Source organism: Aplidium turbinatum, chromosome 1 (genome assembly GCF_918807975.1).
Source record: "Aplidium turbinatum chromosome 1, kaAplTurb1.1, whole genome shotgun sequence".
NCBI lineage: Eukaryota > Metazoa > Chordata > Ascidiacea > Aplousobranchia > Polyclinidae > Aplidium > Aplidium turbinatum.
The window spans coordinates 35,613,092-35,685,180 of NC_137472.1; the positions used below are offsets into that span (position 1 = coordinate 35,613,092).

The 72,089-nt window shown below is 38.1% G+C and overlaps 2 protein-coding genes across 3 annotated transcripts; one reads left to right on the forward strand and one right to left on the reverse strand.

Annotated features, from left to right (window-relative positions):
- Nucleotides 1-201: 201 nt before the first annotated feature.
- LOC145770809 (tetratricopeptide repeat protein 17-like) lies at nt 202-32,717 on the reverse strand. Of its 2 annotated transcripts, none has more exons than XM_082582537.1 (27): nt 32,586-32,717; nt 22,381-22,461; nt 21,782-21,893; nt 17,952-18,019; nt 17,192-17,302; nt 16,469-16,585; nt 15,989-16,146; nt 15,673-15,889; nt 14,055-14,238; nt 13,621-13,778; nt 13,086-13,169; nt 12,930-12,989; nt 12,487-12,593; nt 11,778-11,952; nt 11,383-11,475; nt 10,667-10,821; nt 9,774-9,843; nt 9,375-9,569; nt 7,861-7,920; nt 7,623-7,659; nt 7,305-7,426; nt 6,315-6,433; nt 5,735-5,809; nt 5,141-5,285; nt 4,794-4,925; nt 1,451-1,645; nt 202-592 (listed from the first exon to the last, which is right to left on the reverse strand). In XM_082582537.1, the coding sequence occupies exons 1-27, from the start codon at nt 32,682-32,684 to the stop codon at nt 485-487; spliced, it is 3,237 nt and encodes a 1,078-aa protein (XP_082438663.1). In that variant the 5' UTR covers nt 32,685-32,717; the 3' UTR covers nt 202-484. The 2 variants fall into 2 exon arrangements, with proteins under 2 accessions (XP_082438663.1, XP_082438672.1); XM_082582546.1 differs by lacking the exon at nt 32,586-32,717 and adding an exon at nt 29,891-29,972.
- Nucleotides 32,718-58,258: 25,541 nt separating this feature from the next.
- On the forward strand, nt 58,259-70,483 carry LOC145776576 (N-alpha-acetyltransferase 20-like). Its single transcript, XM_082587827.1, has 3 exons — nt 58,259-58,494; nt 66,644-66,855; nt 67,081-70,483. The coding sequence occupies exons 1-3, from the start codon at nt 58,315-58,317 to the stop codon at nt 67,220-67,222; spliced, it is 534 nt and encodes a 177-aa protein (XP_082443953.1). The 5' UTR covers nt 58,259-58,314; the 3' UTR covers nt 67,223-70,483.
- The last annotated feature ends 1,606 nt before the right edge of the window (nt 70,484-72,089 follow it).

The window sequence follows — 72,089 nt, forward strand, 5'->3', positions numbered from 1 at the left end:
TAAATTTGAATAAGTAAATCTAGATATGAAATGAGGACATGCTTTTCGAATTGCACGGCACTTTGCATTTTGACGTTCTCATTCGTTTTCGTGCCGAAAAATAAAACGATATTCCTAGCAAATCAAAACTACAGGATGTTCGGAGAAGTTCGCCTGGAGATGTTTGCTTCCGAGAGTTCACAAAAATTGAAACCGAGGCGATTGACATTGAGGATTTTATTACGAGCTTCATAAATTTAAAGCATATTCCGATAGATTACAAAGAAAATCACATTAAGCCAATCCACGCAGCAGAAGCTGCGAGATATAAAAAATCAAAGAATCACGATAATTTGCATATTGCGTAAAGAAACTACAGTATAAATATCACAAGATAGCAAAAACTAATCACGATCAACATGCAAAAAAATAAACCCTATTTTACCGAATTTTGTAATGATTTGTTGAGCCATCAGATCGAACTATCCAATTCTAAGACAAATGTCTACTTAGTGCGACAACAAGCAGTCCTGAACCTGAGAAGGGTATCACTGAAACCATCGTTCAATAGCAGTGCTCGCTTGTAGTGCTCGGCAGCGAAGAGGTAATTTTCCTGTAAAGAAACATTTAATTGTGTCATAGCAGACTATACTATAGGTCCCAGTCATTAAAGTTGAATTTTCTCCATCATTTTATTATTATCTGGCAACGTTGAAACTGATGATAGCTACCGCTAAGCAAGTTGAATTTTGTGTCCACTTAGAAACATGAATTTGTGAAACCAAAATAAAGTAACTCCCAAAAGCCAACGTGTCCGTGTTGTCAGTCCAGCCAGCACAGCAAAACGCAAAATCAATTATAGAGAAATATCGTCAGTTGTATCCCGAGAAAGTGAGTTATTACCAATCTGGCATTACTTTTTTTCTGCTGAAATTCTAATGATGAAATCGTTTTTTTTTTTCAAGTTGAAAATGCAGTCTCAACTTATATGATTTTGAAAGAAGTGATATCGCCATATCCCCTGATGCGCTCTGACAGGCAACGAAACGTTAACGAAGCTGGGATTGCTAGCTGAATGTTGAATACTGGATATTTTGATGTGACCACGGCACCAATGTTGCAAAAGCAAAAAATAATAACACATAAGTGTATGTGAAAGTATTGGCAAGTTTAGCGACTCTCAAAAAAGGAAATTACATTCCTGAAAATTTTAATAAGTTTTCATCAACAATATATCAGTAGAACTCGGTTAATCCGGATTCGATTTGACCGGAGATTCCATCCGGATTAGGCGAAGATCCGGATTAACCGATGACGGTTCTATCAAGCCTGACTCATTTGTACTTCCAGTTTCATCCGGATTAGGCAAAGATCCGGATTAACCGAATCCGGATTAACCGAATCCGGATTAACCGCGTTCTACTGTAATTGAAGCTTTTTTCGCGCCGGGGTATTGCATCGCTTTACTCACATTAGCAGAAAATATATTTCCAAGCAAGTGGTGAACCTCTACCGAATGGTGAGTGTCACTGAGCAAAAGAGCTACATTGGCAGCGGTGTCGAAATCCGAAAGCACAGCAAGATAATCCGACAAGGCATACATGCTGCAGTGGTCGCTGCTCTCGTCCGGCGAGTTGTTGACAGAGGCTTGCAGACAAGCAACCGCCTAAAATGATCGCAAGTATTGTTAGTCCATGGTATTGTTGTTCGCAGACAGCAAACTAGCCGCTTTTATATTGATTCAACGTCTGCAGATGTTGAATCAATATAAAGGTGTCCTACGTTTTTTTCGTAAACAGTTTTTTGTAAAACAATATTGTTCGTAAGCAATTGTTCGTAAAATCAATTCTTCGTAAAGCAATTCTTCGGGCATGCAATTGACCGTAATACTAATTGTTCGTAAACAAATGTTCATAAAAGTTAGGCTACAGCTTTAAAAAAAAAAACAGTTACAATTGTTTACGAACAATCAATTAGGGTAGCCTATATGCTAGAGATGTGCTAATTGTGCTTAAAGACGTGCTGTACCTGTAGAGTGTAGACGAGCAGACAGAGTGTAGAGTCCCTGATTCAGAATGGCATTACAGTTTGTGAGCAGCGAAAAAGGAAAGCCAAAACTTTTGTATAGTGGCCAGCTTTATTACAAAGATTATAGCGCGCTTAACGCACAAGGGCAAGAAACTACTTATTGGAAATGTGAGCATTTTAATAAGAAATGTCCTGCACGAATAACAACTGCTATGGCAGCCATTGTACAATCCAGAGGTGAGCACAATCATGCTGGAGATGCTGGTCATGTCGAAGCAGCAAAGGTTATGGAAAATATTCGTTGTGCAGCAAAAGACAGTCGTGATGCCCCAAGTTACCTCGTCTCAGCAAAAACTATTGGACTCAGTCAAGCCACGGCAGCAAAACTGCCAAGTGTGCAGAGCATGAAAAGGGCAGTCACCCAAGTGCGATTGAAGGAAAATGCACGCCCGGCAATCCCACATTCTCTCCGTGACATTGTGCTTCCAGTAGAGTACAAGCAAACGTTTGCTGGTGTAACATTCTTGGCCTATGATTCTGGGCCTGGAGATAACCGTGTGGTCCTCTTTGCGACTGAAAGAAATCTGCAGCTCCTTGCCCGTTCAAAGCACTGGTATGCTGACGGCACCTTCAAGACAGTGCCTTCAATGTTTGAACAGCTTTCGCTTTACACAATACACGGACTGAAGGAAAACACTTCAGTGCCTCTGGTGTATGCCCTGCTGGGGGACAAAAGGAGAGGGACATACATTCATCTGCTGCAAAAGATCAAGGAGTTGTTACCTGCTGTTGCTGTTCCAGAGACAATCATGACTGACTTTGAGATGGCCATGGTCAATGCAGTAAGCAGAGAGTATCCACTTTCAACTCACCGTGGCTGTTTCTTCCATTTGTGCCAGTGCATTTGGAGAAAGACGCAATCAAGTGGCCTGAAGGAGCAGTACGAGACAAGTGCAGAGTTTGCTCTGAGGCTGCGCATGTTGTCGTCTCTGGCCTTTGTGCCTATTGATGAAGTCAGCCGGGCCTTTGACATTCTCATTGATGGGAATGTATTACCAGATGTTGCTCAGCCAGGAATTGACTACTTTGAAGACACTTGGGTTGGGCGCCCAGATCGTCGTCAAGGGCGCCGTCCTCCAATGTTTCCAATTCAAACGTGGAACTGCTATGATGGCGTCCTCAGTGGCCTTCCCAAAACTAATAATAGCATTGAAGGATGGCACAGAGGGTTCATGTTCCAGGTATCTGCAAATCATCCAGATATTTGGAAGTTTATATCTGCAATCAAGCGAGAGCAAAACCTAAATGAGGTTCACATTGAACAGTATGTCAGTGGCCAGGCAGGACCCCCTCCAAAGAAGAAGTACAAGGACAGTGCAGAAAGACTAACTAGAGTCGTCCGAACTTAGCGTCAAGACTTTCAAGATGATGAAATTTGTGATTACTTGCGTGGAATTGCACACAATACTTCATACTAAACTTGGCTCGTGGACAATTTGTACGAAGTTACTCAAACTAGTATTGGTAGTGTAAGCAAAGAATTGCTAAACACAGACAATTGTTGTATTCCAATAAAAAACAAAAAATGCGCTTTTTCATTGTGCTTATTTCTTTGTGTCGTCGTAACTTGGTTATTCAGGAAAATTTGCATTACGCACCTTCATCGGAAATTGCAAGACAAACCTTGCTGTTGCGAAAAATTGTTCACGAACAATTCACCTATCACCTGTTTACGAACAATTCACCTATACGAAGAATTGATGTATATATACGAAGAATTGCTTTACGAAGAATTGATTTTACGAACAATTGCTTTACGAACAATTCACCTATAACCAATATAAAAACGACTGATTTATGTCTGGATTATTTTGAAAGAAATCACAATGTTGTGACGAGTCTCATGCCAGAGCTTGAAACCAACAAATGTTCAAGAGCAAGCATAATGAAAGATGCTTAACTGTTTTCGCTGTTCAATTATGCTTTCAGCAGCATTGAACCTTCGACAATACAAGTTACAACGATACCAAAAGTGTTACCACAAAATACCGAAGTTCAAAATTATTGGATGTCTGATCACTCGACATGCGACAACTCAGCAAGTACATTTCAGCTACTGCCCTAGCCAGCAAATGACATTTTCATCTAGCATCGGACTTGCTTAGCCATCGCTTGCTAAACTGAACTGCTTACTTGTCACATGCCAGGTATCGATTTGGTCAGTTTTTACTTGCTTAGGTTCATCATTTACCTATTTCAGCCCCTTGCTGAAATGTTGTTAGCTCAGTGGTCACTTTCAACTGCAATGTGCTAAGTACACAACTGCTCAGTTGAAGGAGACTCTAGTCAGTAACTTACATAAACAACAACCATTTAAATTAATTAAGTGAGTTGCGGATTGACTCAAATTATCCGCGGCCATTTTAAAAATGGTGGTTTTTCATAATGACGCAAACGTGGCAACAACAAAAAAAACTTGCTTATGACAATCTGAGGCAGTGGGAACACCCAAGTAAGAGTGGTAGCAATGATATACTGTAGTCTCAACACAGTGGAGCAAGTCCAGAGAAAAGTACTATCCAACAGAAGTAAATATTAGCAGGCCAAGAAATGTCATGAGTCATGGTTCAGGAACAGTATGAGAAAAGGATAATAGAATGGCCTTGCGCATTCACGATTGAAAGTTTATTTTTAATCTGAGCGCTGTGTTTTGCATTGGATCTGCTTGTCAGTGACTATCAAACTAATCATCAGTAATCGAGTTGTATTATTTTTATTAGGCAAACCTTTTGAGAATCTCCAGAAATCCTCCAAAAATAGGAAGCTGCAAAATAAGACTTCCATGAGGTCGGGAAAGATAGAAGCCGTGATCGTAAAGCTTTCTCGAGATCTTCTGTTTCCAGCTTTTCTTTCAAAACCTGTCAGCAGGCAGCGGTCAAAAAGTGAAATTCCGCGGCACAATCATATATATAGTCTAAAGACTTTGAATCAAGTAAAAATGACTGTTTTTCTGGCTGGTTGGGTTTACAACTGCCGAGCACTTCGAGTCCTTGCTGTTTCAAAACAGCCGGACGCCTGAGCGTAATTTGAAGTCACAAACCCAAAGCCATTGCTCGTTTAACTTGCAACCCACCTCAGCAAAGGAACTCTCCTTCGGTCCATCCGGGACTTTATCCATGCTTGGGATATTGCGACGATTCTCGGAAAAGTTTGATCCGCATTCCGGCGGTAAACCATCAGATTCTTTCAATGCCTCTCCCTCCGTGTATAGCTTTAATCTGAAAAAATAAAAATCAATTTCTCAGAGAAAAAGACACTGCGCACCATACCATGATATTGGTTATATTTATCTCCTGAAAGTTAAAAGTATCGTGTATATGGAAGACCAAAAATCACTATTGAAAATGTGATCCACCATAAATAGTGACGGAGACTCGATTTCTCGTGTTCTTAGTGAAAACATATTTCCTCACGATCCCAAGAAGGTTTCATGGACAAAATTGGGATCACAACCCAATATTTGCCGGAACATGATCTAGATTGCCACTTTTCAAGGTTTAGACGACTTGTACTGGTTCATTAGTTAATTAAAATGAGTCTTTTTTATGTTCCACTTCTTTTTCAAGTTTTCAACCGAACCCTAATGTCTGATTTCTACTGCATAAAGCTTACCACAAAAAAGAAAAACTTAAAACACTGCAATTATAGACGTGTGATGAAACATTACCTGTTTAGGCAACTTGCGTTTGAAACAAAATGAAAATCCATGTTTGCAACCGCTGGGTCGTCGCAGGAGAGAAGTCTGTGGAACAGAAGTATTGCAAAGTGTGCACAAAAAAAAAAACTTTCGATATTGGTCGAGTCTACATTAGTTACAGAAGTTACTAAAATAAGTTTATAGAATTTTCTCACTTAAGTGATGAAAACACCACCTTCAAACTTCTGCCCAGACAATCTGTTTCGACACCAATGCGGTGAATAAAATGGCAGCGACTAAAACAAATAGGCACACGACTCAACTGCCGGTTGCTAGAATGAGCACACAGCCTTGCGTTGGCAGCTGGGATGGAAGAGCTGTGCGCCTACATAGTTTGTTAACGGCCAAGTCGACAATAGACAGGCAACTACCCAGACAGGAAATCGGTTCTTTTGACATTATTTCAACGTCTACCGACGTTCAATCAATGAAAAAAGTAAAAGTGATTTGTTGGCTGGGTATGAAAGCACTCGTTGATTGGTGATCCAACAATCGTGAAGAATCTAATAAAGTCCATTTTTTCCAACCACAGAAAAAGCATGGGACTTACTCCTCGTGGTTTTCGTCACCAAGCGCAAATGTTGCCTTTTTGACGAGTTGCTTCAAGGAACTTTGCATCTTCGACAACTTCGCCATAAGCTCTCGAGCTGTCACCATTTTTGAATCCAGCTGAATAAAAAATACCTATGTCAATAAAAAGTCAAGGAAAAAGAACGAACGAATTCTATTTTCAGCAGTCACAAATCAGAAAAACGAGTTAACTTCATAACATCCACAAACATTGAATCGATGTAAGAAACATATTGGCTACTAATAGGGGTTATAGACAGAGCTTTGGAGCTAAAGCTTTGCATTTTCAAAATGAGCTGGAGCCGGAAGTGTACGTAAAATTCAGATGGAGCTGGAGCCAGTAGTTTGATAGACAGCTCCAGATCATGTTAATTTTATGAGATGCTATAGCTATTGGCTGATTTCACATAATTTAACAGCAACCCAGCACAAAATTGATAATTGCTGGCTGGTATTTTTAATTGTTGTGCGTCTGCTATTTCGTAAGTCTTTACATTTGGGGTGATTAGTGATCGAGGGCGACTATTAATGAATTTGTATATAGTTCGAAAAAATACGGTAATGGAGCTGGAGCAGTGGTATCAAAGAGCTCCGGAGCTGGAGCTATGCTCTGATAGAAGAGAGTTCCGAAGCTGGAGAGTTTTATTTTTATGCCGGCTTCAAAGCCGTGGCTAATGTAGACCCTTTTGTTCAGCGATGTCTATTACTTCATGAATGGGCTGGAAAAGTGATTACAACAACCTTCATGAGCTTATATTTTGTGAAGCACAGTTTACAAACAATAACACATCAACCTCAAATGGAAACTTTAAATTGTTAACCTCTGTTACCAGGTTCCTCCAATGATGCAAAGTTTCTACAAGTATAAGAGTGTGTCAGGATGAAGCTTTTGAAAAGGCTTTCTCGGGAAAATGCTTCCTTAATCATTCAACAAAAACTCAGACAAAGAAGTTAAAACAAAACTACTCACATCTTCAGAGGTGGTGTTCTTCAGTTCATCAAGAATATTGTTGGATTGCACGATCAGCTGATCTGCGTCCAACTTCTCCGTTAGCAGTTTCGATATCACGTCATTGGATTCCGGCAAAGCAACTAAAAAAGGCGATTAATGAATTTTCTCCTGTGACGTTGTAACGGCGCTACGTGTTTCCCAGACAGCACAACAATCGTTTTTTATATTAATTCAACGTCTGCAGACGTTGAATCAATGTAAAAACGGTTGATTTGCTGTCTAAATTGTTACGGAGTCCATGATTTCGTTGCAAGACGTTACAGAAAAGCAACTTACCAAGATCTTGTTCTTTGGAACCATCATCACTCACATCCTGTTGTAAATGCAACAGAGCTATAAAATGCTGTTTTTCGAAGCAACAAGACATCAAACCAAAGTTTAACTGCTTTTAATACTCTCTCAATTAAAGTTATTATATCGATGATGCACAGTCCACTAGACGTTGATTCAACGTAAAAATTCAACTATTTTGCTAACTGGAAACACAAAGATTAAAATGCATTACACAGCTAACCGTGTCGTCAAATGGCTCATCAGTGCTATCTTTGGTTCCTCCATGCGCATTTTGGGTGTTCTGAACAAGATACAACTGTTGTCAAGAAAGTTGTTTAGCTGAGACAATCGTTAAATTTGATATCAACGCTTGCTATACGCAAATCAACAAGAAATGTAGCAAATTGCAAAAGCACGTAATCAACAACCGGAGCACGTCTTTTACTGTAGGTGCAGACAGTTAGGTGACAGCCAAATAGGTGCGCACACTGTGGAGTCAGGATATTTAGGTGTGGAGCCCGGTCATTTAAGAGCTAATTCCCAGTAAAGTCTATTTTATTAGATGCTTAATAGTAATACTGGAGACAGTGGCGTACGCAGCATTCGACATGCTTTTCGAATCGAAAACGAATTAAAAAACGCCCATTTGCTAATTATAACCACAGTTGAAAACGTTATTATAATTTAATTTCGTTTCGAATTTATAGTGGTTTTCAGTGCTTCGAATTTATGTTTATTGTTGGAAGTTTTTTACGTAATTTAACGTGGAAAGTAACCGCCCACACATCATTAGCCAATCTTTAAAATATTGTGTTCTATTTTTCTGGCCTTCAATCGTATTTTTTCTGTTTGGGTTCACTGCTTCAATTTTATGTTTATTGTTGGAAGTTTTTACGTAATTTAACGTGGAAAGTAACCGCTCACACATCATTGGCCAATTTTCTTTTTAAATATTGTGTGTTTTATTTTTTCTTGCCTTCAATCGCACTGCAGTATATAACCTGGTGAAATTTTATTTTGTATGTTATTCGCTCTGAGGATGCGCATTGTCATGGAGCGCGAAACGTCAGTGAAGCAATAAACCATCCTGTTTGTTGTTGCTTTTACTTTCAATTTCATCAGATGAACGTCGCAACTAGTGCTAGCAACTATAATCACCAAGTTATATTGTATAAGATTAGCCTAACGTAACTGGCTTACTCAACCAGTGAACCAGGCGTATTGAGGGTACGTTCAGTGACGTAGCCTACGCAGGATTTTGTTACTGGAGAGGGGGCATTCGATATAATTTGACAAAATGATTATGAGTGTAAAATGATTATGAATGCAATTTGACACCGAATAGCACCTAAATGACCGGATGCCACAGTGCACGCACCTATTTGGCAGGCACCTAACTGTCTGCACTTAAAATACGTGGACCCTAAACAACTGTACTTTAACAGGGGTTCTTGCATCTTTGAGAAGTCGGTTACAAAATGACTAGAGGGCACATAACAAGTTCTCTTTGTGTTTAGTCACTGAGTTCCTTAGAACTGACAAGCAACTCCACTGCTCTAGTGATTGTACCAAAAGCCAGGTACCATTCGACCTTTGTGCTTTGTTCAAACTGAGCAAGATTTTCGACTTTGTTATATATAGCTACTTGGTCTGGTGAAGGAAAAGCGTAATAAAAATAATTTTAAACATAGCACGATGCTCAAGATTACACTGCAATCTTAAATAATAATAAAAAAGTTTGCTCAAGGAACTCACCCAATCGGAGATAACTTCTTCTGCGGTATTTTCTTCTCCATTGTCGGTTAGGTTGTGACACTTCACAATCAAGAGCGAGTGGAAAGCTTCTTGAAACTGGGGGTGGAGAACCAGGGCGTACTTGTAGAACTCCACAGCGCCGGTGATATTGTCTTGCGCTTGTAAAGCATTTCCCATGCTCAAGTATGTTGCTGGCTACAGCAAAAAAAAAAGTAAAAATCTTTTTTTAATGGATTTTGTATTAAAAAAGTAAAAAAAATTGTATTTTACTTTTCAATGCCATGTTATTCGACATATATACTGTACTATACACTATACAGCCAATGTTCCATAACTGCAAAAGGCTAAATAGGTTAAAAAAGTTTTTAATAAACAAACATTCAGAAACAACGGCTTAACCTCTGAATTGTTGACTTTCAATGCGTAGATGAGCAAATGAACAGCGTCCTTCAACTTTCCCATGCGGTACCTGAAAGAAATTGTTTTGTTGAAATTCCATAGAAAAGCAGACATGTCAGACTGATATCGCCAACGTCTTTTTGAAAATTGTTAGAGAATAACCTTATGAGCGATGGTTCTACTAGAAAAAACTGCAACTGTATTCTCAAATCCTTTCACTTTTTGAGATGTATTCTATCTCATTTCAATGCGACTTACCAGACACCAAACATGAGCGGTTCGCAAACTTCATTTTACACCATTATCACTTTTACTATGACGAGGAATATGTCAGGTTCTCACAGCACACGTTGCCCAGTTACCAAAGACAGCACAGTTCCAAATATAGTCATTGCTAGGTATTGATAAAGTAACGTAAACATGGCAAGTGTCACCGGTTCAGTAGTTTGTGTCTTCATTAAGGACACGTTGCCAATGGTTCAACACTTTACAATATAGGAAACAAACAAACATAAGGAGGAAAATTTAACAGAAAACGAGCAGCAAATACAGAATGGCGGAAGTGCGTGGTTGTGTTGCTCGGGAATAAATAAAGCAACCTTTGAAAGCAGCTGACCGACTGGTAGGGTCGTATGCTCTTCAGTTTTATTAGTGGAACACAACCGAACGTATCCAAAGCAAAACTGTGTTACCAAGCCACCAAATCAGTTCTTTTGCACATCAATTTCAACGTCAATAAACGCTAAGTTAACGTGAAAAAGGAGAAGTTTGCTGGCTGGGTTAGTTTCTGTATTTCGGACATAATCTTGATAAACAGGCGATAGCGACAATTAAGTCTTCTTAGGCTGAAGTCTTCACCATGTATTGAAAAATATGTTGAAAATGCCACTTACATAACGTTGGACATACTGACAAGAGGGATATCGGCATGTTCCTCTGGCGCACGATGGACGCTTCCTCGTAAACACTGGACGGCTTTTGTATTGTCCCCATTGACTCGCCAAAACAAAGCCGCCAGGTTGTACAACACCCAGATGTTCTCATCGTCCTGAACCAATATGATTGTGTCACGAAACAGGGAGGTCTTATATTCAAGTAAATTTCGCAGCCTGTTTAAACTATGAAAACTTCAACAAAATTCTAGCTACTATTGTGTGATCGAAATTAATATTGTGTGATTCATTCATAGCTAATCACGCCAGTGTCGGAGGCGGATGAGAACATTGTTAGTGATACTTTTTAAGTCAGTGACGTCACACGAAGGAACTTGGGAGCAGTGGCTGAGGATGTGTTTTATTGTGTCGTAGAGGAGCGGTAGCTGTTACACAGCAAACGCATTCCGCTTTTTTACATTTTTGTGACATAGTTCTTGTTAAATGTATCAATTATAACGGATAAACAGTGACTTTTATAAGCTGAATAAAGGAACTTAAACGGTTTTGGTTGAAACATAGCAAGCACACGAACGGACTGAATGTGGTGCCAAATCAAGATTTTGCATCTGCCTTGCAGTTGTAGTGGAGGAAGCTGTGTGCACGTAAAGGAAACAGTATTATTAAAAAAACATTTCATCAAGCTTCGTTCCTAATTCAAGCGTTAAAGTGCCCACCTTATTTTGTAATGCCTTTTGCAAAGCGCTGCGTATACGTTGTCCCAGATCATCAGGCCACACTCGACCCGCGTTGACGTGCATAAGGAGAAACTGATGTTAAAGTATGACGTTGAATTAATACAGTTACCGAAGTATTTCTGGTTATTTGTATGCACAGTGCAATGTAGGTTCTTCAGCAATTAAAGTTAGCGCAAGCAGTGTTCAACAACCCAGGCAACAAATCAACCGTTTGAATCAACGTCTGCAGACGTTATGTTAATGTAAAAAAACGACTAATTTGCTGTCTGGGTAGGATATAACGCATGATTATCACAGCCACGAGTTACATCTAATCTTTTTTTTAAAGATAAAAACCTATAAACTAGGACAAGGCGAAACATTACACGACTTACGGTGTGAAGAAAAGTGTCTTGTTTGAACAAGGGCGCAGTCAAATCCAATTGAACAATTCCATCGTATGGCGTGGTCTCTATGCTTTCAAGGTCGGCGCAGTCAGGCTTGTTCCAGGGCAAGCCGTGCATTTCACCGTCGGCTATGCCAATGTACGACGTGAGCAATTCGCGAACTCTGCAAAGGTCATTTACAAAGGAAATTGAGCTACGTGAAAGGTCTTTGCTTATATAAACAATATGAAACGATAACATAAAAAACTGAAACTTGGTGAACAAAGTCCATCATTGTAATAGGCTGTTAAGAAACTTTACAGCTTAAATCAAAGCTTATCACGGAATAAAGCTACTTCAAAGATGATCTATAAAGTGCTTAACGCAACGACTAAGTTTAGATAACAATATTGCTTAACAACAAGATCTTAATCTTCCTCAACAGATTAATCATGTTTGAACAGCTGTGATCTCCATATGCAGTATGCACTTCCTCCATTTTGTTTTGCCTTTTGTTTTTATTAGTACTGCCGGCATGCCTTTCATTCTTGTCATTGGCTTGGTATTGGCAAAACACTTCATTTTATGTCGTCCTTTTATAAGATACAAATAGTTTTTAAAAAAATCGGAAGCTAAAAAAATGTTGTGTTTTTACGCCCTTAAAAATACATTTACATTAAAAATAGAATATTAGCTCTTGTTCTGACAAAATACTGACTTGAATCCTCTAGTTTCAGGGTCAACATAGGCGGAAGGAAAGTCATCCCACGCTCGGTAGTGATCGGCATAATCCTCGCACGTTTCATATGCAGGCCAGTTTGGATTCTGCACAAATCAGTTGAGTAAAGGGTTAGAAGTATAAAAGTGTGAAAACAACAGAAATAAAAGGAAATGCTGGAATCACTCCACAAACCCGCCGATTGTTGAAAATATCCCCATTGCCCACACACCAATGTTCGACTTTCAGGTAAAGGAACAATTCTGCATAATTTTAACACCAATTAACAATTGAACAATCATTAGATGCGGCGTGTTAAAACATGAATCATGGGTTTGTGATAAACACAACCCTAGGTAACATCTGCCGATCATGTTACAGAAAAGTAGAAATGAAAAAAATAGCCTAAAAAAACACGTTGGCAAGTACAATAGTAGACTTACATTCCAGTCATACAGTGGATCGTATTTACGCTCCCCAGCACATGTGCTTTTTTCACCATCCTGCAATACAAAATGTAACATATGAATTCTGAAGCATCCTTTAGGTTGAATAACAATCGTACCAACTGCAGTGCTAACTTACTAAGTTCAATTTACCTTCAAAGGTTCGGTGGTGTTTGAGTTTCTCTCAAGCTTACGTTTAGACTTTGTAGTTTTCTTGCGACGAATAGAGATGTTCTCCTTTAAAACAAAAACTGCATGTTTAAATGGGATACATAGTTACATACTAATGAAGCAGTCGCGGCGGCAGCGAAAGTTTGAATAAATCCATTTCTGCTATGAATCAGACTTCAACTTCATTCTCTCAACACCGAAAAGGGAAAAGTATAAAGTAGGATTTGATCTTTATGTACTTAGTTAATTTAAATAAAAATTACAATGTCAGTCAACTAAAGACACGGTCAAAAGTATAAGAGTGTCCCATACAAAGATTTATGTTCGACGCTCGTGTCTTTGCAAGGCATACATTGGCAGATTTTAACATGAACCCTCTTGCTGTCCCGTTCACTTAATCCAAATCTTAACTACTGTGTACATTCGATTGGACAAATACGGATGCTGTTGTGGTTGTTGCTGTTGTTGACTTAATACTTATCCTGTTGTCCACATGCAAGAGAACCATAATACCAACCTTTTTACTGTTCGGCGTCATGGGAATAGGTTTTGGCTCTTTGTGGAGGACGACCTGCTCTTCGAGGTCTTCGGAAACCGAGGACGGAGTGTCAGGAGTGGGGAGGTTGCAAACGAGGACTGATCCTGTCTTGCGGTTGCGCACCTGACACTTGCGATCTGAACAAATTCATAAGTTCATTCATGTTATCAGAGGTTAGTTATCAACTTAAAGTCAAACAAACGAGTTGAGCAACAAATGAAAATAAACTGGTACGCATGGGGTCTACATGACAGTTAACAGAAGGTTAGAAGCCCATAAAAAAAAATCAAGAAAAGTTGTTCATTGAAACATATCGCCGATAGTAACAATCAACACTGTGTTAAGCCAGCAAACAACAACCGACAAGCAATCCAGTCACGCGGAAAGTCGATTTAAAAACGTCGAAGACTCACTGAAAGTTCCTTCTTTCATGCGTTGGTGCTCATAGGCCATATGCTGATCGGTTAGCATGCTTGCAGAAAGATGGAGATCGGCGAAGCGTTTCTGTTCTTCAAGAAAGTTTTCGTGTTTCACTTTGTACTTCTGTAGTTCTTGCAAAGTCCTTTGTAAGCTCAAATGTTGGTTTTCCAACTTTTCCTTCGAGAAATTGTTTTTCTTCATTAGATAAATAAACAAAAATAGTACACATAAGTCACATATACATTACTTTCCGCCCTTGACTTTTTATAGCGTCACTTTTTCTGCAGTTTCACAAAACGTTAGATTTCATATGACACTGAAACGAGTTGTACAAACTCGTGACATTCAATCCATGTCAATAAGAAAGCCATCCACTCGGTCAGCACAAGTCCTGCGAATGATGATTACCACAAATCGTTCAACGCCATCAGCTTGTCTCTTTTCTCATTGGTATTTTTTCAAATAACCATTGCATGACATTTTTAAAGAACAGGGTTGTTAAAAAACGTTTTTTAATAAAACCCAGCCCGCCAGGGTTTTTATGATTAAAAATCGATTTTATCACGTAAAAAATAGCTGAAAAATTTTGTTTTGAGGAATTTGTTTATTGATTTAAGAATAAGTTAAATATTTTTTATGCGATATATATTCATGTGAAAAATCGTGCTCCTATTCCTAGGCATTGAGTTGGTGGTTGCTAACCTGCTAAATGTAACAAAAATTTGATTAGTTTATTTTTTCTAGCAAAAGTTGCAATAAAACTAATGCTAGAAAAGATAACAATCCCGATGAACACCAAACTTTGCAGTATTTATTTGATTAGTTGTTGAAAATAAAACTTTTGAATGTTTTTGAGAAAAAGCTTTGCTTCGTCACATGTATCGCCATAAGATGTTTTCTTGAAAACTGAAACAGAATTCCTCATCTGGCAACCCTAGTTTTGTAAATCTACCTGAGTCCTTTAAAAAAAAAAACGTTTTTGTTTTACAAAAAAAAACAGCCCACCCGTTGCAGCCACTACAACCCTGTTGAAGACAGATGCCACGCACCCTAGTTAGCACATCAGTCGTGTTTTACGCACTGCAACGTCTGCAGACGTTAAGTTAATGCAAAAAATAACGGCTGATTTGCTGTCTGGAACGCAACAAGCGAAGTTTGAGTCAGTACACAAAAGTAAACCGTCGTTTTGTGAAACTGCTGCTTGCTACCTGGAATATTGGCATTGCGTGAGATGACAACTGGAAAGAGCAAATTGTATCAAGCATTTGCAAGCGTTGAACCGCTGTAAACATACCAATTTTCGAGAGCTTGCGCGCAAGGGATTAAAAGTGAACAAGTAAAATAAAAAGGAAGTCAGTTAATTTATTAAGATGAATGAAAAGCAAAGTACGTTGTAACATATTTATGAGATAGAAAACCGCTTCGATTCACAAAAAGTTAATAGAGTGAACCAAATTGCTAAATCGTATTTACAAAACGTCATTTGTTTTTTATCGGTCAAAGTTTCGTAACGAATTTCAAAATTTTACATCAATTGTAAATTTATTTACTTCTTCTTCAGCTTTGCATATTTTTCACCCTTTTACAAACTTCTTTGAACAATTAAAATACCTGCAATTTAAGCTCGCACTTTACTGCAGCCAATTTCTTTTTTGCGGTTTCAAAGTCCACTTGGCGCTTCAATGTTTGCTCAAAATAATAAATTGATTGATTGTATTCGCCAAGTGCAGCATACATGTTAGCCAACGTGAAGAAGTTAATGCTATATTCGTCTGATATCTCCAAAGCGTGGTGCATTAGAACAGTAGCATTGACTATGTATTGGGCCCTGAAAAGTAGAAGGCAGTTTTAGCTCAAGCTTAACTCGAAGAATAAAAGGTATGTCTACAGAATGTTTTTCATGGCTATTACAAATAAAATATGAGACCTGTGTAAAATGTTGGCCAAGTTAACCAAAGCGATGTCTTTGTACTTTTCCGGAGAGAAATGCAAAGCTCTTCTTAAACATTCAACAGCCTCTGTTGAATCTCCCTTCATCCTCCAGTAATACCCAGCAAGATCATATAACACCCAAGAAGAAGAATTCTAAATAAAGGCAACACTTAAGATAAACACTTTGAGAAGTAAATACCAAGAAAGTATAACACCGCACTTCATGAAAGCACTATAAATGATAAACGTATGTAGATATAAGCACAATTCTTGGAAATATAAACGTTCTTGTATATGTATATATTATATAGCCTATTGCATTTTAATTCATCAAGACTAGAAGAATTTTTTGAGCACTCAACGTGATAAAGAAAATGAATAGACAAAGTTTAAAATCAACAAGAAAATCGTTCAGAAAACGATAACTTTCAAACGAATGATTTAAACCAGTTATGATATTGAGAAAGCCACTCACTTTTTGGAATGCTTCAAAGATGGCTGTAGCCGCATCATCCGCGTCCTCAAGGAAGCTCATAGTAGATTTTAAGCCGCTAACCACATGGTTTGGGAACAAGTGACGATTTTGAACACCCTGACACAAACAAATCCTACAGGCACGATGCTTTATTACTTCTTGTCACAAATTATTTAAGTACATCACATGCACACAACATATAACATTAATTTTAAATTCATTAACTTCAAAGAAAATCTTTTAAATACCGGTACAATAAACACATTGCGTTTGGTTTGGAAAGTGTACCAAAAATCAATCGAGCTGCCATTAGCCGTTATTTTCACAACGAAGGATGCTCATTTCGACATTATTGAACGTAGCCAACGAAAAGATGAACTTTTCATGAGCTGTTGTTAAAACAGGGCTGTATGGTGTAAATCCAAATCGCATTCGTGCAATTCCATCCAAATATGTCATTTAACATCACTATATATATATATACATAATAGTTTAATGTTGGCATTTAGGCTACAGCACATGCAATTTTCTTTCTAGGTTCCTCTTATTAGTATTTTCAAGTTATTGCATCACAGTTACTTGATTTAAAGTATTCACAAGACAAATCATGCTTTTCACACAACTAAGTGGTAGGCTACTATAGTCTTTGTACAGTTACCACGTCAGTGAACAACACATATATTTTAACTAGAAAATTCGGTTGATTAAAATTTAAAAAAAAACCTCCAGATGGTCATAAGCATGAACGCTGAAGGGGAGATCGTGAGCTGTTGTGCAATTGGGTTGATGAACTTTTCCTGGTGGAACTGTTACGAGGTTAATGTGATCGGACACCTGCGAAGAGAGTAGGCTAGTCTCAACAACTAATTCCATACACTCAATACTGAAAAGTTTGGATGCTCATCAGGACAATTATCGTTTCTAGCACTAGTTGCAACGTTCATCTGATGAAAGTGAAAGTAAAAGCAACAGTAAACACTAAACAGGTTGATTTATTGCTTCACTGACGTTTCGCGCACCATGACAATGCGCATCCTCAGAGCGAATAACATACAAAATAAGAAAAAATTACACACACACATTTTAAAGGTTGGCCAAAATATAACTTTATAAATTTTATTTTGTTTGTTATTCGCTTTGAGGATGCGCATTTTCATGGTGCACGGAACGTCAGTGAAGCAATAAATCAACTTATTTGTCATTGCTTTTACCTTCACTTTCATCAGATTTGGAAAGCAGTAAACGAACATATATAAATTATCACATGTTACCAACTTGAAATTAGAAAAATCAATCAAAACTTCAAATAATGAAAAGAATCGCTAATTGGCAGACTAGCAACCTTTTATTTAACAAAATTTTATATTGCAGAAGTTAAATTGCACAACAGTAACTAATACGTGGAGTAAACTGTACTCTCCATCCAACCTTATCTACTCAATCAAAAGTTCAATGAGTTTAGCATTTTAACAGCATAACACACCTTGATGTCTTTGTGTTCAAAGGGCAGCACTGATGTGATGAACAAGTCAAAGTCAAGAAGTTTTTGCCCTATAACAATGTAAATGCTTGTTTAAAGCAAACAAGTATATACAATATACATAGGCATCGATTTTTTCTTAGAATAAAGGAATTTTGGGTGGGCGAGAGTTTTCGAACAGATTTTATTGAATGTGTATGTTCACAAATTCGCAGTGGTCAGTCTTTCTCACAAAGACTGCGTTTAGCGTCGCTGCAGCAATTAAGCTTTAATAGGTTTGATGTTTGCTTTCTTGCGCCTTGCGATCTTATGAGCGCTGCTAAACTAAACAAACTTCTTTTATGTTTTCCTTTGCGACCTAAAAAGCGCGTGACCTGTTATCTTTAAAGTGACGCCTTCAGATTTGCCGCAAAATGTTCGAACAGGTGACTGCTGACTGCGCGGATATTGCCGCTGTATAACTTCCGTTGGTCTGCGGCAGACAACCGATTGTTTTCCGAGGTCCACAAACAGCAGCTACAGTAACAAGACCCATCACTCCATCAGGGTTAAGACGCATCCACTGGAATTCGGAAAAAAAGCTTCCTTTGCAACACACGGCCTTCCCGAGCCGGAAGCTGATTCGGCAGCATGCTAACGTCAAATGGAGCAGGTAGAGATCCATGGCTCATGCTGTCTTGTGCAACTACCGGTGCATTGCCTGAGATATTGACTTCACCACTGTCCATCCTTGAAGCACTGCTTTCTTCATCCTGTTTTTGTTTTTTTTTCGGTCATTTATCGGTCATTGACCGATTTTTTAGCAAAATGTCCGAAAAAAATATAGTCAATTCGGTCAAAATGTCCGAAAAAATATATAGTCAATTCGCTCAAAATGTCCGAAAAAAACAACCTTTCTCAGCGAAACTTAATGTTGTAGCTAGTCAGGAAGTGCAAATTTTGGTTTGTATCAGCTACTTGAAAGGAAATATTTTCATCAGAAATAATGACCGAAATAAATAAAAAATGACCGAATTTTTTCAAGTCATTTCGGACAAAGCTTTGGTAGAGAGTTTGCTTTGTTGAACCATAGAGAAATAAAACATAGTAACTTTAGCGGGTTTAGCATACTTTATTTCACACAAAATATAACATAATTAAATAAAATAAACTCAAACGTTTTCGACACGTACGTGTGTCCTCATCAGGAATTAAATCTGCAATACATAAAATGAAAAATCGTAAGATAAATTTGACTATGCACTGTAACTGTAACGACACTCTGGACTGAAAGCACAAACTGAACAAATGATACGAGAATGATTGCGAGTAGGAAACAGATCACGTGAGGTGTAGACTACAGGCATTGGACAAAACAATTAGAACACACACAAAAGGAACGATGAGCCACAGGCGAATAACTGCCGGTTGAGAAATGGATTGTTACGTTTGATTCTTAAGGCTTCCATGATCTTAGTCTGAAAATCAGATCTGCCTCGAGAGATGATTTTAAATTGGTCGATCGAGACATTGTCAGTGCACGTTTCACAAGAGGCGATGTGCTCTTTAATTGCACTTTTAGTTGTTAGGTTTGGGTTTGGTTTACACTTGAAAAATCCAATGATACCATCGCTTTTTTAGATGTTGAAATTGAAATTAAAGGCAATTCTTTTGACACCTGGATTTGGCGAAAACCTACCAACACTGGCTTGCTTTTAAATTATAACGCTCTATGCCCTAGGAGATGGAAATCTGGTTTAATCTTGTGTCTGTTATCTCGTGCTCGTTTGGTGTGTTCTGATGATCAGTTGTTTCAGAAAGAAATCAAGAAATTAAAAAACATGTTTTATTTAAATGAATATCCTTTTCACTTTTTCAATAAAGTCTTAAACACCTTCATGGCTGATGAACCAAAAGACACGCCTGAAGAAGTAGATTTTAGTTATTTCATTAATATACCCTACCTAGGAAAAGATTCAACAATTTTTGCGAAAAATCTAGCTAAACTTATAAAAAAGAAATTTTCATGTGACATTCATCCTGTGTATAAAACATTTAAAGTGCACCAATATTTTCAATTGAAGTCGCCTACCCCCTTTGCTCTTTCTTCAAATGTTGTGTATAAATTTAGTTGTTTGCGTGACGCAAACCAGACATACATTGGTATGTCAACCAGACATTTGTTGACAAGGGCCGGGGAGCACTTAAACCCAAACCTAACAACTAAAAGTGCAATTAAAGAGCACATCGCCTCTTGTGAAACGTGCACTGACAATGTCTCGATCGACCAATTTAAAATCATCTCTCGAGGCAGATCTGATTTTCAGACTAAGATCATGGAAGCCTTAAGAATCAAACGTAACAATCCATCTCTCAACCGGCAGTTATTCGCCTGTGGCTCATCATTCCTTTTGTGTGTGTTCTAATTGTTTTGTCCAATGCCTGTAGTCTACACCTCACGTGATCTGTTTCCTACTCGCAATCATTCTCGTATCATTTGTTCAGTTTGTGCTTTCAGTCCAGAGTGTCGTTACAGTTACAGTGCATAGTCAAATTTATCTTACGATTTTTTATTTTATGTATTGCAGATTTAATTCCTGATGAGGACACACGTACGTGTCGAAAACGTTTGAGTTTATTTTATTCAATTATGTTATATTTTGTGTGAAATAAAGTATGCAAAACCCGCTAAAGTTACTATGTTTTATTTCTCTCATTTCGGACAAATGACCAAAAAGTCTCAGCGAAAAAAAAACAGTCTTCATCAATGTCATCTCTACGTTCATTCGTGCTGGACGTGGCTTTAGCGTTATCATCTCGACGCCTTTTGGAGTTTTAAGATTGCACGAATAGATGTTTGACTTTGCTTCATGTTTAACTTTTCAATAATGAAATGACAACATCGCGCGGTGCCCCAATTCGTACCCAGCAACAAGTTTGTGAGGAAAGATTTCATTTGTAAAAAGCGATTGTGTCAGTACGTCTTTAGTTTGTATCGGTTATTTTATTGTCTTGTTCATTGTGATGTCATATTCATATTCTCTTACGCTGGCCCCGAACTGAAGTTTAATTGTGACGTAACCAAAGTGAGACCATTCGGAGAAAAGATCAAACGCGGCTTTCTCCCACCAGGAATTGCCAGCGTGTGGCAGTTGCCATAGCAACAACAATGCAGTGAGTACCGCCTTTTTTCAACGCACTGTTGTCGTGGAATTGCTTTGTTCTGTCGGGTACCTGGCGAGAGACATAGCGTAAAACAAGAAGTTGCGCTGCAATTGGTTGGATAATTCAGCGTTTAACAAAAACGGAAATAATTGTAACGACCACTTCGTAAGTGTCATGAAAACAGGGTGGGCGAAACATATTTTGCCCACCCTCGTTTCACGGCAGGGTGGGCGCCGCCCACCCGGCCCACCCTATTTCGACGCCTATGAGTATATATATATATATAAAAGTACATTTAGAGAATGAAGATAAACTAGTGGCACCATAGGGCTTTTGGAAAATGAAGTGGGTTAAGTATAATCAAAGATTTGCATTTTATAATGCAATAAATAGTTCAGAAGATTAATCATGTGTCTTTTTCTATAGCACTGTATCTAGCACAGATATGAGATAAAACATAAAAAGTAAACTTAATACACAGATGAATTCATATTTGTGACGCAATGACACATTGAGAGAAAAATATCATTTATAATATATTATAAATACACTGATAGAAAAAGAATAAACATAAACTACATGTAAGTACTGCAAGTGGAGGCAAATTATTACAATATTGTGCTTGAAATTTGCAATTATGTTGCACTATTCTGCACAGGTGCAGATGGTCTACAAACATTCCACTGTACCAGCTGCTCTGCAGTCTGGATCTTGGCGATAATGGCGGCTTTCCAACTGCAAATCTTTGTCTTCATTGTTTTCTATCTCTGACTGTTCGCTTAATAATTTTTCTTTTGTTTTCTATAAATTATTTCAAATAATAATAATAAATTTTTCGATTTAATAATAATAACTTTGTTTGAAGCTCTATTTACCTATCAACAAGACAATACTATTGGTTTTTTAAATCAAATCTAGTTTAGTTTTTCTTTTTCAATGCCAAGTTAATATAACAGTAAAAATCTCAAAATCACATCAGCAAACACTGCAAAGAATTAATTAATCACGTTTATATTTCACCAAGTAAATAGGTTCTACAGTGAAATTACTAGCCACGAAGGAAATACTAACCAACAAATACATTATCAAATGATCATGCTAATAATAATAGTAACAGCAATTATATAGCACCACATCCACAGTGTAAAGTATGCTCCTGGGCACTGTAGCCTACATCATGATGGTGAAAAAATAATAAGGTCTTTTCAGTCACAATGTTCAGTAGGCCTGTTATATAATGTTTTCAAGCAAATTTTAAATTCATTTAAATTTTCAAAGTATGATGTACCTTAAGGTATGCATGGGTTCGTTCTTGACGCATAAATGACACCAAATCATCTGATTGCTTCATAGCAAATGAAGACTCCAACTGAAATATACAATTTTAGCTCTATAACTTTTATATCAAAAAATTAATAATAATTAATAGAAACCTATTTCTACAGTGAGAAATAAAAACAATCTACAAAGCTATGACATGCTATCCAAAAACATAAGTAGTCAAGTGGGGTAAAAAAAACACTTACCATTTTACATCTAAAATGAGTAGATTAAATCGCTCTGTTTTGCCTTTTTGCTTAGCATTGAGCACTTTTTGTAGTATTAATAGTTTTAATTGTTTTAAAATGAGTAGATATTCCCTCAACTTTTTCAGTTACTGTTTAAGTTGTCTCTGGTGAATACTTTGGGGGGTAGAGGAAAAAAATTGGATTTAACAAACAAGAGATATGTTCAATACAGTAAATATGGCAAGCAAAGGGTGCAAAAAAAGTTTCGGAGGAATTAATTAAAGGTTTTTGCTCAGTTTTAGTGATTGGTAGTATGAATGTTTAAATGTTATATTGTGAGTACTATGTTGTGAGGCTACTTGATGCCGGAATGGCCCGCTTCGGCGAGACCGATTCGGCTAGACCGATTCGGCTAGTCCGAATCGGCAAGTTCTCTATTCGGCGAGTGCGCTATTCGGCGAGTGCGCTATTCGGCGAGTTTTTGAAATTTTTGAAAGGAAATTATCGGGTACCGTAGCCTAATTATAATTGCCGTTTTTACATCGTTTTAACGGTCGCTAATCGACCGTTAAAACGATTGAAATCGTGCAGGAAGGAATAAAAATAATTTCCTTTCAATCCAAGCTGTAGGCCACACATTTGTTGATCCAAACTAATCATTTTAACTATTTAAAAGTACTAACTTATAGACATAAACATGATTTATTTTTGTTTGTTTGTAACGTTTTATTTTTTTTTATTTTCCCTTCATATCTTAAATTTTTCTGAAGGTGTTGCAACCGTGCCAAATTTCTTTCAACTCAATAACTGACTTCGGTTACAAGCACGTTTTAACGTTCGCGTTTTGTCACTTCTACCTTTTTCTACACCTTTGCTATGTTGACGTACGTATTGTTTTTGATATCATGATGAGAAATAAAAACAACTGTACTGACATGACAAATTCAAGCACGTTTTAACGTTCGCGTTTTGTCGCTTCTACCTTTGCTATATGTTGACGTGTATTGTTTTTGATATGATGGTCAGAAATAAAAACAACTGAACTGACATGACGAATTTTAATTTAATAGGTCAAACATTTTTTTTCTATTTCTTTCTGCACGATTTCAACGTTTAGCGACCGTTAAAACCAGTGGTTCCCAACTTTTTTTGGTGTCGGGGCCGAATTTCAAACTTCAGAGTGCGTATGGAGCCGCATGAAAACACTCAAGTAATTATAACGAAAATTTTAAAGCATGAAAGCATGTACCAACGAATAGCGACACTATAACAAGAAAAATATCACAAATCAATTTAATGTCCAACTTGGCATTGGCTTTGAGCCAAGTTTGTCAAAGCGAGGCGCAATTGCAGAGGATGCAGTAGCTGCTTGAGGTGCTCATCGGTCAACCGATTGTGATATTTATTTTTGATTCTGATCATTTTGCTGAAAAGTGCTTAATATGCGTAAGTTGATCCAAATACAGAGGCATTTTTCTGGGCATTGGTTTTCAAGTTGGGATACTTTCCCTCTGGAACTCGACTCCAAAATTCAAGTAGCAACTCCAATTGTAAATTATCAGGAACAGTGGCCACATTAACTGCAATAGGATTTGATTTATAATTTCACATGTCGTATCCCCTGCTTTGGTACTTCGTACCCCCAAACGGTACACGTACCCCTGGTTAAGAACCCCTGGTGTAAGATGTAAAATGAAAAGTTCAATGACAGTCCAACCTCTACGACACAACGACAATGCACAGTTTGTAAACAATTTTGACTTTGTAAACTATTTTGACAAGTCAAAAAATAATTAGCCTTAATTTTTTATATGTTTTGTGGGATTTTTAGGGGTCAGTGAGAGCCGCAAGAAGGCTAGCTTGGAGCCGCGGTTGGGAATCACTGGTTAAAACGATGTAAAAACTGCAATTATTATTAGGCTACGGTACCCGATAATTTCCTTTTAAAAAATTCAAAAACTCGCCGAATCGGGCACTCGCCGAAAAAGGCTCTCGCCGAATAGGGAACTCGCCGAATCGGTCTCGCCGAATAGTAGCAGACCCACTTGATGCAACAAAGACTGGGGCCTAAAAATGTTTGTGTAGATTATTATTGACGTGTTTTTTTACCCCAATAAATTTCATTGATTTGGGGTAAAAAAAACAGTGCATTTTATGGAATGTTTTGGCTTCATATTGGTGTTACATCAACTGCCAAGCAGCACATAGGCGCCAACTTTTATATTTGCACGGACTGGCGGATAGCACAATATGGCAACCTAAAAACTTTCAAACTGCATGTTTTTGCTTGATTTTTACTAAGCGTGTTTCATAGATGCAATTGTCTTTTCACACCTGATCTCGATAATTTACAAAGCAACTTTAAAATAAAGCACAGGAGGTATGTCGTGACTTTTATTGTTACGTTGCTGCTCTGACACTTAACATGTGGAAAAAGTATTTTTGCGAACAACAGCTCTGTCAATCCAACTGTTAATCAACTGGTCAAGTTGTAACCGTGAAGCTTCAGCTTGATAAACATTTAAAATTAGGACGTGGTTCAATCGCTGTTGCGTCATGGTAGATCGCAAGTAGGTTTTTATGCGCCTAAGTGCACCAAACGATCGCTCCGCCTCGCAGGTGGTGGAAGGCAACGATAAGTATATTTTCACAATGCAGACCACGTTTGGAAGCATTAATGAAATTGTTTCATTGCTTGCAAATAAATCAAGCAGTTGCGAAATAGTTGCAAATCGGACAGAATGCTCTATCTTTGCATCTAACGTATTCTAGCCACGGGAATTCGCTCTCCCACGCTTTTTGATAGCTTCTCCCTTCAACAGCGATTATCCTGCTCGTGCTCGGTTCTTCCACCTCCCTGATCGTGCTAACGTCTTTTGGAAGTGGCACACTTTCGTTTCGTTCAGGCATTTGGTCACTTTCATGCTGGCTGAAATCCTGACTAGACGCAACAAAAAATGACTCAATGGAGGGCTGCAATTTTGAACGCTTTTTCGGTGGCATCTTTAAGCTGAATAAAACTGGAATGTCGGCGAAAACTTTTACTGGACAATTTTTTCTATGATGTAACAAGCAACTCCTATGTCAGACCAATAAATTCCTGCCCCACAGTTTATCACGCAATATTACTGCATGAAGTAGATAACAAAGTAGAAATTAAAGCATGAAGTAGATGACAGTACACTCCAATTGAAATCGGAAAATAATTCAAAATGCAAAATCTTGAGTAATTGAAAAAGGTTGCTTTTATTATTGGGAATTGGCAGGGGGTGTAGCTTTCCTCGAATAGAATCATGTAAACGTGTAAATTTGCAGAACGTTAAAACTGCTACTTTTCTAAGTGCACTTTTTAAATAAAACTCAAAAAGTTTCGAAAATTGCATTTTTTTAATGAAATTTGAAAATAGATATTTATTTAGGAGGTGGAGGGTGGAGCTATTAATCATCGAGATAATTTTATTTCCAAGTATTTTATAGCTGGCATAATTTATAGCGATATTATGAGCAGTTTAAAAATTTTCAAAAAAGATTTTTGAGGGAGGCAATGGAAAGATCGTATTTTAGTGATTAATAAATCCCATTGTAAACTTAACAAATGTAACAATGACTTATAACAAGTAACAAATAAAACGATCGCAACAACAACAAGGAAAAAACTCGTAGCCACGTGTTGCGTAATCTACACGTAGCTTGCTTGATGTTACGCGAGTATCATGCTTGTGACAAAAACAATCATTTTCTTCGCAATACTGTATTGGTTCACCTCTTGCTTTACGTTGACTTGAAGCAAAAACCAATCATCAAAAAAAGATTTAAACGTCCGTTCAAATTACATTTATTTGCAGTATATAAGTAATGTAACCTAAACGGGGTGGCTGCCACCCCGCCACAGTGGTTACGGGGTGGCGTGGCAACCCCGTAAGTCGGCGCCAGTGAAGCAGGATATCACCAAAAGATACAAAAACAAACTTCTGGATGCATCAGTGCCAATGTATGCATGTGTTACGAATGATCAATGGATGTAGTTGGAATTGGGGGTCCGAAGTTAAGATTAGTGTTGCAGGTTAGTCGATATAGCGCAGATTGAGAGCACGGAGAGATCCATCGATCGATAGTGCAGTGATTGTGCATAACACATACAATCACACATACACGAACTGTTGTTTGATTTCTTGTCTGTTGTTTTATAGTTGTATGTTTATTGACAAACTGCTGATTGATTTTTTGGGATTCACAATTCGCGAAATTTAATCGCCCCCTAGCACGTTCGGGTCTGCTACTATTCGGCGAGTCCGATTCGACTAGTCCGATTCGGCGAGTTCCCTATTCGGCGAGAGCCCTTTTCGGCGAGTGCCTTATTCGGCGAGTTTTTGAAATTTTTGAAAGGAAATTATCGGGTATCGTAGCCTAATTATAATTGCAGTTTTTACATCGTTTTAACGTCGCTAAACGTTGAAATCGTGCAGAAAGGAATAAAAAGAAAATGTTTGAACTATTAAATTAAAATTCTTCATGTCAGTTCATTTGTTTTTATTTCTGACCATCATATGAAAAACAATACACGTCAACATAGCAGAGGTAGAAGCGACAAAACGCGAACGTTTAAACGTGCTTGAATTCGTCATGTCAGTTCAGTTGTTTTTATTTCTGATCATGATATCAAAAACAATACACGTCAACATAGCAAAGGTGTAGAAAAAGCGCCTAAGCCGTGGGGACCAGGCCCCCACGCATATTTCCGCGTGGGAGCAACTTTTTATGCGGCATTGATACATAAAACAATAGATGAACTAGCGATCGGCAGCAGGAAAACATTTTTAAATGCAAACCGCAACAGCTTCGCAGTAAATAATCACTAGAACGAGTAGCGATGCTACAATCCCACCCCAGACAAAAAAATCTGTCATTTTTACGTTGATTTAACGTCTGCAGACGTTGAATCAATGTAAAAATGACTGATTTTGCTGCCTGTGACATAGCAAAAATCTACCATTTTGCGTCGATTCAATGTCATCAGATGTTGAATGCAACCAAAAACAACATAATTTGCTACGTTGACGCAGCATGCGTTTAACTTAATGCGCTTGCAAACAGCCTCCTGTCGCTTTCGAAAGCCGAAACCTCTGCAGAGAATTGTCGTGGCAGTGAATCGGCTGCTGTGAAAATGAACTTGAAGTCTCGGCCCGAGGTTACCACTAACCAACGTGACAAGGGCTGGTACAAACCACACTGCCCACAGTCGCACAAGCGGCATAATCAACACAACAACGGACTCGCGCAAACTGCATGGCGCACACACGTCCGTTGCCATGGAAACCCGATCAAAGGCGGGAAATATGCGCATCTTTTGTTTCATCTGCAACACGAAAACGGGCGTATTACAGCGAATTGGAACTTGAAAGCTGGTCAGCCATAAGTTGCGATATTGTAGTGAAAAGGGAGCAATGTCAAGTCGAAAACTTAATCAAACGTCTCTCTGTAACTATTTTTCAAGGGCTGTTTACGGATGTCAGCAACTTTTAAATTTATTAAAGGTGACGTGCTGTTGAATTGATGTAAACATGAATGATTTTGCTTGCAACAGGTATATTTTCAAGCATATGATCAAATTAGTATTTTCATTCCATTTACAGTATACCTTTTAGTAAACCTTTTCGTCTCTTGTTTCATGCTAATAAATCTAGTTCGTTGCTAAACTTTATGTTGTGCTTAGCTTAAAGAGTCGCAGTCCATCAACCGCTAGCCAACGCAGACGCATAGCATGTGTTTTGGTCGAGCTTTGTTTATAATAATTAACGGCAGGTCGAACGTAGCGATAACTCCGAGTGTGGCAATAAAAGCAATCCTAGTGTGACGACATAATTACGTCATCCATCTGCGTGACATTTCGTTGAATTTACGTTGGTGCTGATGAAACACGCTTTCGCCCCACGGCCAAAAAAATAGTTAGGCGCCTATGATTTTAACTATTCAAAAGTACTAACTTATAGACATAAACATTATTTTTTTTCTAACATTTTCTTTGTTTTATTTTTCCTTCATATCTTAAATATTTCTGAAGGTGATGCAACCTTGCCAAATTTCTTTCAACTCAATAACTTACTTCGGTTACAAGCACGTTTTAACGTTCGCGTTTTGTCGCTTCTACCTTTTTCTACACCTTTGCTATGTTGACGTGAATTGTTTTTGATATCATGATCAGAAATAAAAACAACTGAACTGACATGACGAATTCAAGCACGTTTTAACGTTCGCGTTTTGTCGCTTCTACCTTTGCTATGTTGACGTGTATTGTTTTTGATATGATGGTCAAAAATAAAAATAACTGAACTGACATGACGAATTCAAGCACGTTTTAACGTTCGCGTTTTGTCGCTTCTACCTTTGCTATGTTGACGTGTATTGTTTTTGATATGATGGTCAAAAATAAAAATAACTGAACTGACATGACGAATTTTAATTTAATAGTTCAAACATTTTCTTTTTATTCCTTTCTGCACGATTTCAACGTTTAGCGACGTTAAAACGATGTAAAAACGGCAATTGTAATTAGGCTACGGTACCCGATAATTTCCTTTTAAAAATTTCACAAACTCGCCGAATAGGGCACTCGCCGAAAAAGGCTCTCGCCGAATAGGGAACTCGCCGAATCGGACTAGTCGAATCGGACTCGCCGAAACGGGCCATTCCGAGCACGTTCAAACTAGAGCTGCAGTTCAAATTCAGAATGGCGTGCATATATAAAAATAGTGGGCAAAATTGTTTACATCATCATCATGACCCATCCCGTCGGTTTCGACTATGGGTTCAGCATCTCTCACAGTCCTTGATATATGAGTTACACCAAGCTTCTTTCCTCTAGTGGAGAATCATTTGCACTACATATGAAATCAATAGCAAAACATATGAAATCAATATTATATTATGATAATAAAGAAGAAGAAGCTGCTATACTAACAGGTGTTTTTTTTTACTCCGAAGATAAGGTAAAAAAATTCAGGTATTTTGTGCATAATTTTCAAACCAGTTAATGGATTTAAAAAATTTCATTGTGGGATGGTAGACATACATGCTCTCTATATTGAGACCAACTTTAGTGGTCATACTTGATAAGCTAAAAAATCTAGGACAACCTTTCTAAAAAAAATTGTTTTACCCCATTTGACTATATATTATACCAAACTTACCCCAATAGCAAGATTAACAGTTTTATAATTTTGTATAACAAATAAGTTACCAGTATATAATGAGATGAAAGTCTTGGTTTTTAATAAACCTTTACACTCATACCAGGCCTCGAAATTCACGGCGGACATGTCCGCAGTCACAGCATGCCATGTCCGATTGTCCGCGAGAAGTACCATCTAGATTGGTCACATTTGTCCGCCGAGAAATAACATAGGAACTAACGATACAAATCATCATTGCATAGCACGAACATTCGAACAATTGTTGCGATAATATAATTTCACTCGCATCTAGAAAATGTAAACACTGTATCTCTTAGCTTCCATTGAAGCAGGAAAACTTTCGATTTTTACGTTGCATCAATGATTGGTGACATTGAATCAGCGTAACAAAGGTGAATTCTTTGCTGAGAATTGATGGGAGTACCGGTACTTCTACACTAATCACGTGCAACTTAGTTTAAGTCTTACGTCACAATGTCTGGCTTTGATCTCTGAGTAATATTGATAAGGCAAGGTTGGTTACAAAAATAGATTATTCGAGTAGGTTACTACAGCAAGATGCAGCAAAATTTGTTAAGTTTTGGTATTACAGTAAGAAAGAAAAGGTTCAGGAACGATTCACTTTTGCTCGCTCACATGACACGCAAAAATACACCTAAAAAAAAACCCTAAAGAAACTTTGCACAGCAGAAAATAGTAACGTTAGTGTAGAAGTTTCCTACTTGTGCACAGAGCATCGTGACGCAAGAAGCCACACGACCTCGTTCAGTGGAAGTTAATCAGTTATGTGACGTATTAAGCAGCTACACAGCGCTTTGACTCTTCAGGCGCACTTCGTTGGTCTGATGAAAGCCTTTCAGAGTAACTTTGCTGAAATTTTAAAAAGCCTTCTAAACCGTAGCTATAGTTCTCAAATGGCGAAGAACTATCAAGATAAAGTGATTAAGCATGACGATCGATGCTAAAATTGGTGTGTTTGCGGTGAGACTAAATTTGTCCGCCAAGATAGCTGCTCAGACCAGACACGTTTGTCCACCGTCAACAAAAACGAATTTTGAGCCAGCACGCCATTTATTTACTGCATGTAATAGAAAAACTAATTAAATAATAAGCAATGACAGGCCTCGAAACAACTTTTTTTTTTCCGGCGGCCAAACGTGTCTGACTGAAGCAAGCTGTTCGGCGGCCAATCACAAGCACATGGCGGCCATCGGAACTTCACCACCCATCAACATACAGTCTTCAAAATTAGCATATTTTTACTTTGGCACAAACGTTGCCGAGGCCAAACGACAAAAGTTGAAATTGCCTCGGCAATTGCTGTGAACGTTTATTACGAAACAATTGTACCAAAACATGTAAAACGGGAAGCGAAAAATGTACTACAGTAGTCTATCACGACCGCATTGTTTGATTTGTTGTGATGTAATAATACCAAAAGTAGCGATAAAGTGAGCAACATGATGCGCCAGTCGCACGCTGTTACAGTAATTCACATTAAATAACTCACGGGGGGGGGGGAAGTAAGTTAATTTTGGGTTGATTTAACGTTCGAGTCAGCACAAATCGATTTAATTTTCCGGCGGGTTATATTGCATAACAATGCCCAATAAGAAATTTATGTTTGTTTTACATTAATTTGACATCTAGCAATGTTGAAATATCACAAAATAACGTTAATTGCTCAACCAGGTACAAATTAATAGCTCAATGCGAAAAGATTGCCTTGATTTACGTATACACTAACATAATTTCGGCACAATTGGGATACTGCAAACAACACAAAGTCTGTTTGATAAAGAACTAGCTGTCAGAATCGTAATCATCAGATGCTGTATCGGAGCAGGAGGTTGTTGCGTCATCACTGGAATCAGATACATCAAGACGCTCATCACTTAGTTGTAAATCTACACCGTCTTTGCCGTTCGCAATGAAGCGTCCACGTTTTGCGACTTTCGGGCTTTGATAGGCCTACCAATCCACACGCCTCTTTCTTTTTCGTAGAGCTCCATCAGGGTGTTGAATAAGGAACAAATCTATGGCTGTGCGAACGGGAGGAATGTCTAACCCTAACCTTACAAGCGCTCGTGTGGCCTCGGCATTTTTATAGCCGACGCTAATGCGGCATTCATCGCCTAATTTCGAAGACTGAATATATCGCATCAATAAAGTGTATTGTGATGTCACTGGCATCCTGCTTATCGTCAGACATCAGCTGCTTGGTCAATCAATAATGTTAACAATTCAAGCATAGACAGTGTGTATTGTGATTTATCGGGTGCTTTGACTGCTTTCTAATCCTTTGTGATTATAAGTGGCACAGTACTTTATTCACAAGGCCGCTTGCGTAAAATTTTCTCGAAACTTCATGGCGGACAAAAATGCGGCCGACGGAAGGGCGAGACCCGGCGGACAAAATGTCGGTTTTTGTAGGTTAATTGCGGCCATGGCCGCCTTCAGTTTCGAGGCCTGCAATGAGCATAGCCAATACATAGTCTAGCCATATTTCGACAAATATATTTCTAAACTTTTTTTAATATATATTATATGTTGTAGAGCTTAAATTTTGAGGGCCCCAAACCGAGGCACTAGGCTTCAGCCTTTCCAGTCTCGTGGTAAATCTGGCACTGACTGAAACTCTTGGTTACTAAACCAGCAGCTCTATCATTGGATCTATAAGCTATTTCACTATGATCCACAATTTAACAATTAGCACACCATTGGTTGCATTGATACAGTACGGTATCCAAAAATTCATCATGAAAGCTAAGTCAATGAAAGTACAAAAAACACACCTGTTGTTGAATTCTTCCATCTTCTGTAACAACCCAATGTGTACTACACTTCACATCTTGAATAATCAGAAGCATTATCAAAAATTTTACCAATATCATGTTTCAGCCTTTGTGCATGACTTTTATTGCTTGAAAAAAAGTGAAGTACTTTCAGCAAAGATAAATGGGAGCTGGTGCTGGTGTACAAGTCTAGAGCTGCCCTTGTTAGGGTTAGGGTTAGGGTTAGACATAATATATGGCGCTGTTAAAACAAAATAAATTGACTTGACTTGACTTGTTAAAAATGCCATCACCTCATATTTTGAAATCGACCAAAAATATATTGATTGACATTTATTTTGTTGCGAGTATACACATATTCAGCAAAGTCAGATAAAACAAACGATAACGTAGAATGTATGGATACTGCAACAGGTGGCTGCAAAGTGACCTGGAAGGTCTTCTAGTCGAGCAGCCACCCTCAACAAAAAAATAAGTAACAAATTAAACATGAAAAAAGCAATCAAAGAGGCGAGGCAAAATAATTTACAACATAAGTTTACGGTGGATGCAACCTAATTCGTACCATGACCAATTCGTACCTTGAAAAGATCGAGAGAAAAAATAAAAAAAAAGCTGAAGTTGCTAATCGCAGTTTCCAAGAGCATTTTAAAACGAAAACTCTTAGGAACATTACCAGAAATTATAAAATGTTTGCGGAAACTCCAATCAACCCTAACCCTAACCTTTTTAAAATGTTTGCGGAAGCTTTGATCAACCCTAACCCTAAAATAAAAGATTTGTTCAAAATGTTTGCGGAACTGCGATCAGCGACTTCAGCAAACTCTTAGGATCATTACCAAAAATTTTAAAATGTTTGCGGAAATTGCGAAAAAAACGGAAACTGCGATCAGCGACTTTGGCTTTGTTCTAGTTTTTTCTCTCGATCTTTTCAGTTTGTTTGCTTGCGGAAACACCCTAACCCTTCTAAAATGTTTGCGGAAACTCCGATCAACCCTAACCCTTTTAAAATGTTTGCTGAAACTGCGATCAGCGACTTCGGCAAACTCTTAGGATCATTACTGGAAATTTTAAAATGTTTGCGGAAAAACGGAAACTGCGATCAGTGACGTGCTATTTTTTCTCTTGATCTTACCTAACCGATACCCTAACCCTTTTAAAATATTTGCGGAAACTGCAATCAGCGACTTCGGCTGTTTTTAATTTTTTTCTCTCGATCTTTTCAAGGTACGAACTGACGGTACGAATTGTTTATGGTACGAATTAGGTTGCACCCCTATACTACAATTTCTGCATTGCTTCCTTTACCGGTAGCCTATTATTTCATTTAAATTTCAAAATGTGTCTATTGTCCTATATGAAGTTTTCCACGGTCCCACAAATTACTCATAAGCTCCAAATGCAGTTCTAGTTTAAACTTGCTGTGCAACTGATGGATGGCATCCATCTAGTTACAACTCAAGGCCTACTTAAAACAAGCCTACTGAGTTAAGTGTCCATACAGTTTACCTTCCTAGTGACAATTCTCTACTTCTTTCATGCAAAACAACTAAATTTTAGACAGAGTAAAAATTTCCGAATGCCACCGATGTCGTCCCCTGGACATGTCGTCCCCCCGATGTCTTCCCCTGCCGATGTCGTCCCACGTCGATGTCGTCCCTGTTGCCAGATGTTCAACTTTTTTTGTCCATTTAAATGTAGGTAAAAATTATGGTTTTTCGAAACGAACTTATTCAAATCGAAACGAAATTTTTGCTACCTTTTTCTTTTGTTGGTTTTGTTCCTGTACTTTATTGTTAAATTTATCATTACTGTTTTACTCGTTACAATATTGTTCAACTTATCATCACTTATACAAAGAAAAATAAAACTGAATTGAAAACAAAAAAATCTTTCTTGCCCTGTTCTGATTCTTCATGAATTTCGCAATGCTTTTTTGTCCGAAGAACATGGATTTCATGTTCTTGCAATCAACACTGTGGCGTAGCTAAGGGGGGGGGACAGACCGCCCCGGGCGGCACGTCTGGGGGTGGCACTTTAAGACTACGAATTTTGATTTTGATTAAAATCTGATAAAAAAACGCATTTCATTTTCACATACTTTTTCTTGAAGGAGTGGCAAAATCTGAATCCGCCCCGGGCGGCACATTTCCAAGCTACGCCACTGAATCAACACTCAATTTCTTTTCATGAACATTTATTTTCACATCGCTAACGTAGCCCACTGCAAATTGGTTCGTTGGTTTTGAATCTTTATCCTCGGACTGACAAAGCCTTGAATGGTTATTCCTGGCAGTTTCGCATACTTGTAGAGGCTCTTGATACAGGGCCGGTTACCAAGATTGGCAGAGTGAAGTTTTCCGATTGTTGATGTGTTGTTGCCGAGAAATTATTCCATTCATTAGGGCCCGCTGAATGGAGAGCAGTCCTGAAATGCGTTGCTCAAGCGCACATCCCGAGCGTCGAGCTTGCGCCGCGTGATCTTGAGCCGGCGCATAACTGAGCTAACGGGGCGGACAATAAATAAACGCAATAAATGGCGAAAGTAAACATATCTAACCTACGACAAAAAACACAGAAACAGCTAGCAAAAACATTAACTATGACATGCAACAAGTGTGGTCCTACGTTATCTGATAATGTAGATTAGAGATGTGCTCAACTGTTACTTTTTAATAAGTAGCCTACTTTGAAAATCTGAACTGCTACTTTGAAAGCTAAAACCATGAAAACAGAAAAAAGCTAGGCTAGAGTAAACCTCAGTTAACGTGTCACTAAAAAAAACAATTGTGTAAACCAGGGTGGTCCAAGACTGCAAACATGAAGGGCCATATTAGGGTCTGAGAAAAACTCCACGGGCCGCATAGTAAGAAATGATAACGCGTTGTTGAAAGTAGAAACGCTGTTAAATAAAAGCTTAACTGGGTTGCGATTTTGAAATTATTTTCTATAGATTTCGATCTGTTTTAGCTATATTCTTACTGTTAGGCTTGACTGGGCTATTTTATGTCTTGATTATCATTCAAAGCATTACTTTTTTGCATTTGGCCTATTGCATGATAGCGAATCCAAGCAAAGAACATAGCGCTTCTGCTTAACAATAATGTTAAAAAAAGGTGCCACGTTACTGCACTGCATCGATGGTTCGCATTTGTTTTCTATATAGTCTATACTGCTTTCTATAGAGTCCGCCTTGTTCGCAAGTCAACATAGGCCTAGTACTAGCCTACTTAGAAAACAAAGCTAACTGTTGTAAGCGGACAGGTATTAGCTTGAAATTTATGCTATAGGCTAGGTCAAGATATAAACACATAATGACTGCAAACTAAGTTTAGAATTTGCTCTTCTTCATTTCTGTGATGGTAATTTTCCATTGACACGTATTTTCAGACACACAATTAAACGGAAGTGAACAGAATTACAAGCCACATTTTTACGACTTCGTTCCCCTAGAGGCCGTAGCACTGCAGTGGTGTAGCTTACCTAGGGTATGGCAGGCATGGCTCGAGCCTTGGGCGCAAAAATCGGTTGGTAAAAAATAAAATTTGTGAGTTATACTTTCTTCAAAATCTAATTTGCGCCCAACAAACATCAAAAAGGGTCACTCTTTACTGTAGCCATTGTCAAACAATGGACGTTGAAAAAGCAACATTGTGCCTCTCCTGGCTCACTTTACGTTCAGTCAGCAACAATTGGAATCAATCAATCAATGGTTTATATTTGTCAGTAACAGGAATATAGTACAGTAGGCCTACATGTTGGAAATATGCAAGTAATATACACAATGCAAAAGTTACACAAGTTTCCATACCGACAGGGAGACAACGAGACGACCTAGTCATTTGCCACCCTACGGAAATGACAATTTTGCCATTTAAAAATTGGAAGTTTAGTAAAGTCGCTAAGCAGCGATTAGTTTAAGCTTAGAAGTAGCTCCAATACTTACTTATTCATTTTTATAAGAATTTATAAATCCAATCTGTTGTATGACTTCAATTTGTCCTGACCAGAGCACTCAGTCTGTTCTAGGAAGAAATTAGCATTGAAGTATTATTGTGCCTATAAGCATCATTATGTGAAATTTTGAGACCAAGAATTATGCTAGGTATGATTTTTTTACGTGCTGTGCTGGCACTGCCTAGCACTAAAGCAGTCTGAAGTTTTGAGGTTCATTGACAACTTCACAAGCTGTGCTTTATAAATATACGGTACCGTACTTTTACCTAACTTCCTCAAGTTGTCAAACGGATAAAATGAACGCAATTCTTAGTAGCTAGTAGCCTACACACCAATGTTGGGATTGATTCGCTATCAGTTTCTTCAATCTCTAGTTAGCATAGGCTATAACCCAACGGTTACAAAACCCGCCGACATGCCAACAAATGTCGGCGACAAATTAAATTAATTAATATTAGTTTTTGAAAAAATCTGCCGGACTTGGGTCGTTTTATGTTTATCCACAGTTATCAGACAAAAATACCCCTATCTACAGGTCGGTCACCGCCGGTTGCATCAACACAGTGCTCCATTGAGATGAATTTTTAATTAAGTTGGCTAGGCCTACGTAAAGAACTACGAAAACATTTTGCGTATGCCTAGGCTATATATTGTAACTATCGACCAAGGATTTTTTAAATTTAACTTTTACTTGCCCTTTTAGACTCTGAAACAAACCAATACAAAGAAAAAGGAAAGTGGGGCTGAAGGGCGAAAGAGACCAGACTTGCAAGCAGCAGAAGCTGAAAAGTCAAGCAGACAAGCTTATGTCCGATTGATTTTGTCCAATAATTCACTTGGTAGTAGGCTACAGTAGGCTATACACACACAGCGTCAGATGAAAAAGTAATAAGCTGCGTTGGCTAGTTTTTATGTTAGAAATAACTTGGAAAGGCGCAATAGCGCAGCATTCTATCAAATTGATTAGCTCTGCAGAGAGATCAAAATTTGCATGACGAAACAATCTCTCGTGACTGCCTTTGAACATTATAAAACGGCAATAATACATTGATTTATTTTCTTCACGATTTGTTCATAAAAGGCTTGTATGCAATATATAACTTAAATTGTTAAAAAGGGCGCACATTTAAACTTTGCCATGGGCGCCATTTTGAATAGATCCGCCACTCGTAGCAGTGGGCTACCGTGTCCGTAGGTTATGTTATTTTAAAGAAATAATAATAAATAAACAAACTGTTTACTCGTCAGCAACAAAATAATTAACCCTGGCTAGCGGACATTTGAAAAAAAATTAGCCTAGAAATTAATTTTTATTTTTGAAATTAAAATAATTTGTTTGTTCATCTGAACAAAAAAAAAATTGTTTGTTCATCAACTAATCCCACAAGTTGTACCAAACTGAAAGAATAACGTGAGCATTGACGCTCGAGCTGAAATGCAACAGCCCGCCGCATTTTGAAGTCTGTTCGGCAGCGTGATTCATGATCACTCACTGGAGACGACATGGGCATTGACGCTCGAGCTGAAATCCAACAGCGCGCCGCATCTGAAGCTTTTTTTGCCGGCGTAAATTATTGCGCGTCCCGATGTATGAGGGTACGACATCGGGGGTACGACATCGGCAGGGGACGACATCGTCGCCACCCAAAATTTCCAAGCCTCAATAAGCAAATTGAAAATGGATAAAAACCATGTTATATGAGGTTTTCCCAGTTAGGGAACGTTCAAATATTACGTAACGCTTTTTTTCCGAATTTTTGACCCCCCCCCCCCTCCCCCATGTAACGCCAACGTAACGCTTTTTTCAATCCCCCCTCCCCCATGTAACGCTTTTTCACTACGAATTCAGCACAAAAAACTACCATTCCGTACTCGACAGCGTTACGTAACGTTTTGCTTGAACCCCCTCCCCCCCGATGTGACGCTAACGTAACGCTTTACATAAACCCCCCCTCCCCCTCGAAGGTGTTACGTAATATTTGAACGTTCCCTTAGCAAATCAGGCCCTTTTTAAATTGATTTTACATTAACAAAAGCAACTGATAAAGTGTCTGTTTTATTGCAAAAGCTTCCAATGCAACACTCTTTCAGTAACCAATCTGACAACCAAGAATATATTTTATTGTCGATACATATATCATATATTGTTCATTTTTTTAAATACAGAATATAGATTTATGAGAGCTGGTTTACAAGTCTCCACCCTGGTCATATATAAATGCTGTGACGTGATATACGTCAAAGATTGGAATCGACCAAATCATACGAGGTGAAGTGTATGAACAGTAACAGAACTTGTAAAATAGTTTCACCCTATATTCTTAAAATAAAAGATTTGTTCAAACTCGAAACTTCAAAATTAATGCATAAATATGAAAACAATTCACTACCATGTACTTTTTCTAATTATTTTAAAACAACAAAAAAATTTTCATTCTCGCAATACCAGAAATGCAATTGACAAGGATAATTTTTATGTTCATCAATATCACATCAATATTCTCAATATTCTCATCCACATCAATATTGGAACTGGCAAATTCAATCCACAACACTTTTCATTAGGCTGTCATTCATTAGTGCTTCTCTCTGTTTTTGTTTTATTTTTTGCTATTTGTTTTTTTTTGGGTTTTGTGGCCGTGCTAACTACTGAATTATAGCCTACTACATAATTTTTCATTCAGGAACGTTTTAAACCTTTCAAGGTTTTGTCACCTTTTCCCGTTCGTTAACGTGCTGGTAGGTTTATATTGAGTTTTGTAGTTAGTATCTTTTTCGTCCAGGACGCGTTAATGACGAAAAATAAAACGATTGATATTCATCTTCAAAACTTCAACGTAGTTTCAAGTATACAGGTGTGGAAATTTGAAATTCAATCCCATTGAAAATGAGAAAAAACTCACCTAACTCATTTAAAAATCTTTATAAAAATTTACGGAGCTGGTCTACAAGTCCCCCCCCCCCCCCCCCCCCCTTGGTAACATGACAAAGAGGAATGGACCAAAACAAGTGGATTGAAGTGTGAACAGTAAAGCAAAGATAAAGTAGTTTCATCCTATATTATCTGTTTGGTCGAGTCCTGTCTTTGTCATGAGTTACCAGGGGGGGGGGGGGGGAACTTGTATCCCAGCTCCAAATTTACTACTAAGTACTATTGTATTAGGCTACTAATGATGATAGCTTCAGGACTATATAGATCTCTTATTAGATAATGCATTTTGTTTTCATTCAAGCAACTCTACCGTAAACGGGTACAACCTAATTCGTCAGTTCGTACCTTAAAAAGATCGAGAGAAAAAATTAAAAAACGCCAAAGTCGCTGATCGCAGTTTTGGCAAACGTTTTAAAAGGGTTAGGGTATCGGAGTATCAGTTAGGTATCAGTATCCGCAAACAAACAAACTGAAAAGATCGAGAGAAAAAAATAGAACATCGCTGATCGCAGTTTCCGTTTTTCCGCAAACATTTAAAAATTTCCGACGTGACTTATAGTGCTTATGGGTAATTCGACTCGACTTATGGGGCTTATGGGTAATTCGACGTAACTTATGGGTAATTTGGCGGAGCTTATTGATAATTCGTGGGACCCTCTGTTTATCGTAAATAGTATAATGTATGTTTACATTAAAATGACAATTGGCATCGATAGTAGTTTAATAAATCTTGTTATGATAACTAGGGTTGAAATATCCAGATATCGGTTAACCGATTAACCAAGCCAGTTTGGTGCAAGTATAGAATCCGCCACCCTAGTCACCATGACGTCACAAATCGGACGCAACTACTACATAAAGGGTGAAAAAAAGGATGCTGAAAAGCGGCGGAATGAAGGTGATAAAGCGGAATGGTTATAGATTTTTTGACAATTTTACTGTGTTTTTTGACAATTTTACTGTGTTTTTACAATAAAAACATTAAACCAACGTCGAGTGTTGAATATAACTACATAGAATGACAAACAAATTACCAAATTGCATCAATTCAACTAAAAATTTACCCATTAAACTTTAAAAATAAAAATATGAAACGTTTGCAACTAAATGTGTTGTAGCTATCTAGTTTCTGCTCGTATTTGTAATGTAACGCAACTGCAAAGAATATGTCTTGCTTTATGCACGTGGAAAGTTTCAGGTTTATATCTTATCTACAAAACGGGCAATCGTTGTTCAAACGTAGCCGCTGAACGACACTTTTTTCCAATGCGTTGTAAAGGCGAATCGATCCTTATTCAGTATAAGCCACCCCCTGTTTGCAGTGATCGGTAAATAGTGCTTCCACTAAACTTGCTGTAGTTTTTTCGTTTCTGCTCGGATTTTAACAATTTTGCCATCGTTGGAAAGCACGATCATATATCTACACGAATCAATTGGCTAAAAATCCAGAACAAGCACTATCTTTATCTTGTAATAACTTAAACTTCACCAAATTGTACCAATTCTCAGCAATTTACTTTTTACAATAAAATTATTACACTTTTGCAAATGGAAAGAGTATGTCTTGCTTTATGCATCTAGAAAGTTTCAAGTTTATATAGTATCTACAAAACTGGCAATCGTTGTTCAAACGTAGCCGCTCGGCGACACTTTTTTCCAATGCATTGTAAAGGCGAATCGATCCTTATTCAGTATACTCCACCCCCTGTTTGCTCGTTTGGTAGATGAGATATAAACCTGAAACTTTTCAGATGAATAAAAAAAGACATACTCTTTCAGTTGGTAAAGGATTAATAATTTTATTGTAAAAATTAAATTGCTGAGAATCGGTACAAATTGGTGAAGTTTAAGTTATCACGAGATAACTTAGTACTTACTTTGTGCTTGCATTTAAATGATTCGGGTAGATATATAATCGTAATTTCCAACGATGTCTAAATTGTTAAAATCCGAGCAGAAACGAAAAAACTACAGCAAGTTCAGTGGAAGCACTATTTACCGATCACTGCAAACAGGGGGTGGCTTATACTGAATAAGGATCGATTCGCCTTTACAATGCATTGGAAAAAAGTGTCGCCGAGCGGCTACGTTTGAACGACGATTGCCAGTTTTGCAGATAAGATATAAACTTGAAACTTTCTAGATGCATAAAGCAAGACATACTCATTCAATTTGCAAAAGTTTAATAATTTTATTGTAAAAAGTAAATTGCTGAGAATCGGTAAATTTGGTAAAGTTTAAGTTATCACAAGATAAAGATAATACTTACTTTGTGCTACTGTTTAATTGATTCGTGTGGATATAAAATCGTGCTTTCCAACAATGGCAAAATTGTTAAAATCCGAGCAGAAACGAGAAAACTACAGCAAGTTTAGTGGAAGGACTATTTACCGATCACTGCAAACAGGGGGTGGCGTATACTGAATAAGGATCGATTCGCCTTTACAATGCATTGAAAAAGAGCTTCGCTGGGTGGTTAAGTTTGAACGACGATTGCTCGTTCGGTAGATGAGATATAAATTTGAAACTTTTCATGTAAATAAAACAACACATACTCTTTCCATTTGCAATAGATTAATGATTTTATTGTAAAAATTAAATTGCTGAGAACTGGTACAAGTTGGTAAAGTTTAAGTTATTACAAGATAAAGAGAGTACTTGTTCTGGATTTATAGCCAATTGATTCGTGTAGATGTATGATCGTGCTTTCCAACGATGGCAAAATTGTTAAAATCCGAGCAGAAACGAGAAAACTACAGCAAGTTTAGTGGAAGCACTATTTACCGATCACTGCAAACAGGGGGTGGCGTATACTGAATAAGGTTCGATTCGCCTTTACTATGCATTGAAAAAAAGCTTCGCTGGGCGGTTAAGTTTGAACGACGATTGCTCGTTTGGTAGACAAGATATAAATCTGAAACTTTTCAGGTGCATAAAGCAAGACATACTCATTCAATTTGCAAAAGATTAATGATTTTAATGTAAAAATTAAATTGCTGAGAATCGGTACAAATTGGTGAAGTTTAAGTTATCACAAGATATATCTAGTACTTACTTTGTGCTTGCATTTAATTGATTCGGGTAGATATATAATCGTACTTTCCAACGATGTCTAAATTGTTAAAATCCGAGCAGAAACGAGAAAACTACAGCAAGTTTAGTTGAAGCACTATTTACCGATCACAGCAAACAGGGGGTGGCGTATACTGAATAAGGATCGATTCGCCTTTACAATGCATTGGAAAAAAGTGTCGCCGAGCGGCTACGTTTGAACAACGATTGCCAGTTTTGTAGATAAAATATAAACTTGAAACTTTCTAGATGCATAAAGCAAAACCTACTCATTCAATTTGCAAAAGTTTAATGATTTTATTGTAAAATTAAATTGCTGAGAATCGGTACAAGTTGGCGAAGTTTAAGTTATCACAAGATATATCTAGTACTTACATTGTGCTTGCATTTAATTGATTCGGGTAGATATATAATCGTACTTTCCAACGATGGCAATAGTGTTAAAATCCGAGAAGGAACGAGAAAACTACAGCAAGTTTAGTGGAAGCACTATTTACCGATCACAGCAAACAGGGGGTGGCGTATACTGAATAAGGATCGATTCGCCTTTACTATGCATTAAAAAAGAGCTTCGCTGGGCGGTTAAGTTTGAACAACGATTGCTCGTTTTGTAAATGAGATATAAATCTGAAATTTTTCAGGTGCATAAAGCAAGACATACTCTTTCCATTTGCAATAGATTAATGATTTTGATGTAAAATTAAATTGCTGAGCATCGGTACAAGTTGGTGAAGTTTAAGTTATCACAAGATAAAGTTGGTACTTACTTTGTGCTACTGTTTAATTGATTCGGCTAGATATATAATTGTATTTTCCAACGATGGCAAAATTGTTAAAATCCGAGCAGAAATGAGAAAGCTACAGCACTTTCAGTGGAAGGACTATTTACTGATCACTGCAAACAGGGGGTGGAGTATACTGAATAAGGATCGATTCGCCTTTACAATGCATTGAAAAAAAGCTTCGCTGGGCGGTTAAGTTTGAACGACGATTGCTCGTTTGGTAGATGAGATATAAACCTGAAACTTTTCAGGTGCATAAAGCAAGACATACTCTTTCCATTTGCAAAAATTTAATGTTTTTATTATAAAAATTAAGTTGCTGAGAATCGGTACAATTTGGTGAAGTTTAAGTTATTACAAGATAAAGATAGTACTTGTTCTGGATTTGTAACCAATTGATTCGTGTAGATATATGATCGTGCTTTCCAACGATGGCAAAATTGTTAAAATCCGAGCAGAAACGAGAAAACTACAGCAAGTTTAGTGGAAGCACTATTTACCGATCACAGCAAACAGGGGGTAGCTTATACTGAATAAGGATCGATTCGCCTTTACAACGCATTGGAAAAAAGTGTCGTCCAGCGGCTACGTTTGAACGACGATTGCCCGTTTTGTAGATAAGATATAAACCTGAAACTTTCCACGTGCATAAAGCAAGACATACTCTTTGCAGTTGCGTTACATTGGTACTTTTATTGTAAAAACTAAAATGCGAGCAGAAATTAGATAGCTACAACACATTTAGTTGCAAACGTTTCATATTTTTATTTTTAAAGTTTAATGGGTAAGGTTTTAGTTGAATTGATGCAATTTGGTAATTTTTTTGTCATTCTATGTAGTTATATTCAACACTCGACGTTGGTTTAATGTTTTTATTGTAAAAACACAGTAAAATTGTCAAAAAATCCATATCCATTCCGCTTTATCACCTTCATTCCGCCGCTTTTCAGCATCCTTTTTTTCACCCTTTATGTAGTAGTTGCGTCCGTTTTGTGACGTCATGTTGACCAGGGTGGCGGATTCTATACTTGCACCGGCATTTTCACCTACGGTATCTGATATCCGGATAGTTTTATGTCGGTTAACCGTGTAATGAAAAAGTAAAAGTATTACTGTGTGTTGGGTGTTTTACGCCTCTTTTGCAGCTTTGAAATCCTGCATGATCCCAGATTTCTGATGGATGATAAACTTGACCATAGCCGTACGAGACCAAAGCATTTTGGGGGGGCAGAAAGTAAATTTGCCCAAATGTGCATGCTTTTATAGAAATTGCCCAAATATAATGTATGCGGAGTGTGATAACTATCCCTGATGATAACAGTGAAAAAGTAACATAACAAGATCACCAGCAGTGGCGTAGCCAGTAATTTTAAAAGGGCGGGGGTTGAGGGCGTGTTTCGCTTATGACGACACCCAGCAGTGGGAGGGTCTGGGGGGCCTCCCCCAGAAAATTTTGAAAAATTACTTTGAATTTGGTGCATTCTGAGAGCATTTTCAACAAAAATGTGGTTATGAATATTCCTGTAAAATGATGCTGTCCGGTGGCATAGCAAAAGGATAAGATCATGTTTTCTTCGGTATTTTTCAGAAATAAAGCTACAATTCTCCATGTTTTCTTGTTGCTAATTCCTGGCTGAGATATTTGAATGCTTGGTAATGGTAAACTCGCTCTTTGCAATACCGCCCCCCCCCCTTGGCTACGCCACTGATCACCAGCTAGCTAGAACTTCTTACCAAAGTATTCAAGATAGAACAAATGAATTCATCTTTGAAGAGTATGGTAAGTAGGCATAGCCGTACGAGACCAAACCATTTTGGGGGGGCAGAACGTAAATTTGCCCAAATGTGCACGCTTTTATAAAAACTGCCCAAATATAATGTATGCGGTGCATGATAACAGTGAAAAACTATCATAACAAGATCACTAGCAGTGGCGTAGCCAGTAATTTTGAAAGGGGGGGTTTTGACGACGTGTTTCGGTTATGGCGACATCCAGCAGCGGGGGGTCTGGGGGACCTCCCCCAGAAAATTTTGAAAAATTACTTTGAATTTGGTGCATTCTGAGAGTATTTTCAACAAAAATGTGGTTATGAATATTCCTGTATAATGGTACTGTGCGGTGGCATAGCAAAAGAAATAAGATCATGTTTTCTTCGGCATTTTTCGGAAATAAAGCTACAATTTTCTATGTTTTCTTGTTGTTAATTCCTGGCTGAGATATTTGAATGTTTGGTAATGGTAAAACTCTCTCCTTGCAATACCCACCCACCCCCCTGGCTACGCCAGTACGCCACTGATCACCAGCTAGCTAGAATTTCTTACCAAAGTAATCAAGATAGAACAACTGAATTCATCTTTGAAGATACCTTGCTTGTGCATTGCTCGATGCTTCTGCACTTTGGCATGGTAAGTAGGAGTAACGAATATTGTTTTACACACCACAAATAATAAACAACGCCACTTAAATATTCAGTTGTGATGTCGTAAAAGACTCAAAAAATAAACATTGCAGGAAACCGGCTCAGGGGGACCATGCAGATTCAGAAAAAAGTAGGCCTATATAACAATAGAGAAATTATAATTAAATGTAATAAAACACAGACATACTACTTCTGTTCAAATAAACTTTGTTTAATCAATTAAAGTAGTTTTGATGATACGAATTTTAGTACAAAAATAAAAAGGTCTGGCAGCACTACTTCTAAAAATATAGTTAGGCTAGGTAATTTGATGACAAAAATAACTAAGCTTGATATATTCTAAGTTTGCATACAGACGGTGACGTAGGATTCAAAGAACCCAATTAGCCTAGCAGTACGTATTTACATTGATTCAATGTCTGAATATTGAATAATATTCAATCATCGGATTTGCAGAAGGCGTCGTTGGATTTTCAAAAAATCGCCGAATAGGGAACTCGCCGAAAAAGGCTCTCGCCGAATAGGGAACTCGCCGAATAGTAGCAGAACCTTTTATAAAAGTAACCAAACAAAGCTAAGCAACACCTTAACATTACTTTTAACAGGTATAACATGTTTTTGTTAAATGTTGTGGTGTTGCTTACCTATGTTTGTTTATGGTTGAAAAAGTACTGTGACCTCCCCACCCGAATTGTTTTATAAAAGTATTTACCAGATTTATATAAATTCATATTTTGTAGTTGCCCAAATCAAGATGATGCATTTATGGATATTATGAAAAAAATTAAAGACTTTGTAAATGTTGATGCCGAGGCAACTGCATCATGCCAATTTGGGCAGTTTTATAAATAGACTATGATCAGATACTGCAATTTCATATTTTTTTGTTGCCCAAATCTAAACGATATAGTTATGTAAATGAAAAATTAATGAATTTGTTCATTTTGGGGAAACTGCCTCACGCTAATTTGGGCAGTTGCATAAACAGACTAATCAGTTTCATCAAATAATTTCATGTTTTCAGCTGCCCAAATCAACACGATGCATTTGTGAAAATTAATAAAATTAGCTATATAGCAAATTTTGCGTTTTGATTTGGGCAGTTTCACAAAAGTATTAGAGACATATTTTGGTGGTTGCCCAAATTGGCATGATGCAGTTGGTTAAATGCATTTCGTACTGCAGTTTGATCACCATGCAATACAATATATCAATATGGGTGTGCCAAATGAAAATTTTGCGGCACATTTCTTGTGCAAATAAGAGGCTGTACTTAGTTTGATAGGTAAAAGATATTAATTTGTAGTTTTTCTTAATTTATGCAATTTTGTGGCGCTTTTTATAGCAATTTTTGCCCTAATAATTTCAAGATTTTGCCCGAATTCGCGACGTTTTGAAACAATAGGGGGGGCGGCTGCCCCCCTGCCCCCCTGGCTCGTACGGCTATGCTACCAACCATGAATGAAGAAAGTTTCCCTTTAAAGTGGAGTTTTTCAGCACTGCTTGCAGTGTTCACATTGTGAATAAATGCTTCATAATACTTTTCCTGACAAGAATAAAGTTTTACCCATATTAGGCCACCGCAATGCAGGATAAAGATACAAAACAAACATCAAAGATGAAAACTTATTTTATTTGCGAACTACGCTGGAGTAGAAAGGAGTGAGAACTGACCTCTTGTCGTTACGCACCAATAAAACCATGATGCGTAACTTTAATTTTTTTTTTTTTAATTGGGTAGAGAAAAGATTGATGAAAAGTTTGGCAAAAACAGAAAAGTGCTAAAGTCTCAAAGTCCTGAAAACTACAGTAGTTCAGTTTGGATAGATAAGTGCAACCATACTTCTTTTAAAAATGTCTATGACAGCACAATGGTGTGATTAAGGGAAAACAAACATGACTATGACATCACAATGGAGTATTGAACCTCTTCAGGGAAAATAAAAAACATCAAAATTTTTCCATCTTTCACTACATTTAAATGTGATTTGGGCTAAAAGTTGGGGCTTTAGCACTACACTGCTTTTGCCAAACTTTTCATCAAATTTTCTTCTACCCAATTAAAAAAACATTTTTTTTTAAAGTTACGCATCATGGTTTTATTGGTGCATAACGATAAGAGGTTAATTTCTTTTTATCTGAAAAAACAGTTGCCAAAACTTGTTTTAATGTTCATAAACAAATAGCCCACCCCAGAAAACATGGGGTAGAGCTAAATATTATCCAAATATGTTGAGCGGTTCTTGAGATATTGCCATTTCTCTATTGCTCCTTATCTATGAAGCCACCTAGTGGCCAAGGTTACTTCACTTATAACTCGAGAACCGCTTGTGTGATTTTCATCAAGTTGGCACCAAATGCACATCAACTGGAACAACCTCTTGACGTTGTACTGGAAAAGGTGTGGAGTGCTGGTCAAAAGTGCCTTTGTTAAGTAGAAAAACAGGACACTGACCACCTGGTCCTAACATGCCCATTAACCAAAATCCAAGGTGGCTTCAAAACTGTACACGAGTGTGGTACTGCATTTAACAACTGGCTTGACCAAATTACAGACAATACTTGAGATGGGCCAACCATAGGACACTGTTACTGCTATTTGAGACAGTGAGAAATCTTTATGGCTCGTGTGTCGAGACTTGGGATCTACAAAATTGCAATGAAAAAATAGGCCTATACCAGACATATAGTCTCATTTAAAGTAAGTTATACGAGTTATGAGACTGTTTCTTTGTTGAAAGAGACGCTATTGCAATGAGTTTACCCTAATTGCTGCATATTGTGACATTTAATGTCAAAATAGGTAAAAAAAACAAAAAAAACGAATAAAAAACAAAAAAAAACGATAAAAAACAAAAAAAACGAGCTCGTTTTTTTTAAAAACAAAAAAAACCGTTTTTTTACATCTCTATTTCAACCGTCTTTCCAAACTAGTATTCTTTAAATATGCTCTACGTAACATTTGCTAATTGTCTTCTGTACACCTACGACTTGCCCCCCACCACCTCCAAGAAATATGCTTACGCAGACGACCTGGCACTCCTGCACTCAGCAGGAAACTGGCAGTCAGTGGAGAGGAACCTCAGCCAAGACATGCAAACACTATCAGCATACCTCCAGAAAGGGAAGCTACAGCTCAGCAAGCCAAAGACAGTGTCGGCGGCCTTCCACCTTAACAACCGGGAGGCACAGCGTGAGATAAACATCAAGATTGATGAGGAACGCCTGCCCTACTGTGCCGAATCTACATACCTCGGCATAACCCTGGACAGGTCACTCACGTACCGCCGGCACTTGAAGTCACTGCGCAAAAAACTATCTACACGCGTCGCACTTTTGAGGCGATTGGCGGGTTCCGGCTGGGGAGCTGGTGCTAAAACTCTTCGTACAGCTACCCTAGCCCTTGTTCATTCCACCGCTGAGTACTACGCGCCGGTCTGGTGTCGTAGTTCTCACACCCACCAGATTGATACCGCCATTAACGACGCACTGCGTACTGTGACTGGATGCCTGCGTCCCACTCCAACGGACTGCCTACCCATCCTAGCAGGCATCCAACCCGCTGAGCTACGCCGTAAAGGAGCCACGATTTCTCTCGCTCGCCGCGCTTTGGACCCCGACCATCTCCTCCATGCAACACTCAAGAGACCACCACCTATAAAGCAGCGCTTGAAATCAAGACGCCCCTTTGTGCCTGCCGCACAACAACTCCTTAAGAACGCAGAAGAACTTAGTTTAAGTGCGGCACACTGGACGAACCACATGTGGAACACGGAGTGGCAAAATCACACCTCCACGCTCCGTGACTTCATACCCAACGCCGATCCCCGTCCACCAGGGATGTCCCTCGCAAGGCTTGCGTGGGTCAGGCTTAACCGCCTGAGAACTGGCGTCGGCCGCTTTCGTTCGGACATGCACAAGTGGGGCCTGGCTCCTTCATCAGAATGCGAGTGTGGTGCCACGGAACAGACCGCAGACCATGTCATCCACCACTGCCTAACCCACCGGCCTCCACACGGTGCGCATGGTCTGAGAATCCTGGACGACGAGACTGCCGAGTGGCTGAAGATTTCCTGCCCTCCAATCTAGCCTGGAAAGATCGCTCATACGCCATCATCATCAGCATTCAGCAGGGTTACCAGATTTGCCTTTTTACGACCAATTATGTCAAATTTGGCCTTTTTTAAAGTGGTTTGGCTAACAAATTTTTGTTTGGCCTTTTGGCCCTTTTTTTTTTTTAAATTTCCTGATTGCCACAATCAATTTTTTTAGATTTTCTGTAAAAACTGCAGGAAAAATACTCAGGCAATGAAATAGTAGGCCTGAAAGGTCCCCCTTTTCAGGCCTACCATTTAGGCCTATGCATCTTGCTGAAAGCAGTATTAATGTCATTAAGTTCAGTTCAGTTCATTTATTTGTCACAAACACAAACATGAAAAGAATACAAAGTATACAGTAATCGGTTGTGTGTCATATGACGAGGAGACTGCGAAAAGACCAAACGGTCATCTAGTCAGCAGCCACCTCAAGCTTGGTGATGTAGGCCTAAATAACATATATACAGTAAATACACAAACACACATACAAAAAAAGAAAATCAAGCATTTGGTGATACAGATACACATGTTTTCATTATGCAAAAAAGAAAAAAAAAAAGCAAACAAACTAAGCAGGTTTACCGTGCTACTGAATGGATTAATTGTGAGTGGAGTTTAAGAGATATCAATCGACAATTTTAATCAGTAAAAAAGATAAAAAGCAACGTAGCCTATAGGCCTACCAAAGTGATGAGCAAATAGAATAATGTAATTATATAGACAAAACAGTTATTATTCAACAGTGGCGTTTGAATCATGAAAGTAGTGTTTAAAGTTTCTTTTAATTTTAAAAGAAGTTGGAGAAAGACCTTTGAGATCACCTGGGACCTCATGCCACACTTTAGGACCCCTTATTAACATCTACCTTTTACCTAATTCAGTACGCACCCTTGAAACAAAATAGTTACTGCTGGATGATTGGCGCGTATTGTGTGAGTGGCATTCAGATAGTCTGTGGAAGATATTACATTCCGTTTCTGGTAATAGATTTAAATGGACTCTGTGCATGTATTTTGCTATCTCTAGTTTATAAATTTCTTTTATATTTAACAGCTGTAGTTTTTGAAAGAGTTGCAATGTGTGAGCTGTATAGTTGCTGAATGTCATGGTTCTAACAACTCTTTTATGCAGCTTAAATAAATGATCCAGCGCATTGTCACAAGCTCTACCCCAGCTGGATATGCAGTATTGAAGATGAGAATATATAAGACTGTAATACACAGTCTTCAGTGTGTTAGTATCCACATAATTTCTAAGTTGAAGAATGGCCCAGGAGCCTCTAGCAAGTTTTTTACAAACATTTTGAATGTGACATTTCCAGTTGAGAGAGTCATCAATTAATACACCAAGATATTTAATACACTTTTTTTTTGCAATGTAATTCCGTTTATCGTAACGTGCATCCTTACATCGAGCTTTTGTTTAGTTAGTATCATGTACTCAGTTTTGTTGTAGTTAATGGAGAGCTTGTTCATTTTCATCCAGTTGTCAATTTTGATTAATTCTGTATTGACGTTTTGTTCTAGAGAAGAAAGATTTTTGTTGGACATAGTTAAATTGGTGTCATCAGCAAAAAGGCTCACCTGGAAAGAAGAAATGGAAGGAAGATCGTTTATGTAAATAATGAATAACAACGGTCCAAGAGTGGAACCCTGTGGAACACCACATGTTACACTGCGCAGACCTGATGCCATACCATTAATTATTGTGTATTGCTTTCTGTGTGTGAGATAACTTTCTAATAGTTTCAAAGGTAGTCCACGTATTCCATATCTTTGTAATTTCTTGATTAGGATATCATGATTTACTGTATCAAATGCTTTTGCAAGGTCAAGAAATATTGAACAAGTTATGTTTTTTTTTATCTATATTTGAAATAAATTCATCGTATATGTGAGAGACAGCGAGTGAGGTAAAATGACTACTCCTGAAACCATGTTGACATGAAGTCAGAAGATCTGATTTGTCAAAATAACTGTAAATCCGTTCATAGAGGCATTTTTCAAATATTTTAGAAATTGGGGAGAGAAGTGATATAGGTCTATAATTTTTACAGGTTTCAAATGAACCAGACTTGTGAACTGGTACAATTTGAGCTACTTTAAGCTGGTCTGGATACGTGGTTTGTACAATACATTCATTAAATAAGGTAGTTAAGATTGGAGAAATGATTGAAGAGGACATTTTTAAAAACTTAATTGGTATTCCATGCATCCCAGTGCTTTTATTTGCATTCAAGTTTTTTAAATGTTTTGATACTTCTTCTGTGGTAATAGGTTTAAGAAAAAATGTTTTAGGGTGGTTAGGAATAACTGAGACAGGGTCATGAAAACAATCTTGAGATGGAGCAGAATCATTAAAGAACAATACAGAAAGCTAAGCATGATTAACTGGAAGGAAGAAGATGCATTTAAGGAAACAGGCCTCGAAATTCATGGTGGACACGGCGGACATGTCCGCAGTCACAGCATGTGATGTCCGCGGGAAGTAGCCTACCATCTAGATCGGTCATATTTGTCCGCCGAGAAATAACACAGGAACTAGCGATACAAATCGTCATTACATAGCTAAGCACGAACAATTGTTGCGAGAATATAATTTCCCGCGCATTCTAGCGCGCATCTAGAAAATGTGAATACTGTATCTCTCACCCAGACAACAAAATCTATCATTCTTATGTTAATTCAATGTAGACGCAGACGTTGAAGCAGTGTAAAAATGATAAATTTTGTTGTCTGGGTAGCTTCCATTCAAGCAGGAAAAAGTTCGATTTCTACGTTGCTTCGACAATTGATGACATTGAATCAGGGTAACAAAGGTGAATTCTTCGATAAAAATCGATTGGAGTATCAGTACTCAGTAGCGCAACCAGGAATTTTGAATGGGGGGGGGTTTGACAACCCAGCGGCGGGGGGTCTGGGGGACTGAAAGCATCATTCTCAATATCGTGACGTCACACACGTGCCAAAGGAGGGGTTGTAACCCCCAAAACCCCCCTTGGCTACGCCACTGTCAGTACTTCCACACTAATCAGCGCAACTTTGTTCAAGGTTTACGTCACAATGTCTGGCTTTGATCTCCGAGTAATATTGATAAGGCAATGTTGGTTACAAAATTAGATTATACGAGTTCAGTAGGCTATAACAGCACGATGCAGCAAAAGTTGCGTTTTTTTATCAGATTATAATCAAAATCAAAAATCGTAGTCTGAAAGTGCCGCCCGTGGCGGTCCGGCCTCCCCGCCCCCATAGCTATGCCACTGTCTCCGAGGAATATTGATAAGGCAAGATTGGTTACAAAATTTGTTAAGCTTTGGTATTACAGTAAGAAAGAAAAAGCCCAGGGAATATTCACTTTCGCTCACATGACACGCAAAAATAAATCTAAAGAAAAAAGCCTAGTGAAACTTTGCACAGCAGAAAATAGTAACGTTAGTGTAGAAGTTTTCCAACTCGTGCCCAGAGCATTGTGACGCAAGAAGCCACACGACCCCGTTCGGTGGAAGTTAATCAGTTATGTGACGTATTAAGCAGCTACAGGGCGCTTTGACTCTTCAAGCGCACTTCGTTGGTCTGATGAAAGCCTTTCAGAGTGACTTTGCTGAAATTTTAAAAAGCCTTCTAAACCATAGCTATAGTTCTCAAATGGCGAGAAAGTTTCAAGATAAAGTGATTAAGCATGACGATCGATGCTGAAACTGGTGTGTCCGCCGTGAGACTTAATTTGTCCGCCGAGATAGCTGCTCAGACCGGACACGTTTATTCGCCGTCAACAAAAACGAATTTCGAGGCCTGAGGAAATTGGGTTGCCTTCAGACTCTGAACAATTTTGGATTGGTGTGCTAGACAGCTAGAGCACCTAAGTTTTAAAGTTCTGGCTCATTTTGCTTTGGGGACCAGCTCAGAGGCCGAGTGGTTTCGCCTTTGGCTCTGGTGCTGGTAGATCTGAGATCGATTCCAGGTCGGGTCAAACCAAAGACTTTAAAAACGGTACCGGTACCGATTGTGTTCTATCCTGCATAGCGCAGTGAGAATGAGTCGGGTAATAATGTGATAACATCGTAAACCTGATATAAATTTAAAATGAGCCCTGTCGCTAAAAGACCTTAGCTGTTGTAGAGCGACAATAAATAAAAACCATAACATTATTATTATTATTATTATTTTGCTTTGGATTACCTAGTTGCCCCAGTCCATAATGCTGTGGCCAAGAGAATATTTTCTCTGGTTTCTAATTTGAAAACAAAGCCAAGAAACAAAGATGCAACTCCCAACTACTTGACTCGATCATTAGAATAATAAGTTCTCGCCTTGTGATTTCTGGAAAATGCTGTAAAGAGTAAAAGACTTTGCAATTGATTGAGTTTCGCTTTTAGCAGCATGATCGTTGCTTACTTCACAGTGTAGATTCTAACGATCTGTTTAAGCCTGATGCTGCGAATTAGTTGTGGTACGGTAATATCAAATTACACGAGCTTCCGGAACACAGTTCCCTAGTCATGTGCTATGACGAATGGTGTTGAATTCAGTGAGTGCTTCTTTCATGTGGCTCTTTGTTTTAGCTTGAGGCAGCCGGCTGTTGAGTTTCTGTGCTGTTAGGCGCTATTGCTGTGAAATTTTGTTGAATCAGTTGTTAGTAGATTAGGTGACGTAGTTCTACGTCTACGTAGTTCTGGTATTATATAGAGCATGTTTTTAATTTCTGCCACCCATAAGTGTTTGAAGCATAAAACTTCTGTTTGTGAGTGGCTTATAATGTAGGTTTCTTTGTTCTGCAAATGATCTAGTAACTTTTGTAAAATTTTGTCAAAAATATGATATTACTGGATCTTGTTTTGTGCAGGTTTGCAAATTTTTGATAGTATTGATATGTAATAATACTGTTTTCAAATTGGGTTATTTGCCTCACAAATAATGTTACAATGCTTATTTTATCTTGTTTGAGTTCGACTTATTTTTGGCCTTTTTTATAGCTATTTGGTCTCAAGTTGGCCTATTTTTTGGTGAGTTTGGCATTTTTTGCAAATTTCAATCTGGCCACTCTGTGTATCAGCCGCACTACAAAACCTTCTTGTAATTTTGAAAAGAACCGCATGTTTCACGTGCTGCAAACTACCGCCCTGGTAGTGTCATAAGAATAAAGCACTTGCTGTGAGCCTTCACATCCTCTTCTTTAGATATCCCTTATCCCTGTATTAAGTTTTGATAAAATTTATAGAAAAACATCAAATGAGCATATAGATTAAGTGGTGAATCCCCCAACCGCGCATTTTTTTTTTGAAGCACGAAATGTTTTTCATCACCCACTCTTTAATTCTGAAGATATATTATTTTGGTGGTAATCCACTTCTAGCTAGTTGCGTCTACCTTACAAAACAATTTATTTCAGGCGAAAACTCCATCAACTTCGGATAGACGGAACAAAAGCGTCACATGGGGGAAGCATTTTCGAGGAAGGGGAAAAATCCCTAATGCGCAGTTAAGGAAATTCGTGGATACAACAAATCTTTCAATTGCACGTTTATTTCGTAATAAATTTGCTTCCATTTGACATGGTTAGCTCCTGCATACCTACTGATTATTTTCACATAGTTTCATTTGAAAAAAAGAACAAACCTTGGCGTAATGGATCCCGAAAACGATGTTGGTCGGTAGGAAAATATGCATAAATTTCCGCGGATCCGCAATTTTCCTAATTTTTATTTATTTAGTGAAAAAATATCAATCCAAAGATTTTAAAGACTTGAGAACACAATAGCAGAGTTAACATTACTCATCAATTGATTGATTGAATGTTTATCCTCGGACTGGGAAAGCTTCTTGCAGAGCTTAATCCTGGCAGTTTCGCATACTTGCAGAGGCTTTGAATCACTGACACAGGCCCGGTCACCGAGATTGGCAGAGAGAAGTTTCCGATTGTTGAAGTCATGTTGCTGGGAATTATTCCATCCAGTAGTTGCCGCTGAATGGAGAGAAGTCGTGAACGTGCGACGTGCGTTGCTCAAGCGCACATCCCGAGAGTCGAACCAGCACCGCTTGATCTTGAAGCTTCTTCGTTCCAGAAGTCACGCGCTAACCAACAGAGCTATCGGGCGGACGCCACTACACAACGCAACAGTGGAAAAAAGAAATTTATTAAAGAAATTAAAATGAACAACACAGCATAAGAAAAACAATCAATCAAAATCAATCAATCAAAAACAATCAATCAAAATCAAGCAATCAATCAAAAACGGTGTCCGACGTTTTCTTCGTAAACAGTTCTTCGTAAAGCAATTGTTCGTAAGCAACTTTTCGTAAAACAATTCTTCGTAAAGTTAATTCTTTGTAAAACAATTCTTCCCAAAGCATTTATTCGTGCATGCATGCAACTTCCTCACTTTTTCTATGACCTGATCAAAACGGATATATTTATATAGTCAGGAAGAACAGCTCATACGACGAAGAAGAAAACGGATATGACAAAAGCAGAGTTGCCAGGTCCACTTATGGAAAAAATGCCAAACAACTAAACAAAAAATGCCAAATGACCTAAAAAAAATGCCAAATAGGCAAATCGGAGCAAAATCAAAGGTTTCTTCATTAATAAATAATGGAATTGGTAAAAAATGGGTAAAACTGCAAAAAAGCTCAGCCTACACTTGCTGCTATTGCACAACCTAGCTATCTTCATTCTTGAGAGTACCGTATTCTTCAGAAAAACAATTTTGAAAAAATGCCTAACAGGATTTTTTTCATGCCAAACAACATAAAAAAATTTCAAATTTATGAAATTTGGCATTACAAATGCCAACCTGGCATCCCTGGAAAAAAGCATGGTCGCTATTGCGCAGTGGTAAAATTGCTCTAACCGCGCTTCTTGCTATCGCTATGTAGTGGTTGCTGTTTCGAACTTTATTTGCCGCAAGGTGGTAGAGTATTCTTTTCTGATTTCATTAATCTTTCAATGGTCATTGTAGGTTCACTAGAAGAGATTTAACAGCAAAGTTAGTGCAGACGGTCAGAAAGTTTTAATTTTTTTAGGGAAAGGGTTTTGGGACTAGGCCAAACATTTGCTGATTGCTAAAATCTGAAAAGCGGTTTTGGCCTAATTTTTAGTGCAGAAATAGGGATAGCAATCTTCTTGCCTGTGCCATTTCAGTTTTTGAGTTTGAACAAATATTAGCCTGTTTATTTTGAAATTCGTGATTGGGGTAATTTTACCAAAAATTCGCGGTTGGGGGATTCACTTATACTGAACTGATGTTTGATCCTGTGTGCCAACATGAAGCTCAGAACATAATTTTTTCAATCTAATCAATGGTCAAGTGCGTTGCGAATCCAGCAAATTCTTCTAAATGTGTTGCTTTGAATTGAAACTTATGTAACATATGATTCCATAAGGAGACACAATATACCAAAATTTCAAATAGAAATTTTTAGGGACCGTTGCGAAAAGGTTGCTCTAAAGTCTAAAAACCACTGCTCTAAAGTCTAAAAAAATGCACTAATTTCAAGTGTAAAAGTTCTTTTAAGGCAGTGGCTATTTGACCGGCTCCGGTCTTGAATCTGAAACACTATTTGACCGGTCATGACGTCATTGTCCAGTCACTTTTTTTCTTTTTCTCTTTCAAAGCAAAAGATGAGAAGCGCGCATATAAGTTCTGAATCCAACCATTTTATTCAACTCGTTACGTGGCGCGTGTGGTACGTCGCCTCTTCCTATTCTAGAGGGACTGAGTTCGATACTACCCAGAAGCGTTCTTTTTTTTTAACTAAATTTTGACCCAAAGTGCATTTTGTTGAGGGCAAAAATGTATTGCTTCGTTCGGCAAACACGGTCACATCAATCAATCATTTTATTTTTCGTCATTAACGCGTCCGGGACGAAAAAGATACTAACTACAAAAATCGATATAGACCTCCCAGCACGTTAATGCACGGGAAAACGTGGCAAAACCTTGAAAAGTTTAAAACGTGCCTGAATTGAAAAATTATGTAGGCTATATACCGTATCAGTAGTTAGCACGGCCACAATCGGAAAATTACCCAGAGAAATTCTCAAATTCCAGCAAATTAAAAAAACTCTAACTTTATTACTCACATTTGAAAAGACATAAAAAATAATTAAAAACTGACTACAAAAATGCACTTCGTGTCAAAATTTAATTAAAAAAAAATAAATAAAAAAAAGAACGCTTCCGGGTAGTATCGAACTCAGTCCCTCTAGAGTCGGAGGCGGCGACGTATCGCATGCGCCACGTTACGAGTTGAGTGAGATGGTTGGATTTAGAACTTATATGCGCTTCTCGTCTTTTGCTTTGAAAGAGAAAAAGAAAAAAGTGACTGTATAGTGACGTCATGACCGGTCAAATAGTGTTTCAGATTCAAAGACCGGCGCCGGTCAAATAGCCACTGCCTTCTTTTAACATTAAGCTTACAAAGTATTTTACAGATACCATACACATTACACAGTTATTCTCAAGCTGAAATGACACTTTATCGTCCTTTTACTTGTGCGGATATGCTGAAGTTTAATCGGGTAAATTTAGACCCTTTAACTGAAACTTATGGAATAGGGTTTTATTTACAATACCTTGCTAAATGGCCGGAATACTTCATGGTGGCAGAATCTCCATCGAGAAAAGTCATGGGATACATAATGGGAAAGGTACGTGTTAAAGGAGTTAATATTATAGAGCAAAATGTTACCAGTAGTCTATTACTGTATAACTTTTTGACTCAAAATTTTACCTCCAATAAGACCATTTTAAATCGTTGTTTAGGCTACTTTTGATAACTATGGTATAGGCTATATATTTCTGTGGTTTTATATTGTAATACAATTTGGGTAGAGAGGTAACTCTTTTAAACCATAAACAGACATAACTAAGCAACAACACTACATTTAACATTATAAAAACAAAAAACAACAAGCGATCGTTTTCGGCTAGTCATATAGCCCTTTTCAAGCCTATAAGAAAAATACATTATTGAAAGAAATGCTAAAGAATCATATAGTATCACAGCAAAAATAAGGTCAAATCTAAACATTTGAGAAACTGCCTCGCTCACACAAAATGATAACTGAAAATTACGCAGCGCAACGGGTCAAGTATTTCAGAGGTAAAAATAATTGATTGTTCAGACAAGGACTCAGGCAGATTACGCAAGAAAGACAGAAGCACAAGAGATAGTGGCACAAAACAAAGTAATGCGAAAAGCACAAGACGTGATAATTTAATCAAAAAACTGTTAAAAAGTAAGAAGCTCCGCAAGCAAATAATTGCCTGTTGAGCCCTGGGTTAACAATTATTTGCTTGCGGAGCTTCTTACCTTTTAACAGTTTTTTGATTAAATTATCACGTCTTGTGCTTTTCGCATTACTTTGTTTTGTGCCACTATCTCTTGTGCTTCTGTCTTTCTTGCGTAATCTGCCTGAGTCCTTGTCTGAACAATCAATTATTTTTACCTCTGAAATACTTGACCTGTTGCGCTGCGTAATTTTCAGTTATCATTTTGTGTGAGCGAGGCAGTTTCTCAAATGTTTAGATTTGACCTTATTTTTGCTGTGATACTATATGATTCTTTAGCATTTCTTTCAATAATGTATTTTTCTTATAGGCTTGAAAAGGGCTATATGACTAGCTGAAAACGTTCGCTTGTTGTTTTTTGTTTTTATAATGTTAAATGTAGTGTTGTTGCTTAGTTGTGTCTGTTTATGGTTTTATATTGTATATTATTTAATTTATAAATTATCTTTCAATCACATTCAATTTCTTTATAGAGAAATAAAACAAAGTAACTTCAGCGGGTTTAACATGATGTATTATACACAAATAAATATGGTCATTCCCCTAAACACGAATTTTTTTTCTGAAACCGAAATATTTTTCATCACCCACTCTTTAATTCTGAAGATATTTTTTTTTGGTGGTAATCCACTTCTAGCTACTTGCGTCTACCTTACAAAACAATTTATTTCAGGCGAAAACTCCATCAACTTCGGAAATACGGAAGAAGATTGTGAATTCGGAGCAGGATTTACGTGGAAGGGGAAAAATCCCTAATGCGTAAATGCGCAATTGGGGAAATTTGTGGATACAACAAATCTTTCAATTGCACGTTTATTTTGGAATAAATTTGCTTCCATTTGACATGGTTAGCTCCTGCATACCTACTGATTATTTTCACATAGTTTCATCCAAAAAAAGCAAACAAACCTTGGCGTAATGGATCCCGAAAACGATGTTGGTCTGTAGGAAAATATATATAAATTACCGCGGATTCGCAATTTTCCTTATTCTTATTTATTTAGTGAAAAAATATCAATGCAAACATTTTAAAGACTTGTGAACACAATAGCAGTGATGACATTACTCATCAATTGATTGATTGAATCTTTATCCTCGGACTGGGAAAGCTTCTTGCAGAGCTTAATCCTGGTAGTTTTGCATACTTGTAGAGGCTTTGAATCACTGACGCAGGCCCGGTCACCGAGCTTGACAGAGTGAAGTTTTCGATTGTTGAAGTCTTGTTGCCAGGGAATTATTCCATCCATTAGATGCAGCTGAATGGAGAGCAGTCCTTAACGTGCGTTGCTCAAGCGCACACACCGAGAGTCGAACCAGCGCCGCTTGATCTTGAAGCTTCTTTGTTCCAGAAGTTACGCGCTAACCAATTGAGCTATCGGAGCGGACACCATTACACAATGCAACAGTGAAAAAAAAAGAAATTTATTAAAGAAATTAAAATGAACAACACAGTATAAGAAACACGAAAACAACACGGAGGAATTAAAATGATTTAACAAAGTCTTCAAATATTTTGACTCGCTCTGCGTGACGAGTGCGCGCGAGACGTACTATGGCATCATAGTTAGTGCATTTCCATTTGTTGCCTTTAAGAGACAGCATGGATGGGACAGATATTACGTCACATGCTGGAAAAATGAAGATGTCCAGATTTAAATGATCTGGGACATTTTGCATATTTCAAACATGTACTATGTTCCTGTTACTGACAAATAAACCATTGATTGATTGACATTTGTAAATTTGCCTCCGGCTCTGAACACCCCAACACTAGCCTGTATAATATACACTATATACGGTAGCAAGTCTTTTAGGCGCAGACAGTTAGGCGCTGGTCAAATAGGCGCGCACACTGTGGCGTCTGGATATTTAGGTGCGGAGCACTGTGGCACCCGTTCATTTAGGTGCTATTCCTAGTAAGTCTGCAGATAGTATCAGCTTGGCAGGTAGGGCAATGCTTCTTACACAAAATGTTATATATATATATTAGAGTGGTTCAAAAAAATACAATTTTCTCAGAATCTTCCTCCACAAGGCTTAAAATGTGCCATTTCCCCATAGAAGTCCCCTTGCAAAAAATTAGACTGATTGGAAGTCGTTTAAAGGTCAATCAGATTTTCACTTTTTTACCACATTCTGCCTATGTCAAACCCTATCGCACACAGGCCGATATTGTGTACAAGAATTACAGAGGGGGAAATGCCCGCTATCATCTTGAAAACCACAGCAGAGAATGAGCTAGACTTCTAAATGATGCAGAATTAAACTTAGTGTGTATGTAAACAGATTTATTAACTTAACACCCAACAAAGCAAAAATCTTATTTCCATACTAAACTATCGGCAATTCGGCATCTACCATTATTATTGAAAAACACTCGAAACCGGCATTAGTCTCATCAGTCATCACTTCAATCATTTTCATGAGACTCAGAAACAGTACCAGTACCTACTGCAGTTAGTAAGCATCTACAGGAAAAGGTTTCCGGTGCCAACCAAAGCAACCCTTAATCTCAACAAAGCCTGAAATGAGACTGTGACGAAAACAGTGGCCGAATGTCATATCTGATTTAACACCACAGTCCTTGATGCTAACATTGTATTTTAATTCATTTATCGTGATATGGATGTCTCTTTGTGATAAAAGGAAAATTGTATTATGTTTAAACTTATTTAACCTATCAAAATAATTGAAGTGATGACTGATGAGACTACTGCTGGTTTCGAGTGTTTTCCAATAAAAATGGTAGATGCCGAATTGCCGATAGTTTAGTATGAAAATAAGATTTTTGCTTTGTTGGGTGTTAAGTTAATAAATCTGTTTACATACACACGAAGTTTAATTATGCATCATATAGAAGTCTAGCTCATTCTCTGCTGTGGTTTTCAAAACAATAGGGGGCATTCCCTCTCTGTAAGTCTTGCACACAATATCGGCCTGTGTGCGATGGGGTTTGGCATAGGCAGAATGTGGTAAAAAAGTGAAAATCTGATTGACCTCTAAACGACTTCCAATCAGTCTAATTTTTTGCAAGGGCACTTCTATGGGAAAATGGCACATTTTAAGCCTTGTGGAAGAAGATTCCGAGAAAATTGTGTTTTTTTGAACCACTCTAATATATATTGAATAGAAAATATGTTGTTTTGTTAATGCGCGTGCATTTATTTGTTGTTAGTGAGGGCTTCAGTGAGTGAAGCTGCTTAAACCGGCAATGCTTTTCACACAAAATGTTGAATTGAACAGAAAAATAGATTGTTCTTTTAATGGGCGTGTTCGGCATTAATTTGTTGTTAGTCCAGGTTTGCTTCGGCGTAAGCTTTATCAATAGATTATTCAAGTTGCCGAACATGACTGAGTTCACTATTAGTTCTATAAGTCAAATAATAACTACACTAAACATCAGTAAAAAATATACTGTAGCCTATATTCAAGTGGGTGGTAGGCTTGAGTGAAGAGTGACTTAGTTTTCCGTCAAAACCCCCATTAGGTTTTGCCAAAGCTGAGATCATACAATCTGCAGACTTTACTAGGAATAGCACCTAAATCTTCTTCGTTGTATGAGCTGTCTTCTTCCGGACTAACTAAACGGGCACCACAGTGCTCTGCACCTAAATATCCAGACGCCACAGTGTGTGGTTGTGTGCGCCTATTTGACTGGCGCCTAACTGTCTGCGCCTAAAAGACGTGGATCCCTATATACAGGCCTCAAAATCACAGCATGTGATGTCCGCGGGAAGTATCACCTAGATCGGTCATATTTGTCCGCCGAGAAATAACACAGGAACTAGCGATACAAATTGTCATTGCATAGCATGAACAATTGTTGCAAGAATATAATTTCCGTGCATTCTAGCGCGCATCTAGAAACCTTGACCATTATATCGTATCCCTTGGTTTCCATTCAAGCAGGAAAACGTTTGATTTTTATAGTGCTTCGATTGATGACGTTGAATCAGCGCAACAAAGGTAAATTCTTCGCCAAGAATCGACCGGAGTACAATACTTCTATTCACGCGCAACGTAGTTCAAGTCTTACGTCACAAACCACAATGCTTGGCTTTGATCTCCGAGCAGTGGCGTAGCTAGGGAATGTGCCGCCCGGGGCGGATTCAGATTTTACCGCCCCTTCAAGAAAAAGCATGTGAAAATGAAATGCGTTTTTTTATCGTCTTATAATCAAAATCAAAAATCGTGGTCTGAAAGTGCCGCCCGTGGCGGTCCGGCCTCCCCGCCCCCTAGCTACGCCACTGTCTCCGAGTAATAATGATAAGGCAAGATTGGTTACAAAATTTGTTAAGCTTTGGTATTACAATAAGAAAGAAAAGGCCCAGGGAAAATTCACTTTCGCTCACATGACACGCAAAAATAAACCTAAAGAAAAAAGCCTAGTGAAACTTTGCACAGCAGAAAATAGTAGGGTTAGTATAAAAGTTTTCCGACTCGTGCCCAGAGCATTGTGACGCAAGAAGCCACACGACCTCGTTCGGTGGAAGTTAATCAGTTATGCGGCGTATTAAGCAGCTACAGGGCGCTTTGACTCTTCAAGCGCACGTCGTTGGTCTGATGAAAGCCTTTCAGAGTGACTTCACTGCAATTTTAACAAGACTTTTAAACCGTAGCTATAGTTCTCAAATGGTAAAGAATTATCAAGATAAAGTGATTAAGCATGACGATCGACTCTAAAACTGGTGTGTTTGCCGTGAGACATAATTTGTCCGCTGAGATAGCTGCTCAGACCGGACACGTTTGTCCGCCGTCAACAAAAACAAATTTCGAGGCCTGATATATATACATGTTTAAGTAAGTTTCTACATTCTCTAATGCATATATCTAAATTATATCTGCATCCTAGGCAAAGGCTACTCTTCATTACACTTCCTTACCTTTTCCATGACCAGATCAAAACGGATATAATAAAAGCATGGCCGCTCTTGCGCAATAGTAAAATTGTTCGAAACGCGAAATTTACTATCGCCATCTAGCGGTTGCTGTTTTGAACTTTTATTTGCCACATGACGCTAGAGTATTATTTTCCGATTGTATTGATGTTTCAATCGCAATTCTAGGTTCACCAGAAGAGATTCATCATTCGGCATTTACTTGTTGTTAGTGCTGGTTTGCGTCGGCGACAGTTTTATCAATAAATTATTCAAGTTTTCGAAAATGGCTGAGTTCATTTTAGTTAAGTCAAATGATAACTACACTAAACAGTAAACATTAGTATACATACCGTAGCCTATATTCAAGCGAGCTGATACTATCTGTAGACTTTACTAGGAACAGCACGTAAATGAACGGACGCCACAGTGCTCCACACCTAAATATCCTGACGCCACAGTGTGCGCGCCTATTTGACCGGCGCCTAAAAGACGTAGACCCAAAATTTCTGTCCAAAATGAATTGACAAAAAATGTTCAAATTGATTTCGGTGTCAGGATAATTACTGGTATGCTACACAAAAGCCTAATTGTAAATTTGGCAAACGGATTTTTCATTGGATGAAACAATGTGAAATGTTCAACCTTGTCAGTCAATTTAAACAACCTTGTCTGATACAAATAAATAAACAAATAGCTTAATAGACAGGGTTGCCATATCGTCCTTAGTTCTAAGATTTGTCCTTATTTTGAAGGGCAATGTGTTAGAAAAGTTTATTGTCTTTTTTAAGAAGTGTCTATGTTTTTGACTTGAGTCGTTATTTTGTCTTATTTTTAACAATTACAAAACTTCTATCTTTTTTTGGAATGTATCAATAAGTGGTATTAACTTGACAAGTATCCAATGCACATCAACTGAACTCTGGTAAAGTTAAGAGGTTGGCAAAGCAAATTGATCCACCAATGTCAATGAAGGATGTGTTCTACAATGAGGTATCAGTTGTTAGTACTCGGCTCAAAAAGATTCCAGATGTTGTCTTCCGCAAGGATGAACCTGAAGACAAGTGGATGAAAATCTTTACTGAAGATGTCTCTTATCTGTTGCTCTGCTACAAGCTAGTTGGCATCGTATTCTCCTTTTCGGTCAGTACCGTAACGTATTTGTGGAGTGAGCGTTCTCTCTGGTTTTTGCTCAGTGGATTAAGGAAAACAACAGACCATTGGTGAAATGACAGTCAAATCCCTACTACAAGTAAAGTTAAACCTTGACCTGAGCTGCCGTGAGATACACAAAGTTTTTAATTTTCCATAAACAAGGAGTTGCTGGAACAGCTGGTTTCTGGGAAAAAGTATGGCATGTGATGCATCTTGGCTCGTATAAATGCAAAGATTTCTTCAAAAACGCATGTTGCGCTTCGTATGAAAATTTATTTTTTCGGTTGTCCTTATTTTGTGGCCCATGTTGATGACAACCCTGCTTATAAACCTTTTTTTTTCACACCATAGCTTCATTAGAGAATTTGTTTAGTATCATCAGCATAACAAGCCGAGAAACATATCTAGATTTAACATATTTTTATGTGAAGAAAGGGGCGTTCTTCCCGGCTATCAGCACAAGGCTGAGCACTCACTAGTACAGCGAGCAGTTCAAATTTGTGGCTAGAATACGGTGCGATACTGATGAGCCCAGCCTCATGGGCGAAACACGTGTCTATCGCTGTCAATTATTGCTACAAATCGCCTGCCGAGAAACATATTTTTATGTATTTTGAAAATAGTAGCAAAATTAAAAATAAGTTATTTTTGTGTTACAAAGGCTCAGCCCTGTTTGGTATGTTGACAAGTCGGATTACGTTTGGGTTGGGTAGATTTTGTTGTTGTCCTTATTATTGTTTAAGCACTAGTCAGCTAGCAAAGCTGCTTACCCAACTGCGCACTAACATGCATTCTCGTTGGCGGTCAGACCAGTGGAGTCAACATCATCCATCATCTGTTTTCCTTCAAAGAAGCCCGGTCTTCATTTCGTAACATCAGGGTCGGCCAGTTATCTGCAGCGACTCCTCATTGGAGTTCCTGACATTTAACAATTTATCAACCTCAGTAACATTAACAATACAGTATGCAGTGATGTACGCGCGTACAAAAAATATTGACGCCGTCAGCGTAAACGCAAACGTTCGAAAAAACATACGCCGTATGTTGGCGGCGTCAACGTCAGCGCATACACTAGCGCAAACTATTTTGTTTGCTCGGTGCCAAACATTCACACGGTATAAACCACTCGAAACAAACAAGTTTAATTTTGAATTTCCACGAAGAAACACAAGCATCTGAAAGTGTTCATCTGACATTTTGCTGTGTTTTAGTTCCAATATGTCTTTGCCGGTTGAAAACATTCTTTCAACTGCAGCGCTGGAAGGTATTGGCGTGTTGTAGAGAAAAAAATACATTAAAAAGTATGCGTTGACGCTATGCGCTAAAAAACCGCGAAAACTTTACGGCGTAGCCTCAAGCGCAAACTATTCAAAAAAATGTGGCCGCAAGCGTAAGCGCAAACAAAAAGTCTACGCCGCAAGTCTGCGGCGTAGAATTTGCGGCGTATACGTACATCTCTGACAGTATGTTACAGGTAGAAGGCCGAATGCCTGATGATTGGCATGGACATGTTACGGCTGTGTCTATTGCTGGTGAATATCGACGCTTGAGATTGGCTGCCGAACTTATGACAAGATTAGAAGAAGTGTCTGAAAATAAAAGAGCTCTTTTTGTAGACTTGTTTGTCAGAAAATCAAACCAAGTAGCTGTCAAGATGTATGAGAAACTGGGATACGTCATATACAGGTTTATCTCCACCTTTCTATTTTTAGCTTGTCAAAAACTACATAAGAATGCTTTTGCAAACTAGTTTAAAAGAAGTAAATAAAATAATGAATTATTCAGTTTTAAGGAAACTTTGTGGAATAGCTGACGGGTGTAGCCTACTGATATTTAACTCGACAATATAAGAAAAGGAAAATTTATTAACCAATTTTTACTTGAACTAACTTAGGTTTCTTTGTGTTACAGAACTGTCGTTGACTATTATTCGTCTCCCAACGGCGACGCAGATGAAGATGCTTACGACATGCGAAAGGCAACTTCATGGGACCCTGATAAAACTACTATAGTTCCTGTTAAAAGCGTCATTACGTCAGATGAATTGCACTGACAGCGGCACATCTAACTTTGTCAAGCTGGCTCCCCCAGAAATAGCTTCCTTTTGATTGAATTGAAAACGTTGCAAATTTCCTGTTGTTTCAAATGGAAGTAGACCAGCTTCGGCAAAGTTAGATTGGTCGTTTATTTTACCTTTCCTTACTCTCCAATCAGTTTATCACCTACTCTAAGTCCGGGATGAAGACGAGGAGCTTCGAGAAGACTTTACTGAGTGACGACCATTTTACTTCTCATTGTATTGCTATTGGACTTTTTTTTGCGAATGCAGTTAATGTGCTTTAAATGCCAAAAGAAGTCAGATATCTAGTTGTTACTGTGTATCATGATTATTTTTCTGCCTTGCTCGCATTGTTCAATTAGATAAATCAAGATTTTTCAAAACTCGAACGAATTTTGTTTTGGCCACATGTTCTGTAGTCTCATGACGTCAGTGATAAAGAGCATTAATATTTTTGTGGGTCAGTCGGGCAACTTTCATGTACCTAAGTAAAAAGTAACTATCTTTTAGGTTAGTTTTATCGCGCCCATAGTTTTACTGTTAAGTTGTAATTTCAATAAACCGTGACTATAATGGCTTTTTATATAATTTGTACATCTCTGTATGTATAATTGTATATATAAATTTTTATACCTGCCAACTTTTAATGATGACTCTGTTTAAATTTAGTAGTTTAAAAATAATTTGAAAAAGTTTGCTCAACGATATCAAACAATAACAGAATCCACCACAAAGAAGTCAAACTCTTAAATTGGTGCTTTAAGTTGTAATATTTCCAAACAATCGAACATGTCATTTATTGCGTTTTCTGGTTGGACATTTCAGTCTTTGCCATGGCTGCGGAATGAAGTCGGACGAAATGTTTTTCGAGTCGAGTTGTATTGTATAAGATTAGCCTACTATACTCAGCTTGCATTGACGATAATGTTAGTTTGCAGCAGCTGGGTTACTCATTTGGATAAATTTTGTTTTGAAAGCAAACAATATGATCTAAGATAACGCTCTTGATTTCGCATACAATGTTTTACGTCAAGGTTGGGCATTGGGCGACTTAACGCTTGCAGTATTTTGTGCAGCCTGCGACAACATTCACAACTTTATTGTGCATCCGGCCTTTTGGATGATGCAATTTATGCTGTATTGGCCTATTTACATTTTTTTGTGCTAGTTGTCTACGTTTTGGCTGTGTCGCTATTTTTTGTAGGCCCAATTCGTTCAGCAAATACAAGTTTAAGGGTTGAATGTAGAAACTTAACTGAAGAACTGCTTAACGCTAAGAAGAACTTAGCTAAGCATTGTTTAAGTCCTGGTCGATTTCCTGTTGCAGAAAGTATTCTTAATCTCTTCTTAGTTAAGTTCTGTTTAAGTTTTCAGTCAATGACTTAAGTCTACGTACGTGACGCATTGCGTAAGAATTTCTTACGTCGTCGCTGATACATCACCGACACTAGACTTGCAAAGCAGCACCTGCGCATACGAAACTTCTAATTCTGGTCATTTGTATGCTGTAATAACCTTTTCTAATAACAAGAATTAAAAATAATGTATAAAGCGATCCAGTTTTGACATAGTACTGCAAATTACATACTGGTCACTGGGAGCGACAGCCGTTTGCAGTGGTGGATATAAGAATGGGCAAATTGGGCAGTTGCTCAGGGCCCCCCACTTTGACTTGCGCGCTTTCAAGGCCCCCCCAATTTGATTAGCGCGCTAAAATTTACTGCGGTGAAGTATTTTCCTCTTGTATTTACATAACTGAAGTCTACAATACTTGTGCATTTTTGCAAATTGTAGTTACCCCCTGCAGTGAATTTACATGTCTCATTATTAAATGTGGTCAACTTTGCTGAACCATCATTGTAACCTCTAAAAGTAACGATGATAATAAACCACTTCAATTCCCTGATACCAGTTTTTTATTACCATGAATCTGAGTTTTTTCAAGCATGCATAGTCGCATAAACTTTTGCCAAAGGGTCTATTAACTGAAAGTATTGGTTTATTGGAAGTATTAGTTTATTAACTGCAAGCGAACCGCACGTCCTTGTAAGCTTGTTGCTGAGGAAGATAAAGGAGCAGCATCATCTACTTCTGGTCTTTGATTGTGGTCATCTTGTTCAACAACATCTTCTGGAAGTGGTTGTCCACGTTTAACTGCATAATTGTGCAGACAGAATACTGCTATTATTATTACCAAGGAGTTACTGAAATGTGTCCGCAGTGGAACGCGAAGACACCTGAAGCATTGCTTCAGGACACCAAATGACTGTTCGATTCGAACACGTGTGTTAATGTGACTCCTGTTGTATCTTCGTTAGCTGGGTTCAGCACTGGCGTCATTATGTAATGCTTACATGCATACCCACTGTCTCCTAACAAGAGACCCGTTATTTCATTGGTTTCGAGTCTGTCCCGTATATTCAACGCTGTTTTCAAAAATTCTGGAGTCATGAGTTGACCCAGGCCATCGCGCAACAACATTCGTAAAAATGCGATCTGCTGTGCAGATTGCCTGCACATTTACAGAAAAGTAACCTTTGCGGTTTCTGAAAACTTCGGCGGTGTCTCCACCTGGTGACTTTATGGGTATGTGCGTGCAATCGATTGCACCCACAACTAAAGGAAACCCAGCAATAGCAAAAAAAGCTTGCTTGACTTCCGCCAAGTTGGTAGGAAACTTCATAAAATTAGATATTCTTTTAGCAATACACTTTGAAATCCTGTGAACTGCTCTGCAAACTGTGCTTTGGTGCAATCCCATGAGGTCGCCGTCGGTAGTTTGGAAATTTCCTGTAGTTTTCTCAAAACCATAAAAATTCCAAAGAAAATCAACCAAAAGCGAACGGAGCAACTCTACCAGTATAAAAGCAATCCCCCCATCACCTCGTATCAGCCTAACGTGTACCATAACTTTAGGCATTGCCAGAAATAATCACAACTTAAGACTGGTCAATAGCAGTCTTAACTTTGGAACATTTTGATAAGAACTTAAGTATTGCTTTTAATAGTCAAAAGCTTAGTTTCTGCATACAGTTTTAAGACATGATTAGTACTTAAGTAGTTCTTATGGCTAAGGACAGCTTAAGTGTAGTTTCTACATTCAACCCTAAGTTGTCAGTAGGTTAAAGACGACAGAAACCATACCTGTGGCTTGTTTTACGTAGACGACGTAGTTGGCTTAAAAAAAAATAGTTTTTTTGTTTTCCATCTGGTCAAAGTATAATTTCAATAAAATTTTGCCTGTTTGGCCTCAGAGCTTTGGTTTATGTTTGTTGATGCGTGTTTTCGGCAGGGGCGCCGGAAGCGGATGCCCCCCTGCCCTCAATTTTTCTGCAGATGGAAGGGCAGGGGGGGCAATGGTGCCCTTTTAAAGTCATGTAAGCTACTACACATTTTGCAATGTAACAATTTCTGCTATTCGCTTTTAGCCTAATTATAATCTTTCATTTTTGCCTCAAAATAATATTTACGGCGCAAAATTTTGCAACACAGTACAGGCCTTAAAACTCGTCTTTTTTTTCGGCAGCCATCGTGGCTTACCGGGAGCTCCTTCTCGGCGGCCAAATCTGCGTGCTTGGAGGCCAAAATACAAAATAACGATAGCACAAGTAAATAGAATTAAACTTGCAACAATGCTAAAATGATCACTTAGCGTTGTTGAAGTCTGGGCCTGGGCGACGTCCTACAATAGCATCGTTGCACCACGCACTAATTGCTTTATCGGGATTGTAATCCAGTACTGCGGGACCATCTAACGACACTCGCACGAGTGTCTCCAATGTGGCTGATTTTAAAGAAGTTCGCCATTCCCCTAGAATTCTTTTTAGCAACGAAAAACAACATTCGACATGATTATGTTGACGATGACGGTAAGGAAATAAAATAAGTATTTCAATGATGTGAAGGACATTACCAAAAGAAGCATAATTTTTGTAAAATACGATCAAAAAATGTTTTCCCTTCAGATGTCAACTAACCTGGTTCTCCTTTTTAACAAAGATTCAATGTCCGACAACATCGAATCGACATAAAAACGACAATATTGCCAGCCGACGTAAATTAGCACTTCGGATTAACACTTTGTTAAAATAAACGTCGAGAATTACAAACAAGACTTACAGCGCTGGTGATCGCAGATAGATATATTCCATCAATAACAAATATTCCCGCACAAAGCAACAGTGGCGATTATGACGCGCTGACCTAATTTTGCGTCATTCTTTGATAGGCCTACTACATATTTTCGACAGTTAATCCACAATCATTCTATTGCGAAATTAAATAATTGGCTAGAAGAGACCGGCGGCCAAACTTGGCCGATGTAGGAGGTAGCACCGGCGGTCATTCAAGCACTACTTTAGCGGCCATGGCCGCAGGCTGCTTTAAGGCTTGACAGTAGGTTACATCATTATAACATAGCATGATGCCCTTCTTTGTATACCGAACGGCGGACACTTGTAGGCTATCATTACTTAATACATAGTGAGCTGATAGATTAGCATTATCGCTATATCTAATCTTAAAACTTGAAAAAAAATTGGCCTTTCAGTAAACAAAAGTGCCCTTTTTTCGTAATCTTGCCCTCCCAGTCAAAAATCGTTCCGGCGCCCCTGGTTTTCGGTGCATTGAATCTTTTGTTTATAAACTAAAATTGAAATCAAGGTGACGTTTTTTACTTCATTAGTGGGGCAAGTCGTTACAGAGCTATTTCAATAGCACCAAACATTTTTTCTATAACCAGCAGATCGTAAACTGTTGATTTTCCCCGTCTTGCTTTTGTTTGACCAGGCATGAGATTTTTGTTGAAATAAGCCTTTACGGCTCCGAAAATTACTCGTTCTGCGTCGCCAATTTATAAGAT

Coding starts and splice junctions, on each gene's coding strand:
- LOC145770809 (XM_082582537.1), bottom strand. CDS start 32,684: ATGATATTGGTAAAATTTTTGATAATGCTTCTGATTATTCAAGATGTG. Junction 18,020..21,781: donor TCCAGACTGCAGAGCAGCTG/GTACAGTGGAAT, acceptor ACATTGTTATAG/GGCAAAAACTTCTTGACTTT. Junction 1,646..4,793: donor TTTCTGGAGATTCTCAAAAG/GTTTGCCTAATA, acceptor CGATCATTTTAG/GCGGTTGCTTGTCTGCAAGC.
- LOC145776576 (XM_082587827.1), top strand. CDS start 58,315: ATGACACTTTATCGTCCTTTTACTTGTGCGGATATGCTGAAGTTTAAT. Junction 58,495..66,643: donor TGGGATACATAATGGGAAAG/GTACGTGTTAAA, acceptor AGTATGTTACAG/GTAGAAGGCCGAATGCCTGA. Junction 66,856..67,080: donor CTGGGATACGTCATATACAG/GTTTATCTCCAC, acceptor TTTGTGTTACAG/AACTGTCGTTGACTATTATT.